At 47.7% G+C, this 72089-nt stretch overlaps 1 protein-coding gene and 1 pseudogene across 1 annotated transcript; both read right to left on the bottom strand.

Moving 5' to 3' along the window:
• Positions 1-9952: 9952 nt before the first annotated feature.
• On the bottom strand, positions 9953-11583 carry LOC109759734 (FBD-associated F-box protein At5g27750-like). Its single transcript, XM_020318603.1, has 4 exons — positions 11119-11583; positions 10615-10971; positions 10373-10504; positions 9953-9958 (listed from the first exon to the last, which is right to left on the bottom strand). Exons 1-4 carry the CDS (start codon positions 11581-11583, stop codon positions 9953-9955), a joined length of 960 nt encoding a protein of 319 aa, XP_020174192.1.
• A 22373-nt stretch (positions 11584-33956) lies between these two features.
• Positions 33957-71579, bottom strand: LOC141041974 (uncharacterized; annotated as a pseudogene).
• Between the last annotated feature and the right edge of the window lie 510 nt (positions 71580-72089).

The following is a 72089-nucleotide window of genomic DNA, read 5'->3' as shown; positions in this document are numbered from 1 at the left end:
GAGTAGGTGCAACAGTTTATCTCTGCCGTGCCATCGTGCACGTATGGAATGCTAAAGTCTTTTGAAGTTGTCTCTTTGATATTTCTCCGGGTCATAATCAATCCTTTGTTTTTCTTAACCTCAAAGAGGTGCTTTTAATTATCCTGCATAGAAGGGCAAATCACAAGTCTCGAGGCGGCTTACCGCCCTGAGAATCATAAGTTTTAGATAACCCGGAATATGAATCAAAAAAGGACTTGTCTTTAATGATATCCTAAATACAGCCGTAAGAACATACTTAACGGCCTGCAAGCATACTTCCGGTTTAAATAACCCGGACAAGAAGGTTGGTACCGCAACTCCGGTTTACCTGTCTTATAACACCCATTGCGTTCAGCAATACTGTAAACCCAAGTTAAGCCGGCAAAGTGAGACCCGGCTGTACACACCTTGCCATAATCAGAGAAAACTTGTGATAAAGCGGAAGAACTTAGGGGCTTCCGGTTCGAATACGACCAGAGACCCAGCCCAAAGGGGTTAAGCTAAGATTCGGATACGATCATATAGCCCCCAGTGGGTGTGGCGATGCCAATCAAGAGGGTACCGACAGCTATGTTCTCTTTGGTTCGAATACGACCCATGTTTAAACAGGAAGCCCCCAAGTGATTTTAAGAATTGTTTAACGACGCTGATTCGAATACGATCCACGTCGGTTCCCAAAGGGGTGAAACCATGATTCAAATATGATCAAGGAAAACTCCCCAATGAGCTCGGCACTTTGCCAATCAAATGGGTATCGACAGCTATGTTCTCTTTGGTTCGAATACGACCCATGTTTGAACAGGAAGCCCCCAAGTGACCTTGTTGCTTATGGCTAGATTCGAATACGATCATAAGCAGGATCCTCCTTCAAGTCATCATGTAATCTTGCAATGAAAACAACACGTGCGTATTTGGAGGAGAAAAAAGGACAGAGGTCCTGCTTTATTGCTTATCATAATATATACATGGCTGAGAGAAATATGTACATCACGAGAGCTGGTGACTCAAGTGTAGTAAGGCCGAAGCTGAGCTATGTTCCACGGCCGACGGGTCTCTTCCTCCGACTTACGTGAATCTTTATGCTCCCGAATGTCAATGAGGTAATATGACCCGTTGTGCAAGTTCTTGCTGACCACAAAGGGTCCTTCCCAAGGCGGGGACAACTTGTGTGCGTCTGTTTGATCCTGGATGAGCCGGAGCACGAGATCACCTTCCTGGAAGACCCGGGATTTAACCCGGCGACTATGATAACGGCGCAGGTCTTGTTGATAAATCGCTGAACGGGCTGCTGCCACATCACGCTGTTCGTCCAACAAGTCAAGAGCATCTTGGCGCGCCCGTTCATTATCCGCCTCAACATAAGCCGCCACTCGAGGTGAGTCATGACGGATGTCACTGGGGAGGACTGCTTCCGCCCCGTAAACCATGAAGAAAGGCGTGAAGCCTGTAGACCTGTTAGGAGTAGTGTTGATGCTCCATAACACGGAGGGCAACTCCTCCACCCAACAACCCGGCGTCCGTTGCAAAGGGACCAAAAGCCGGGGCTTGATGCCCTTCATAATCTCCTGATTAGCTCTCTCAGCTTGACCGTTGGATTGAGGATGAGCCACTGAGGAAACATCAAGTCGGATATGCTCTCGTTGACAAAACTCTTCCATGGCGCCTTTGGAGAGATTGGTGCCATTGTCAGTTATAATGCTGTGCGGAAAGCCAAAACGGAAAATCACCTTTTTCATAAATTGAACTGCCGTGGCTGCATCGCACTTGCTAACTGGCTCAGCTTCCACCCACTTTGTGAATTTGTCAACTGCCACCAAGAGGTGGGTCTTCTTATCCTTGGACCTTTTAAAAGGCCCAACCATATCAAGCCCCCAGACCGCAAAGGGCCAAGTGATTGGGATCATCCTCAGCTCCTGAGCCGGCACATGACCCCGTCGTGAGAACCTCTGGCAACCATCACATTTACTGACCAAGTCCTCCGCATCAGCATGAGCCGTCAGCCAATAAAAACCATGACGAAAAGCCTTGGCCACAAGAGACTTTGAGCCGGTGTGACGGCCACAATCCCCTTCATGGATCTCACGCAAGATTTCTTGACCTTCCTCGGGGGAAACACAACGCTGAAACACTGCGGTGATGCAACTCTCCATTGATAACAATCATTGACTTAGCCCGCCGGGTTATTTGCCTGGCCAAAGTTTCATCCTCAGGCAACTCGCCCCGGGTCATGTAAGCCAGATATGGCATTGTCCAGTCTGGTATGATATGAAGAGCCGCCACCAGTAGTGCCTCCGGGTCAGGGACAGCCAAGTCTTCCTCTGTAGGCAACTTAACAGAAGGGCTATACAGGACGTCCAGGAAAGTGTTGGGCGGCACCGGTTTTCGCTGAGAGCCCAGCCGGCTTAAGGCATCCGCCGCCTCGTTCTTCCTGTGATCAATGTGCTCTACCTGGTAGCCCTGAAAGTGCCCTGCAATGGCATAAACTTCGCGACGATAAGCCGCCATGAGAGGGTCCTTAGAGTCCCACTTGCCTGATACTTGTTGAGCCACCAAGTCTGAGTCCCCGAAGCACCTTACCCGGCTCAAACTCATCTCCTTAGCCATCCGAAGGCCATGGAACAAGGCCTCGTACTCAGTCGCGTTGTTAGTGCAAGGAAACAGCAACTGTAGCACATAATGGAACTTGTCACCTTTAGGGGAAGCCAATACAACTCCAGCCCCTGAGCCCTCCAACTGCCTGGACCCATCAAAGTGAATAGTCCAATATGTGTTATCCGGCTTCTGCTCGGGCACTTGTGACTCTGTCCAGTCATTGATGAAATCCACCAAGGCCTGAGATTTAACAGCAGTGCGTGGCACGTACTTGAGACCATGAGGTCCAAGCTCTATGGCCCACTTAGCTACTCTCCCTGTGGCCTCTCTGTTTTGAATGATATCACCAAGAGGGGCAGAACTGACCACAGTGATGGGATGACCCTGAAAATAATGCTTAAGTTTCCGGCTCGCCATGAACACACCATAAACAAGCTTCTGCCAATGCGGATACCGCTGCTTGGACTCAATGAGCACTTCGCTGACGTAATAAACCGGCCGTTGAACCGGATGCTCCTTACCCTCCTCCTTGCGCTCCACCACCATAGCCACACTGACGGCTCGTGTGTTCGCCGCCACATATAATAATAAGGGCTCCTTATCAACCGGAGCAGCAAGGACTGGAGGCTCTGCCAGCTGCTTCTTCAAATCCTCAAAGGCAGTATTAGCCGCATCATTCCAGACAAAGTTATCAGTTTTCTTCATCAACTGATATAATGGCATGGCCTTCTCACCCAAACGGCTTATAAACCGGCTTAAAGCAGCGATGCGACCCGCCAAGCGCTGAACGTCATTTATACACGCCGGCTTAGCCAGGGAGGTGATGGCCTTGATCTTCTCCGGGTTAGCTTCAATGCCTCTGTCAGAAACCAAAAAACCCAAGAGTTTGCCTGCAGGAACACCAAAGACACACTTGGCTGGGTTAAGCATCATCTTGTAGACCCGGAGATTATCAAAGGTTTCTCTCAAATCATCTATCAGGGTTTCCTCCTTTATGGATTTAACCACAATGTCGTCCACATAAGCATGAACATTACGCCCAATCTGTTTATGAAGACAGTTCTGCACGCAATGCTGATAAGTCGCCTGTGCACACTTGAGTCCAAAGGGCATGGATACATAGGAGAAGGCTCCAAAGGGAGTGATGAACGCCGTCTTCTCCTGATCCTTAACTGCCATTTTAATCCGGTGATATCCGGAATAAGCATCTAGGAAACTTAAGCGCACACAACCAGCCGTAGCATCAATAATTTTATCAATACGGGGAAGGGCAAAAGGATCAGCCGGACACGCCTTATTTAAGTCCGTGTAGTCCACACACATCCGCCAAGTGTCGTTCTTCTTGAGTACGAGCACCGGGTTAGCTAACCATTCTGGGTGGAAAACTTCAACAATAAACCCGGCCGCCAAGAGCCGGGCCACCTCTTCACCAATAGCTTTCCGCCTCTCTTCATTAAACCGCCGAAGGAACTGTCTGACCGGCTTAAATTTCGGATCAACATTGAGAGTGTGCTCAGCGAGTTCTCTAGGTACACCTGGCATGTCAGAAGGTTTCCATGCGAAGATGTCCCTATTCTCACGGATGAACTCGATGAGCGCGCTTTCCTATTTTGGATCCAGATTGGCACTGATGCTAAACTGCTGAGATGAGTCACCTGGAACAAAATCAACAAGTTTAGTCTCATCAGCCGACTTAAATTTCATTGCCGGCTCTTGCTCTGTAGTTGGCTTTTTCAGAGAAGTCATATCTGTTGGGTCAACATTGTCTTTGTAAAACTTCAACTCCTCTGTTGCACAAACAGATTCGGCATAAGCCGCATCACCTTCCTCACACTCCAGAGCCACTTTCCGGCTGCCGTGAACTGTAATGGTCCCATTGTGACCCGGCATCTTGAGCTGTAAGTACACATAACACGGCCGTGCCATGAACTTGGCGTAAGCCGGCCGTCCAAATATAGCATGGTATGGACTCCTTATCTTGACCACCTCAAAGGTCAATTTCTCTTGTTCTCATCTCCAAAGGCCACTTCCAACTCAATCTTGCCGGCTGGATAAGCCGACTTACCAGGTACCACACCGTGGAAAATAGTGTTGGACTGGCTGAGGTTTTTATCAATCAACCCCATACGACGGAAAGTCTCATAGTAGAGGATCTTGATGCTGCTGCCTCCATCCATGAGCACCTTAGTGAACTTATATCCTCCCACCTGAGGAGCCACCACCAGGGCCAAGTGACCCGGATTATCCACCCGTGGAGGGTGATCCTCCCTGCTCCACACTATAGGCTGTTCGGACCACCGCAAGTAGCGTGGAACTGCCGGCTCAACAGCATTCACATCCCTCTTGTGAAGCTTCTGATCTCGCTTGCACAAACTAGTGGTAAACACATGATACTGTCCACCGCTAAGCTGCTTTGGATTGGTCTGATAACCCCCTGCTGCTGTTGATGACCCTGGCCAGACTGTTGATTAAAGCCCCCTTGACCGTTCTGAGGACCAGAATTTGAGCCGCCGCCCGGGCCATGAAAGCCGCCGGCGCCTGAGCCGCCGCCCGGGCCATTGTAATTCTTAAAGGCCTTCATGATTGCACAATCCTTCCATAAATGAGTCGCTGGCTTCTCTCTAGAACCGTGCCTTGGACAAGGCTCATTCAACAGTTGCTTCAGCGTCGGGCCTGACCCGCCGCCTCGGGGAGGGGGCCTCCCCTTACGTCGCTGGTTATTCCCTTGTGAGCTGGCGTTGGCCACAAACTCTAGGCTGCCGTCGGCCTTGCGCTTGCCTCCTCCTTGGTTCCCCGGGTTATGCTAAGGACCCTTGCCATTGCCGTTCTTCTTTCCCTTCCCTGTCCTTTCATCATCTGAAGGGGGATCCTTGGTACCATCAGAATCGGCGTACTTGACAAGAGCCGCCATTAGTGTACCCATATCATTGCAGTCGCGCTTAAGCCGCCCGAGTTTCATCTTCAGGGGCACAAAACGACAATTCTGCTCCAACATTAAGACTGCTGAGCCGGCATCCATTTTATCTGACGAATGTATGATCTCCTTGACCCGGCGAACCCAATGCGTCGTGGATTCACCCTCCTGCTGCTTACAGTTAGTCAAATCCACAATTGACATAGACTGCCTGCAGGTATCCTTAAAGTTTTGGATGAACCGGGCTTTCAGCTCAGCCCAAGACCCGATGGAGTTCGGTGGTAGCCCTTTCAACCAAGTGCGGGCAGTCCCATCCAACATCATGGTGAAGTACTTGGCCATTGCCGCCTCACTGACCTCCAGTAGTTCCATGGCCATCTCGTAACTTTCGATCCAGGCTGCGGGTTGTAAGTCAGCTATGTAATTAGGCACCTTCCTAGGGCCTTTGAAGTCCTTGGGTAGACGTTCATTGCGGATAGCTGGCACCAAGCAAGGGACACCCCCAGTCCTGGTAGGGATGCCCACATCGACGGACGTCGTCGGATAAGCCGGGGGAGTCTGGTAAGCCGTCAACTGAGGCACCTGCTCCGCCTCTTGCCGCGCTTTGTCTTGGTCTGCTGCGTGAAAGGCTCCGTTATGAGCCGGGCCATGGCCAGGGGGCGGGTCATGGCGTCGGACGTTACTTGGGCCGGTCGCTGAGACCATGTGCCGGCTGTAACTCGGGCTCCGGCCTGGACGAGGGGTCGAGTGGATCCTGTCCCGGCTGTAGGAGTACGCCTCTTGCTGTGTCAGTGCTGTCTGAAGGAGTTCCCTGACCCGGCGGGTTTCAATAGCCGTCGGAGAGTCGCCGTCGACCGGGAGAGCCGCCAGCCGTGCTGCCGCAGCGACCATGTTCTCCAGCGGGTTATTATAATGACCTGGTGGTATTGGCACGTACTGAGGCGGGGGCATCTGGGGAGGCCCCATTACTTGTGGCTGAATAGGGGTCCCCGACCCGGGCACTATGACCCCTGGCGGGTTACTAGACCCTGCGCCTGGCGTATTGAAGAGGTTGCGTGGATCGTAAACCGGAGGGAGTCGAGATTGGGCCTTTTTATGCCTCCTTCTCAGGACCTCATTGGCCGCGTTTTGGTCCATCGTGAGCCGGAAGGACTGCGCTTGAATCAACTGGGTTTGGGCATCGAGAGCCACCCGCTCCGCAGTCATCCTGATCCCTTCCGCTGCCAGATCCTCCTTAGCCTTCACTAGATCCAATTTTAACTGTGCCACCTCCGCATCATGCTGAGCTTGATCCGCCGGGTCAACCGTGGCGGTTAACAGGGCCGTCATCTTGTCCGTGAGATCCATTAGCACCTGAGCCGGCGAGGGCACCGGGTTTCCCGCCCCGGTAGTAGGGTTCTGAACAGGCTGTGCACCGGCCATAAACACCCCAACCTGACTTGGCGGCTCAAACGGGTCCGGAATACTGTCACCATCGGAATAACCCATGAGCCGGCCATCTTGAAGTTAGTACAACGAGTTTGACTCATCGGTGGACGACTCGCCGTCAGAGCCGGCGGCCGTCTCATCACCAGACCCAGATCGATCAGAGAGCCCTCCATGGACGCATCCCACAAAAGCATGCTTTACGGCAGGCCGGGCCCGGGCGGGTCGTGCACGCTGAGCCGTCTCGATGAGATCGGCGCAGAGATCCAGCTCAGGGCCCGGCTCACCAATCTTGCCGATGAAAACATGAATTCCGCCGAAGGGGACCCGGTACCCGTACTCAATTGAGCCGGCGTCGTGGAATTGTCACGGCAGATGTCCTCGAGCTAGGACTTAGTCGTGGAGCCATCGCAGCTAGGAAGCTTGAAGGGGTTAATGCGGGACAAGGAACACGAGGTTTATACTGGTTCGGCCCCTTACGGTGAAGGTAAAAGCCTACGTCCAGTTGAGGTGGTATTGATTAGGGTTACGATCACCAGGGAGCTAAATTGCTATGCCCGGCTCTCGATGAGATTGTTCTTGTTTCTAAACCGCTGCCGGGTTGTCCCTTTATATAGGGAGGCTGACGCCCAACAGCTCTCAGAGTCCCGGCCGGCTCATAAAAGTGTCCGGCTCGGATTCTCAACTATTCTTGCCTTACACTACAAGTTCTACCATGATAATGATTGTAACTACGGGCCTTAAGCCATATCCGGGTCTTAAGCCCATCTCGGGCCCACCGACTTCAAGCTTGACGCCGGGCTTCTGGTAATGACCATTAGAGTAACCCGGCCCCTCCTGGCGGGTGACTCTAAGGTCTATATCCTCAACAACTGTGCTGTGAAAGTTAGTCACTTTTGAAAATCCGAGTTACTTTCTTGTTGAATCAAACTGTGTGGATATAGGACTTGTAGTCTACCAAAGAAGACTGATTTCTTCTTGTGTTTTCTAGTTGATTGTAGGAAACATTGTGTACTCCTTTTACTTTACATAAAAGGGTAAAGGTCACTACTTATTTTACATCATTGAACACAAAAGAAGTGATCTAGACACTCTCATGTTTGTTTACAATTGGGACTTCTGTTTAATAGTCAGTATATTATTCAAAAAAAAACTCTCTAAATAAGTTGTCTGCAGAGGTAGCTCCAGATTAATTCAAGCTGGCTTAAAAGAAACTAAGTACAATTATGAAATAACTCCGCGGACAGGGTGGGCGAAGCACCATAATTAGTGTTGTGGGTACCTAACCATTGAAGTGCCACATTGCACAAACACGGTTCATAGTTAGTTGAATGAGGTTATAAACCAAGTATATGTGAACTTTATTATATTCCTGAGCTTCTGCAGCAGTGTATTAATAGTCTCTGTTTTTTGTTCCTTTATTGTTCGCAGAGAGGCGTGAAGTGTGGAGTCGTCGAATGGGTTGACCGCCCATGGCCTATCATTATGCAGAGGTGCCTACTCAAGCTCTGGGGGATGTTAGATGAGAGCAATGATGATAGGAAAGCAAAGGATGAAGAGATAAGCAGGCTTAAAATGGATAATGAACAAGTGAACCTTAAGCTCGAGAATCTTGTTGCAGCTGTGGAAAGAACTAATGTAACTACCATGAATATTGACAGGCAGAAGAAGCAGATGGGTATCGTTGATAAAGACGTCAAGCTCATTCAGAGGTCTCTCACAAGTGCCATTCATAAATCTTAAGGACGACAAGGGTGAGATTAAGCTGGACAGGGATTTTTTGAAGGAGGAGGTGCATAAGCTGAAGGAGAATAGAAAGAAGATGCAAAGCGTCATCTGTGATCTTTTGGGGCAAGAGTTTGCGAACACTGATGACCTCCTGATGATCAAGGCTATCCTCGAAGAATGATCATTAACAGTTGCCTTGTTTTGAAACATTGCAAGGGATACTCGTCTAGTATAAGTTTATGCTTGGACATGGTTACTTGACTAAAGGCATCTATCTCATTTTTTGCAATCTTTCAGAGGGTGTGTGACGGTCTACACACATCAAATATTGATCTCCTGAATATTTTTATATTTCAAAGAGGGCGCATCCGGCAATCTTTCGTCTTGGATCGTTCCACGAGACATGGGTTACTGTAATCTAGCAAGGCACAGATGTCGCTTTGGCAGGCATGGGGAACCATGCCTCTGGTGACGTGGCACTGACTTGTCAAAGGCACGGTCCTATGTCAGACAGGAGCGCCGCACTAGCACTGACACACATAAAATCTAGAATCTACAGAGTCGCGCTTACTCCTGAAGCCGACGCACGCCAGTGCCGACTCGATTTTTTGTACTCAGACATAAACTCGTTCACGAACATGCGTTTCACGAAAGGCACGTACAGTCTGAGGTCGCTGGGAGCACGGTTTGAGATTAAGCAGAGCCACAGCCATGTGCACGTACAGTTTACCACGAAAGGAGGCAGTGTCGTCTGGTCACTACAGACGCACTGGTTTACATGCACTAGATGCACGTTCCTTGCAGAACAGGCAAGGCAGTGCCTCTTCTCTTCCAAATGTTTTTGTTCCCTGGTCGACGACCGCACATGAATGTTTTTGTAGCATCACGATAGTGACATAAAACTATCAAATTTTCAGAACAGCGGGTGCATAGCACAAAAGCATTGTTGTAACAAGCTTACAAAACGGTGCAAAAGGCTTCAGCCACGTTTAGACATAACACAGAATCAGATTGGCGCAACAACATCTAACTGTACTAGCTTGAGGAACTAACTACATCCCTGTGTCCAGCAGGCACAAGTGAACGGATCTGACAAATCCAGGCATTCAACACGCCTGTGTTTCAAATCCAAGCACAGATGATTGCAGCATGCTGATAACTTGAGATGGGCGCATTTGGAAACTTTATTCTCCCACAGGAACAACTTCTGTTGATGTTCGTAAAATTCTTGCGTGAAGTCTGAGGGAAAGCGAAACTTAATTCTCATGGTCTCTAGCTCTGTTGCATTCAGAATAAAGAACCTCACAAACTCAGTGTTCTTCCCGCTTTTTTCGTAATCTTCCAGCGTTACTGTCTTTAAATGAATAATGTGTTCTTTGAGAAACTCACGGTGCTTGCGACGCCAAAAATTTCTTGCACCATCAGGAACGTTTCCTCCCTGAAAACACATAAAGGTTGAAAGATACTCAAGATCTATGGAAGGACAAAATCAACGGTAAATTCCATGACCCCCGTCCCAATCAGTTCGTCGAACATTTCCCTAGATACGGATGTATGTATAATAATAATAAAAAACATGCCTAGACATAGGGTGTATCCATTGCAAACAAAATGTGAGATAAGCTTTTTGAGATGCAAGGAGTGCTCCACTATGCACGGTATGACCTTTTCATTGGGCGTGAAAATCATCACCTGAACAAACAAGTTCTCCAGATTTGGAAGGCACTTAAGCAAGTGAATGACCAGGTCCACTTGATAAGTCATGGCCAAAAACAAGGTTTTGACAGATTGCCGCATTGTAGATAGGCTGGCCGTCGCCAAACCCTTCACATAACATAGAAAATAAAAGATAAAATTATTAGAACAAAAGGTTGGATGACATGAAACTACTTTCTCAAGGAAATGCAGCTGGAATTATTGTGAAATGTCAGTACCATAAGACCTGTGGAGTCAAGCGAGATCCTGAATTTGCCCAATCTCTCCAGTTTGGGTGCAGAGACGATGAATACCTCCATGTTATTGCTCTGGAGATCGTGGATCAACCTTTGAAGTGAGGGGGCATCCTCGATGATGAATTTTCCTATCTCACCACGGATGCCGATGCTTACAAGGTTAGGGGAATTTATTGTGATCCGATGCCTTTCTCTATTGCAAACAAGCAGTAGGCACTCGAGTGCAGGGCAACCAGAGTTGATCATGCTTTGCAACGAGAAGTCTGATATATCAACCTCAACAAGCGAAAGTCTCTTGACCAGTGGTAGTTCAAGTACCTCTACATAATGGTCTGGTATCTGGCAACACGCGAAGCTCACAGTGCGCAGAGAACAGGAAGATCGAAAGACGGACTTCGGTAGTGAGGGCGTAGATGAAGAGCATGTGTGCGATAGTTTGACAGTTTCTTTCACAAATCGTGGAAACAGGTAGTAAAACTCAAGCACCTGGAGATTGTTCAATCTGGGGGACTCAAGCCAGGCGTGGACAGTAGAGGGTCTGCATTGGAGGTAGCACACCGGTATACAAAGGCGGAGAACTGTGCCCACATGGCTGGAGAGGATGGACTCTGGAAGGCAAGAACCATCACCAGGAACTGTTTTTCCCTGATGCCAAGTTCCGATGTATCGTATACGAGCAAGCTCCTCGCTGTAGGCAGAGACCCTACTGATGATCTCGACATGAACTGTTTCTAGGGCGTTCAAAAGACGAGCGACAGGGATCTTAGGGCAGTCAAGATTCAGAGGAGCGGTCGGCCAAACAGGACGCCAACGACGTGCGAGAATCCGAGTGCGGATGCCCTCCCTAGTGGAGATACGGGAGATGACCTCACCGAGGATGGCGTCTTGGAGGTCGCTGATGCGGTCCTTGCCGCTTCCAGCCGCTACCGCCAAGCCACCAGAGAACGGCATTGCCGCTGGCGCGAGCTTTGCCCTCTTGGTGCATGGCGCACCGGAGTGGATCTCCATCTCCGTCTCCGTTGCTGGGATTGCGCTGCCTGCAAGCGCCGCTATATGTGGCATGGATCTGAAAAGAACAAGGAAAAGGGTGTTTCTAGGGTTTCGAGACGCCGTCCGTTCGCCTTAAATAGCCGAAGCCTGGCCTCGGGCGACGAGCCAGAGCGGCGTCGCCGGAGGGGACGCCCGTCGGACCCTTGGGTTTCCAGAGCGGCGCCACGTGGCGTTCACACCCGAATACGAGGAGACACCCACCGAAACATAACTGGGGACGAGAGGGAAGGTGAGAAGAGTGGAGGGATCCATTCAAAATGATTCCGTTGACTCTATCACCAGGAAAGGCACGGTATGGCGGCCCAGACAGGCATGCTTGCGTTTTACGTGGGGTCACGTGCGTGCGTTTATAGCGGAAACCCGCGGCAGCCGCCTCATCCTTGATTCAGTGTTTCAGCTCACAGGGACGGGCATGAAGCGCTCAAAGGCATGGTCGGTTGTATTACATAGAGTCACGCTAGCCTGTGACTCTATCAGACGAAGATGCACGGGCGTTTAGCCCACGGAGATGAACCTTTGTCTTACGCATGGCCACAGACGTTTACTCTACGAGGCACAGATTGGCCAATAAGAGAGACGTTGTTTTTAAAAGCTTATTTCCTTGTATTTAAGAGCACGGACGTGCAGTCCATACAGACACGGTTCCGTACTGAATTGTGTCACGCTTCTTTCTTGATAAAGGCGTCGACGTTCGTGGCTGTCTGTGTTTCAGTGTCAAGGGTCACAAGCACGGGCATACAGCCCTCAAAGGCATGGCGTGCTATTATATAGAGTCACGCACAAAGGTTTTCTGATTGTATTCCGAATGAGTCGGTGGGCTCGGTCAAAAGGAGAGGCATGCACGTCAAGCCCTCGGAAGCATAGTTTGTTCTTACTCGGAGTCATGTTTGTGCATTTATTATGGAAACCTAATAGATTTGGGCGACTTTCCTTGTTAGAATTGTTTTCGTTGTATTATTTTAACCCAAATGCATGAAGACGACAATCTATGTGTTAGTGTTTCAGGTCACAGGCACGGTTGTCAAGCCCACAAATGCACGAAGGCGACTTTATATGTTTAGTAGTGTCACTATCCTTTACGCGTGTCAGTGTTTTAGGTCACAGGCACGGTTGTCAAGCCCACAAACGCATGTCATGTAATTATCCAGAGTCACCTTCGTGTATCTTTGTGTTCCAAATGCATCCGTTGACTATATTACCAGCACAGGCACGGTCGGGATGTCGAGGGAGGCATGCTTGTGTTTTACGCGGAGCCACGTTCATGCGTTGATTACGGAAACACAACGTTTCGACGGGCGTCTCCACCTACTCAGGTGTAACTCCACATGGCGCCGCCATGGAAACCCAAGGGTCCGACGGATGTCTCATCCGGTGACGCCGCTCTTGCTCGTCGCCCGAGGCCAGGCTCCGGCTATTTATGGTGGACGGACGGAGTTTCAAAACCCTAGCCACACACTCTTCCATCCTCTGCCCGCCGCCAGGCCATTCATTCCTCTTGCTGCTCTCTATCCTGACCCTCTCCGCCATGGCTGGTCAGGAGGAGACTACTGCGGAACCCAGTATCCAGACACTGCAGGAGATCCAGGCTGACGAGGGTTCCGCATCTGTAAGTTCACTCTGCTTCCGCTTCATTCGTTTTTTCTTTCCTTCGGCTACTTGGTTTAGTTGTGAAACGTGAATAAGCCAGACAGAGTCTCAAAACCCTAGCCACATCCCCTTCGTCCTTTTGTCCGCCTCCAGGCCAACCACTCCTCTTGCTGTTCTCTATCCTGACACTCTCAGCCACGGCTGTGCAGAAGGAGACTCCTCCAGAGCGCCATGTCCAGTCGCAGGAGTAGATCTCGACTGGCGAGGGTTCCTCATCTGTGAGTTCGCTCTGCTTCGGCTCCATTCGTTTTTTCTTTCTTTCAGCTACTTGATTTAGTTGTGAAACATGGATCATTGTGGTGAGCTTCATCCTAATGTTGATGAGGGTGCGTCCTGCCATCAACTGACATCTTCTCCTTTGACCAGCTAAAGAACATGTTCAATACTGTGGAAGACTTCGTGAAGATATCCACGAAGTTGGACGAAGAGAACAAATCCATCATTGCACTTCTGATAGATGAGAAGGCACAGCTCGAACTTCAGCGCGATAAGCTGAAGCTGGAATCATACGTGATGAAAAAACAGATCGAGGAACTTCGCGCCGAGCAACCAAAAAAGAAGTCTCGCCAGACTAAGTAGACAGCAGTGACCCTGATCCTCGTATCTGAAGCTGTTAAGTAGTGCACTAAAAGTTTCTTATTTTGTCTTCCGTTACCTCGTGGCGTCAGTAACTTTGATAACAAATGTGTTTTACTTTCATGGGTCACGTTCATTCCAAGTTTATGGGTACAGATGAACATTAACGTAATGGCCAGTTCTAGGTACGTTGTTTTTAAAAGCACGGACGTGAAGTCTCTGCAGCCAAAGTTTTTGAACCAACTAGAGTCATGCCTTGTGCACACATGAAGGCGTGGACATTCCTGCCTTTCTTTGTTTCAGTGTTTCGGGTCACAGGAAGGCATAGTCGATGGTACTACATAGAGTCACGCTAGCCTGTGACTCTATCAGACGGAGACGCATGGGCGTTTAGTGTTAAGGGTCACAGGAACGAGCATAAAACACTCAAAGGCATGGTCGGTGGTATTACAGACACGAACTCTTGTTAATAAAAGTTCACAAGATATGAACTCTCTATGGACACAATTGCGTACTGAGTTGGGTCACGCTTTTCTCTTGATGTTACGTATATTATTCGATAGAAGCGTGGAGGTTTGTCATTGTATGTGTCACAGTGTTAAGGTTCACAGGCACGGGCGTACAGTCCTCAAAGGCATGGTATTGTATTATATAGAGTCACGCTCGCTTGTCTTTGTATTCCGAATGATTCCGTCCACTCGATCAGTTGAAGAAGCACGGTCGTTAAGCCACAAAGGCAAAGCTTTGTCTTACGCACAGCCACGTTCGTTCTTTAATTGCGGAGACCTAGCGGAATTGGTTCAGATGAGAACACCCACTGTTTACTCAGTGAGGCACGAAATGGCTTATTCGAGAGACACTGGTCTGGTATATTTCTCGCACGGTCGTGAGTCCCAGAAAGTCACGGCGTGCCATTGTGTAGAATCACGTTAGTTTGTCTACGTGTTCCAAATGAATCCGTTGAACCGTCCTCGAGCACAGGCACCGCCATGAAGCCCAGACAGGCATGGTTATGCTTTACATGGGATCATGTTCCTGTGTTTATAGCGGAAACCCGCGGCAGCTGCCTCATCCTTGATTCAGTGTTTCAGGTCACAGGCATGGGCATGAAGTGCTCAAAGGCATGGTCGGTGGTATTACATAGAGTCACGCTAGCTTGTGACTCTATCAGACGAAGATGCATGGGCGTTTAGCCCACGGAGATGAACCTTTGTCTTAGGCACAGCCACGGACGTTTACTCTGCGAGGCACGGATTGGCCTATAAGAGAGACGCTGTTTTTAAAAGCTTATTTCCTTGTATTTAAGAGCACGGACGTGCAGTCCATACAGACACGGTTCCCTACTGAATTGTGTCACGCTTCGTTCTTGATAAAGGCGTCGACGTTCGTGGTTGTCTGTGTTTCAGTGTCAAGGTTCACAAGCACGGGCATACAGCCCTCAAAGGCATGTCGTGCTATTATATAGAGTCACGCACAAGGGTTTTCTGATTGTATTCCGAATGAGTCGGTGGGCTCGGTCAAAAGGAGAGGCATGGACATCAAGCCCTCGGAGGCATAGTTTGTTCTTACTCGGAGTCACGTTTATGTGTTTATTACGGAAACCTAATATATTCGGGCGACTGTCCTTGTTAGAATAGTTTTCGTTGCATTATTTTAACCCAAATGCATGAAGACGACTTTCTATGTGTCAGTGTTTCAGGTCACAGGCACGGTTGTCAAGCCCACAAATGCATGAAGGCGACTTTATATGTTTAGTAGCGTCACTGTCCTTTACGCGTGTCACTGTTTCAAGTCACAGGCACGGTTGTCAAGCCCACAAACGCATGTCATGTAATTATCCAGAGTCACCTTCGTGTCTCTTTGTGTTCCAAATGCATCCGTTGACTATATTACCAGCACAGGCACGGTCGGGATGTCGAGGGAGGCATGCTTGTGTTTTACGTGGAGCCACGTTCGTGCGTTTATTGCGGAAACACAACGTTTCCACGGGCGTCTCCACCTACTCGGGTGTGAACTCCACGTGGCGCCGCCACGTGGACCCAAGGGTCCGACGGACGTCTCATCCGGTGACGCCGCTCTGGCTCGTCGCCCGAGGCTAGGCTTCGGCTATTTATGGCGGACGGTCGGTGTTTCAAAACCCTAGCCACACACTCTTCCATCCTCTGCCCGCCGCCAGGCCATTCATTCCTCTTGCTGCTCTCTATCCTGACCCTCTCCGCCATGGCTGGTTAGGAGGAGACTACTGCGGAACCCAGTGTCCAGACACTGCAGGAGATCCAGGCTGACGAGGGTTCCTCATTTGTAAGTTCACTCTGCTTCCGCTTCATTCGTTTTTTCTTTCCTTCGGCTAATTGGTTTAGTTGTGAAATGTGAATAAGCCAGACGGAGTCTCGAAACCCTAGCCACATCCCCTTCGTCCTTTTGTCCGCCTCCAGGCCATCCACTCCTCTTGCTGTTCTCTATCCTGACACTCTCAGCCACGGCTGTGCAGAAGGAGACTCCTCCAGAGCGCCATGTCCAGTCGCAGGAGAAGATCTTGGCTGGCGAGGGTTCCTCATCTGTGAGTTCGCTCTGCTTCGGCTTCATTCATTTTTTCTTTCTTTCGGCTACTTGATTTAGTTGTGAAACATGGATCATTATGGCGAGCTTCATCCTAATGTTGATGAGGGTGCGTCCTGCCATCAATCTGACATCTTCTCCTTTGACCAGCTAAAGAACATGTTCAATACTGTGGAAGACTTCGTGAAGATATCCACGAAGTTGGACAAAGAGAACAAAGCCATCATTGCGCTTCTGATGGATGAGAAGGCGCAGCTCGAACTTCAGCGCGATAAGCTGAAGCTGGAATCATACGTTATGAAGAAACAGATCGAGGAACTTCGCGCCGAGCAACCAAAAAAGAAGTCTCGCCGGACTAAGTAGACAGCAGTGACCCTGATCCTCGTATCTGAAGCTGTTAAGTAGTGCACTAAAAGTTTCTTATTTTGTCTTCCATTACCTCATGCCGTCAGTAACTTTGATAACAAATGTGTTTTACTTTCCTGGGTCATGTTCATTCCAAGTTTATGGGTACAGATGAACATTAACGTAATGGCCAGTTCTAGGGACGTTGTTTTTAAAAGCACGGACGTGAAGTCTCTGCAGCCAAAGTTTTTGAACCAACTAGAGTCATGCCTTGTGCACACATGAAGGCGTGGACATTCCTGCCTTTCTTTGTTTCAGTGTTTCGGGTCAGAGGAAGGCATAGTCGGTGGTATTACATAGAGTCACGCTAGCTTGTGACTCTATCAGACGAAGATGCACGGGCGTTTAGCCCACGGAGATGAACCTTTCTCTTACGCACAGCCAGGGACGTTTACTCTGCGAGGCATGGATTGGCCTATAAGAGAGACGCTGTTTTTCAAAGCACATTTCCTTGTATTTAAGAGCACGGACGTGCAGTCCATACAGACACCGTTCCATACTGAATTGTGTCATGCTTCTTTATTGATAAAGGCGTTGACGTTCGTGGCTGTCTGTGTTTCAGTGTCCAGGTTCACAAGCACGGGCATACAGCCCTCAAAGGCATGGCATGCTATTATATGGAGTCACGCACAAGGGTTTTCTGATTGTATTCCGAATGAGTCAGTGGGCACGGTCAAAAGGAGAGGCATGGACATCAAGCCCTCGGAGGCATAGTTTGTTCTTACTCGGAGTCACGTTTGGGCGTTTATTACGGAAACCTAATAGATTCGGGCGACTGTCCTTGTTAGAATTGTTTTCGTTGCATGACATTCGTGCCTTTATTGGGGAAACCCAACGGTTCGACGGGCGTCTCCTCAGATTCGGCTGTGAACGCAACATGTCGTTGCTCCGGAAACCCAGTGGTCCGACGGCCGTCTCCTTAATAAATAGTATTGGTACCCTAGCTAATAACAACATATATCAACATTGGTCCTAGTTGCAGCTTCACAGGACCACTTATGCACACATGGAGCACAGCCTCGGTGCATGGTTTTTTTTCGTGTATCTGTGTCTGGATAAATGTCTTAAGGAGAGGCAAATTGGTTCGGCCGAACATTCTGCATCAGCCGAACTGGCTAGACCCTTTACCTCACAGCCGCACGGCCCTGGTTCGAATCCCCGTGAGGCAGTTGGAAATGCCAATTTTTTTCTATGGGTACCGACACGTGGGGTGCCCTTGTCATCCACACAAACACGCCACCACATGTACCACATTTGGCTAAGTGCACCTAGTACTCCACATCATTTTCAACTTCTTCGTCCCCTTCTCGACAAGCGCCGCCGCCGCCAGCTCCCGGCGACGCATCTCTTCGCCGCCGGATCTACGCGGCCGCCGCCAACTCCGGCAAGTAGGTGAGATCTCCCCTCATCCCCCTCGCGAATCTTCTTCCCTTCCCAAACCGCATGCATATCCCTCCGGGCGCGGATCTGATCAGGAAATTTTATTTGATACATGCGGTAGATGATTTGTTGATGGATATGATGGTTCTTTGATAGATTGATGGATGTCGTAGTGTAGGATCTGAGCCGTACGAGGAAAAAGAGAGGAAGCACCGTGTATTGTACTATGGTAGCGTACAATTCAACTTAGAGTTCAATATGTTCTGTGTAGAATGGAGGAAGCACCGTGTCGACTGTGTAAGTCACGGCGCCGGACCAGCCTTTGTACTGCCACGCTGTTCGACATCTACTTCCAGCCTACTTTTGTTTTTGCAGCGGTAACAATTTATATGAACCTTCTGACAGTTCATTAATTTTGTTTTTTTTATTGCTATTTCCACTAATGCATTGTGTTTGTTATTTGTTTTTATCTTGCACAGATCGTCCCATGCAATGTGAGATTGGCATTCAATGAGCTCGTCGGAGACACCGTGACCTTCGACGCTCTTGGGGAGGCGTACACTATGCAGGTCGATAAGGGGCGAACGATAACCCGGATTGGAGGAGATGAATGGGATCGTTTCATCGCCCGCTTGCGTCTTAGTGGGGGTGAATTGATCAGATTCTCCTTCAGAGGAGAAAGGCCCAGGATTTCTGTTATCTATCTGAATTTGATTTCCGACAGTGAGGATGAAGTTCATGAGGAGGACGATGGCGAGGATTCAGATGATGATGAGAACTCACTTGATGAAGCACTCTATGCCCAAAGACTGAGGCTGAGCGGCGATGAAACGTGCAACCTCTGGGACATGCTTCCGCTACGTGAAGACTACGTCGGGATGCCATTCGTGACCCGCCTCACAAGGACGAATGTTAAACAGCATCTCATGGTATGTTGCTTACTGTGGTAATTACATGATATGCATGCTTAATAACTGTACTAGTTGATATGATATGCATGTTGTAGTACTGTGATGATATGCCATGTGTAGAATTCATTTAGTGCAGATTTTTTTATGGTATGCATGTGTTGTAGTAATGCGATATATCCTTATGTAGTGTAGTAATATGCGATGATATGGTTAGTGTACGTAGTAAACTAATGATATGCTTAATTACTGTAGTAATTTGATGATTCGCGTCTAGTGTAGTGATGTGATGATATATATGCTCAGTGTTGAATCCAATGATATATGTGTCTTAAAGTGTATGATTTGCTGATAATTGCACGTGACATGCTCATCTATCATATCAACTGTTTTCAGAAATTTCCTAAGAGGTTATCTGTTAGTTGTGGCATCGAGACGCATGAAGAAGGCATGGCTGCTGGACTACGCCTTACCAGAACGGGCTCCATCACCACCTGTGCCTACACAGTGGACACGGACGGTCGCACTGTCTTCAACCGGGCGGGGTGGAATAAGTTCCTTCATGGCAAGAATCTTCGGGTAGGTCAGGGCATCCTACTCACTGTTGCGAACACCCGTCGCCGTGACTTGAGGATGATGATCACCATCAACCTCATTTAGAACTGGCTGGGCCATGTTTCGATGTCAAATGAACTTGGTATGTTAGCTCTTGTTTCCAAGTACTTGCCGTGTATTACCGTACCTATCTATCTATATATATCTAGGTTCAGTAAATGGGCCATGTATCGCTGTGAAATGAACTTGTTATGTATGGGGCTTGTTTTGTTGTTACCCCGACGGTTATTTGAGACTTCCTTCAACTTGAAACTGTCTTGACTTGTTGTTGGATGCTTGGTGTTGTTGCTTTATTTGAGACTTCCATCAATCCTATGGATGAGAAGGTGAAGGCGAAGCTCGACCTTCAGTACGACAAGCTCAAGCTGGACACATACGTTATGACAAGCTCAAGCTGGACACAGGCACGGGCATGAAGCGCTCAAAGGCATGGTCGGTAGTATTATTACATAAAATCACGCTAGCCTGTGACTCTATCAGACGGAGATGCACAGGCGTTTGGCCCACAGAGCTGAACCTTTGTCTTACGCAAAGGCATCGTGTGGTATTATATAGAGTCATGTTCTCTTGTGTCTGTTTTCCGAATGATTCCGTCGACTCGTTTAGACGGAGAGGCACGGCTGAGAAGCCCATCGAGGCATACTTTAGTATTAGAGAGAGTCACGTTCATGCGTTTATTGCGCAAACCGAACAGAATTGGGTTCTGATATGAACACTCGCTGTTTACTTTGTGAGGCAATGAGTGGCAGATTAGAGAGACGCTGTTTTTGAAGCGCTCAAAAGGCATGGTCGATGGTATTACATAGGCTCACGGAGATGGACAGGCATTTAGCCCACATAGCTGAACCTTTGTCTTACGCACAGCCACAGGTGTTTTCTCTGTGAGGCACGGAATGGCCTATGCGAGGGGCGCTGTTTTTAAAATCTTATTTCATTGTATTTAAAAGCACGGACATGAACTCCCTACGGACACGGTTCCGTATTGAGTTGCGTCATCCTTCTTTCTTGATGTTACGTATATTGTTCGATATAGAAGGTGTAGACGTTCGTGGCTATCTATATTTCCTTGTATTTAAAAGATAGCGATGGCACGCTTTTAAGCAAAGCACAAGCACAGCGGTTCCACGACAGGCACGTCTCGATTTGTAGAAACAGCACTGTCATGGTTCTACAAGACACTATGTTCTAGACTGTGCAGCGTGTTTCCACCCAAAACGTTCACCACAGAGTCACGGACATGCACAAAGGAAGTGCCGTGCAGTGACAACAGACGCACAGTCTTACAGGTACAAGAGGCACACCCGCCTCTGTATTGTAAAATACTTCAGCTAACGAGTTATTTGGAGAGGCACGGCCGTCACATCACACGTGACTGCGTGTTCCAGATGATTTTAGTCGCTCGCTCTATGCACAAAAGGAAATCCAAACATACAGACGGTGCACAAAAACATGAAAACTTGATAGTTTTTTGAGCTTGTGAGTTGCTTCACGGCTGAAGAGCACAAAAACAAGTTCCTGACAACCTTACAGACAATGGATAAAGTACAAGCTCGAAGTCCAAACTGGAAAGCACGCAACAACACCTATCTTTGACAGCCGGATAACCGTTTTCAACATCCACAGGTCAATGGATCCGGCAAATCCATGATTGGACACTGGTTTGTCCAGATGTGTACTTTTAAATCCAAGTTCATATGCCTACAATACCCTGACAATATAAGACGAGCACGTCCAGAAGCCTTGTTGCCCCATTGAAGCACCTCTTCTTGATGTTCATAAAATCCTTCAGTGATGTTGTCTGGGGGGGAGAGAAACTTAAGCCTCATAGTCTCTAACTCCTTTGCGTTCCGAACAAAGAATGTTGCAAATTCAATGTTTTTGTTGCAGTGTACATATTTTTCCAGCGTTAGTGTCTTTAGGCGAATGTCATGCTGTTTGAGAAACACCCGGTGCTTGTAGCGCCACTTATTTGTTACACCTTCCTCGCGGCATACTCCTCCCTGAAAATCCATGAAGAGTGAGAATACTCGACGACTACAAAGGGAGATGGAGGCCTCGAATATAGTACGCTATGCATTGTATGTGCTTTCAATGTGTGTGGAAATCGTTACCTCGATAAACAGGTTCTCTACGCTAGGAAAGCATCGCATCAAGGCAACAACCTTGTTCAGATTTAATGACATGTGGATAAGCAGGGTCTTCACAGATTGAACCGCCATTGATAGGCTGACTACAGACAAAGCCTGCGACAAGCACATATCATAAAATTAGCTGGATAAAAGGTCGCGTGACATGAAACTTCGGCACTGCAAGGAATGCAAGTAAAGAGTATAGTGCAAAAGGTGAGTACCTCGATAACTGTAGAGCCAAAAACAATCTTGGATTCAGGGAATCCTTCATAAAAATTACCCAAACACTCAAGCTTAGGTGCAGAAAAGACAGTTATCTGCAAGTGCCGGCTCTGAATATCATGAATCAATCGTTTAAGTGAGGGAGCATCCTCAACGACGAGTTCACCATTCTCACAAAGGATACAGATGACTTCAACTTTGCCTGAGTTTATTATGATGCAGTGGTCCAAGTTATTGCAAACAAGCAGGAGCCACTCGAGGGCAGGGCAACCATGGCTGATTGTGCTTTGTAGTGAGACGTCTGATATATCAACTTCCAGAACGAAAGCCTCTTGAGGAGTGGAAGTTTAAATGATCGTGCATACTTATCAGGTATCTGGCAAAGAGCAAATGTGACGGTGTGCAGTGAGGAGGAAAACAGCAGCGTGGAAGTCGGCGGTGAGGGCGCGGACAAAGAGATTTCGTGTGGTAGTGTGATGGTTTTTCCCACAAAACCTGGGAACATGTAATAGAACTCGAGAACCTGGAGATTCTTCAGTCTTGGGGATCGAAGCCAGGCATCAACTGTAGAGGGTCTGCAGTGGAGGTAACACGCCGGAATGCAGAGACGATGAACTGTGCCCCCATGACCGGAGAGGATGACTTCCGGAAGGCACGAACCATCAACGTCAGGTTGAAAACTACACCGAGTTCCAAAATATCTAATGCGAATGACATCCTTACTGGGGAGCATGGACAGTACGTCGATATGAACTATTTCTAGGGGCTTAAAAAGATGACCGACAGGGATCTCACTGCAGTCGAGATTCAGAGGAGCGGTGCGCCATAAAGGACGCCACCGACGTGCGAGCATTTGAGTGCGAACGCCTTCCTTAGTGGACAGACGGGATATGATCTCACCGAGGATGGCGTCCGGGAGGTCGCTGATGCGGTCCGGACCAGACTGCTTTTCTTGACGCTCGGATCCAGTAGGTGCACCCTCGCCACTTCCAGCCGCTACCGCCAAACCACCAGAGGAAGGCGTCACCGGTGGCGCGAGCCTCGCCCTCTTGGTGCTCGGGGCACCGGAGGAGACCTCCATCTCCGTCTCCATTGCTGGGATCACGCCGCCTGCGAGCGCCGCTATATGTGGCGTGGATCTGGACAGACGATGGATCTGGAGAAATGGACTAGCCTGTCAATCCACGAAACGACTTAAATACCCACGACGAGGAGCGGAGGGGTCCAGATTAATTACTTCTTCTATTTTTCTTTCTGACAGGAGGCCCCGGGTTAAGTACTACTTGTAGCAAGTCAATGGTAGATGGGTGCTTGAAACATTAAATAAAACCACGACTTTCAAGGTACGAAATGCACTATTGCACACGCAGACCAGGCACGGGCGTGCCCCTCAGTGCTTTAATTATTTACGGCACACATTCACTAGAAGAATCTGTTTGACACCGGAAGCACAGTGGACTCGTTAGGAAAGAGGCGCACGCACGTGACGCCCACGAAGGCATGGGCTAGCACTCTGTGCATCCACGGTTATGTACGTTTGTGACTCTCTGTGTTTCAGTCATTAGGGTCATAGGCACATGCGTCAAATCCACAAAGGCATCATGTGGTATTATATAGAGTCATGCTCGCTTGTGTTTGGGTTCCGAATGATTCAGATGACTAGTTCAGACGGAGAGGCACGGACGAGAAGCCCATGGTGGCATACTTTAGTATTAGACAGGGTCCCAATCATGCGTTTATTGCGCATGGTCGATGGTATTACATAGAGTCATGCTCTCCTGTGAGACTCGACCAGACGGAGATGCACGACCGTCTAGCCCACGGAAGTGAACCTTTGTCTTACGCAGAGCCACGGGCGTTTACTCTATGAGGCACAGAATTGCCTATATGAGAGACGCTAATTTTAAAAGCTCATTTCCTTGTATTTAAAAGCATAGACGTTAAGTCCATACAGACACGGTTCAGTACCGAGTTGCGTCACGCTTCTTTCTTGATAAAGACGTCGACGTTCGTGGCTATCTGTGTTTCAGTGTCAAGGGTCACAAGCACGGGCATACATCCCTCGAAGGCATGGCGTGCTATTATATAGAGTCATGCACAAAGGTTTTCTGATTGTGTTCCGAATGAGTCGGTGGACTCGGTCAAAAGGAGAGGCACGGACGTCCCACGGCGGCATGGTTCGTTCCTACCCGGAGTCACGTTTGTGCGTTTATTACGGAAACCTAGTAGAATCGGGCGACTGTCCTTGTTACAATTGTTTTCGTTGTAAGATTTTTAACTCAAATGCACGAAAGGCGACTTTGTATGTTTAGTAGCGTCACAATCCTTTACGCACGAAGACGACTTTTTGTGTGTCGGTGTTCCAGGTCACAGGCACGGTTGTCAAACTCACAAACGCTTGACATGTAATTATCTAGAGTCACCTTGGTGTCTCTTTGTGTTCCAAATGCATCCGTTGACTATATTACCAGGACAGGCACCGTCGGGATGGCGATGCAGGCATGCTTGTGTTTTGTGCGGAGCCACGTTCATGCGTTGATGGCGGAAACACAACGTTTCGACGGGCGTCTCCACGTATTCGGGTGTGAACGCCATGTGGCGACGCCACGGAAACCCAAGGGTCTGACGGACATCTCCTCCGGTGACGCCGGCGTGGCTCGTCGCCAGAGGCTAGGCTCCGGCTATTTAAGGCGGACGGACGGCGTCTCGAAACCCTAGCCACACCCTCTTTCTTGGACTGTCCAAATCTACACCACATCAAGCGGCGCTCGCAGGCGGCGCGATCCCAGCAATGAAAACGGAGATGGAGGTCAACTCCGGTGCCCCGAGCACCAAGAGGGCGAGGCTCGCGCCACCGGCGACGCCTTCCTCTGGTGGTTTGGCGGTAGCGAATGGAAGCGGCGAGGGTGCGCCTACTGGATCCGAGGATCAAGAAGAGCAGTCTGGTCCCGACCGCATCAGCGACCTCCCGGACGGTGTCCTCGGTGAGATCATATCCCGTCTGTCCACTAAGGAAGGCGTTCGCACTCAAATCCGCGCACGTCGGTGGCGCCCTGTTTGGCGTGCCGCTCCTCTGAATCTGGACTGCCGTGAGATCCCTGTCCCACGTCTTTTTAACCCTCCAGATCAAGTACATTTTGTGTTGGTCACCGCGAACTCCGCCACACCGGAGGAGCTCGTCCGCACTGGAACTTTTTTTAGAGGAGAACATGTCGGTGAAGATAATTCCTATGATGATTCATACCTTCCAGAGGCCATCCTCTCCGGGCGTCAGGGTGCAGTTCAACGCCTCTGCATTCCGGCGTCCTACCTCGACTGCAGGCACTCTACGGTCGACGACTGGCTTCGATCCCCAAGACTGAACAATCTCCAGGTGCTCGAGTTTTACTACATGTTCCCACCATGCTTGAGACAACATGACATAGGGCCATTCTCATGCCCTTCGCTCATGCCATCACCACCAGCATTAAACCCTCAGATTCCTCCTCTCTCCAAACCATCGTCTTTGCTCTTTGCAAGTTACCAGACAATTATGTACGGGTGCTTAAACTACCACTGCTCAGGAGACTCTCGCTAGTAGATGTTGATGTATCAGACGTCTCATTGCAAAGCATCATCTGCTCTACTTCTCCTACACTTGAGTCTTTGCTGCTTGTTTGGACAGTCAGGCACCATTGCATCAGAATAAACTCACCTAACCTTATAAGCATCGGCATTTCTGGTTACTATGGGAAAATTGTTATAGAAGATGCCTCGTCACTTCAACGGTTGCTTTGTGATGGTGATTGCAAAAAGTTGCGAATAGTTATCACCTCTGCACCTAAACTGCAGGTCATGGGCAAATTATCTAATATTTTCTGTGAATCCGGCATCACAAATGACCGTATAATTATTCAGGTACTGACTTTCAACAATACTTTCACCTCCATTCATTGGTACGAACAAGTTCCATGCAATTCAACCTTTACTCTACTAATATTGTGTTTTATTCTACATGAAGTATTTGCCGACAGTCAGCACATCCACAGCGGTTCATTCTATCAAGACGTTGTCTATCAGCATGGATTATGACCTGCACGCAGTCTTTTCCTTGGTGGAACACTTCCGAAGCTTGGAAAACCTGTATATCGAGGTGATGCTTGTCACACAAATTGTAATACACATACCATGCATGGTGTAGAACTCCATTCAACAAAAAAAAAGTCACATACATTTGTATGTAATGGACAAAGGTGTATATAGTCATGGACCAGTATTAGGACAAAACTAGAAAAAGCTTTTATTACAACAGAGGTTATAGAATTATTCCTTCACTTGCTCTCCCAGCAGAATCACTCTTTATGGAGCTTAACCATTTCAAATATTCATGTTTATTCAGGAAATAGCCTCTAATGAAGAAAGTCTTGCGAACGACTGTTCTTGCAAGCACCATCATGACGTTCGTTTGAAGTCACTAACGCTGGAAAGCTATGTTCAATGCGAGAAAAGCATTCGATTTGCGACATTCTTTATTCTCAACGCAGCACAGCTGCAGACTATGAGGATCAAGTTTCTTCTTCAGGAAGACTTCACGGAAGAATTCTACAAACAGCAACAAGACGTGGTTCAGTGGGACAAAAAGGCATCTAAACATGCTTGCCTTAGGTTGTCGCCAAGTTGCAACCACGGGAACTTGGATCTAAGGCACGCATGTGTTGAGCACCTGGATTTAAAGGATCCATTCACTTGTAAGTGCTGAAAACAGTGCTGGAGTGAGATGTTGCTGCCACTTTCCGGTTTGGAATTTACGCAGGTGTGGTGAAACAATGCCCGTACCTTTTTTGCTCAATCTGTAACCTTGCAAACAGCGAACTCGATATTTCGGTCGATGGCTAAACGGTCTTTTGCTCATGCCGTACACTTCATTAACTAAAAGGGCTTCAAGTCTCTGCAACCACGGCTATGTACATTTGTGACTTTCTGTGTTTCAGTGATAAGGGTCACAGGAACGGGCGTCAAATCCGCAAAGGCATTGTGTGGTATTATATAGAGTCATGTTCGCTTGTGCTAGCGTTTGTGTTCCGAATGATTCAGTGAACCACGGTTTGTGAGCAAACACACAGACGATCATGACTTCGTAGAAAAGTGATTCGAGACGCCCTATTCTACCTGTCACACAGGCACGACCATGGCAAACGCACGGTTTGGCACGAACCACACAACGGCCGTGAAGTGATACGACGCGCACCGTTCTACATGCCACACAGGCACGCCCGTGATTCCACGTGCTTCAGTAGCACATAAAGACGTAATTCTTTCACAGGAAACGCCGGGAACCTACTGCCAGGCACTATATCCATTTGTAAAACAGAAACGCAAACACAACCGTGACCCGTTGTGTTTGAAATCTTTGCATCACAGAAGCACCGCGTGAAGGCACATGCAATACAGTTGGACACGCATCGCAAGCACGGTTATGCACATGAGGTACAATTAGGCACAGTGCAGGGACATAATTGCAGATGTCAGCGCTGTTGCGCGTTTTTTAAAAGCACGGTCTTGCACTCTCTGTGTTTCAGTGTTTCAGTCATTAGGGTCATAGCCACGGGCGTCAAATCCACAAAGGCATCGTGTGTTATTAAATAGAGTCATGTTCACTTGTGTTTGTGTTCCGAATGATTTAGTCGACTCGTTCAGACGGAGAAGCACGGACGAGCAGCCCATGAAGGCATACTTTAGTAATAGGCAGGGTCACAATCATGCGTTTATTGCGCATGGTCGATGGTATTACACAGAGTCATGCTTGCCTATGAGACTCGACCAGACGAAGATGCACGGGCGTCCAGCCCACGGAACTGAACCTTTGTATTATGCACAGCCACGGGCGTTTACTCTATGAAGCACAGAATTGCCTATATAAGAGACGCTGATTTTAAAAGCTTATTTCCTTGTATTTAAAAGCACAGACGTGAAGTCCATACAGACACGGTTCCGCACTGAGTTGCGTCACGCTTCTTTCTTGATAAAGTCTCTGCAGCCACGGTTATGTGCATTTATGACTTTCTGTATTTTAGTGATAAGGGTCGTAGACACGGGCATCAAATCCACAAAGGCATCATGTGGTATTATATAGAGTCATGTTCGCTTGTGTCTGTTTTCCGAATGATTTCGTCGACTCGTTTAGACGGAGAGGCATGGACGAGAAGCCCATGGAGGCATACTTGAGTATTAGGCAGAGTCACGTTCGTGCGTTTACTACAGAAACATAACAGAATTGGATTCAGATGTGAACCCTCACTGTTTACTTTGTGAGGCAATCAATGACCGATCCAAGAGACACTGTCCTTAAAAGCACGGGCAAGAACTCTCTGCAACCACGGTTCTGTACCAAAGAGCCACTGTCAAACGCATGGAAGTCATGCAATGATGGCCACACTTTTAGTAGTAGAGAAAGCACTTTATCAGCTGGCGTTGCTCCTTTGCTACGCGCACAGTAGGGTGGCTGTGGAAGGCACGTTATTCAAGCAGAGAACGAACATCACGATACCAGGACAAGGTCAAAAGCATGGTCGTGAGTCTGCAGTGTCATGGCTAGAATCCTCGAGACGCATTTCGGTGTGGCCTGTTGAGTAGAAACTCGGTTGTGCGGTAACGAGAAGCACTACGTAACGCCCCGCAAAACAGGTTTGGTTCACCGTTGTGGTGGCTCTCTATGCTTTCAGCTCTTTTCATCTCTCCTGTGTCACAGCAGAGACGCATGGTTGTATTGTTACACCATCCAACTTCATAAAGAAAGGGCTGCAAACATTTACAAACAAACCTAGCCCTTATAATATTTTCCCAGCTGAGTAATAAAAATACCTAAACAAGCAAAATCTGTTATGCTTACATTTGCTTTGTTTCTACAACTGCACCAAATAAACTTACAAGCCGTTTTTTATAACCACAGTACGAGGACCAGAAACAGTGCAGCGGCTCAAATGCAGCTCCATCATTGCAAGGCTCAACTGCAGCTCCTCAGTGTGTATGGCAGGTACATCCGAGAAGCACCACTCTACCTGCAACACAGGCACGGTTGTGCATGCATTGTGTGCATGACAGGTACATATATAAGACAGGCACCGTCGTACATACAACACAACACGGTTACACATGCAGCGCGCATCTCTCCACTGAAACATCAAATGTACTTTATGTCTCTTAACCTTGGTGCGACAGCATTTTATGGTCCTTCGGCCCGTACAAAGCCGCAAAACCACACATTTCCTTCATGATTGCACGCAACACAAAAACAGACAAGCCTACACACAGTGCAAAGACTACAACGGTTGTCTAATAAAGTTTACATAAAACCCAAGCTCAAAAGAACGCAACAACAAATAACTCCATACAGCTGGACAACTAACACAAGGTCTGATTTCCGCACCCACACCTGAACGGAACCGTCAAATCCAGGTATTCAACACTCCTCTTTCTTAAATGCGGACGCGCGTGGCTACGACTTGATGATAATCTGAGACGTGCACATTTAGAAGCCCTTCTATGCCACTCCAGAACCCTTTGTTGCTTTTCATAAAATACTCCCGTGAACTCTGCGGGAGGGGAGGTAAACTTAATGGTCATGGTCTCCAGATCCTTTGCACTAAGAACAAAGAACATCACAAATTCAGCATAACTCCCAGAGCGAACATAATCTTCCAGCGATACTGTCTTCAGACAAACGTCGTGATCTTTGAGAAACTGCCGGTACTTACGACGCCATTTGTTTTTTTTCACCATGAGAAATCAACGATCCCTAAAATATAAATGATAGGTTGAAAATACTTAGCGTCTATAAAAAGAGATACAGACCATCAAAAAACCAAATGCAACAATTAGTTCTACCAGCTCCGTAACAAGAAGTTAGACATAGACTTGTCTACATATGGATGTATACAACAATAAATCATGTGTAGATACGGGTGCATCAATTTCAGCCAAAATTAAGACAAGCATTTCAAAAAGGAACGAGTACTACAGAATGCAAATTTCTGAAGATCATCACCTCGACAAACAAGTTCTCCAGTTTTGGAAAGCATTGCAGCAATTCAACGACGGTGTCCACCTTATAATACATGTAGATAAGCAAGGTCTTGACAGATTGACGCGTTGTTGTTAGACTGACTGCCTTCAAACCCTTGATGAAAATTAAGAGAAGATGGATCACAAAACTAATAGCATAAAGGTTGGATGAAATAAAACTTGTTTCCTCACAAATAAAGTTAAGCTGGAAGTATCATAAAAACTCAATACCTCAAGACACGTGAGACGACATGGATATGGTTCAGACGCAGAGACAGCGGTTACCTCCAAGTCCTGACTCTGCATGAAGAATAGAACATAGACCATCAAATTAGTAGAACAAACATCAGAACAAGTACAGCTCTGTTCCAGTATTAAGGAAAGTCAGTACCTCAAGACACTTCGAGGGAGACACAAACACGAATTCACCCAACGTCTCCAGTTTAGGTGCAGAGACAACGGTTATCGAACAGTCGTCAACCAGACAATCAACAATCAACCGTCGAAGCAAAGGGGTATCCTCAACAATGAGTTCTCCGTGTGCACAACAAATGCCAATGCTTACAAGGTTAGATGAGTTTATTGTGACGTGATGACCTCCTCTATTGCAAACAATCAGGAGAGACTCAAGTGCAGGGCAACTAGAGTGGATTATGCTTTGCAGCGACGCGTCTGATATATCAACAGCCACAAGCGAGAGTCTTTTCACCAGTAGTAGCTTAAGCGTCCCTACGTAATTGTCTGGTATTTGGCAAAGAGCAAAGCCGAGGGTGTGGAGAGAGGAGGAAAACCGAAACACGGACTCCGGTGCCAAGGGCGTAGTTGAAGTGCATAGATCCAATAGAGTTACCTCTTGTGTCAGAAATTCTGGGAAGAGGTAGTAGAACTCAAGAACCTGGATATTGTTCAACTTCCAGGATTGGAGCCAGGCATCAACGGTGGAGGGCCTGCACTGTAGGTAGCATGCCGGAATAGAGAGGCGGCTAACCGAGCCAGCATGGCCGGACAGAATTGATTCCGGAAGACTGACAACAGGATTTTGACAGAGCCGCGTTCCGGAATAGCATTTGCGAACGGGCTCCTTGGTGAAGGCACACGGATGAGATATGGTCTCGATATGAACTTTTTCACCATCGTTAAAAAGACGAGAGTCAGAGATCTCGCAGCAGTCGAGATTCAGAGAAGCGATGGGCCACAAAGGACGCCAGCGACGTTTGAGGATTCGAGTACGGATGCCATCCTGGATGGGAAGACGAGAGATGATCTCACCTAGGACGCCGTCGGCAAGATCGCTGATGCAGTCCGCACGACATCCCTATTCTTCCTCATCGGATCGGGAGGGAGCATGGTCGCCGCTTCCATCCCCTCCGACGACCAACACACCACCAGAAAGCGGCGGCGCCGGTGTCGCCACTCTCGACCTCTTGATGCTACGAGCAACGCTTTCCGTCTCCACCTCCGTTGCTGGGGTGGCGCCACCCACGACCAGTGCTCACTGAGGTGGATCTAGAGAAATGGATTACAGCCTGTCAATCCACGAGATGGCTTAAATACCCACGACGGGGAACGGCGGGGTCCAGATTAATTATTTCTTCTATTTTTCTTTCTGACAGGGGGGCCCGGTTAAGTACTACTCGTAGCAAGTCAATGGTAGGTGACTGCTTGAAACATTAAATAGAACCACGGTTTCAAGGTACGAGATGCACTGTTGCACACGCAGACCAGGCACGGGCGTGCCCGTCCGTGTTTTAATTATTTACGGCACACATTCAATAGAAGAATCTGTTTGACGCCGGAAGCACGGTTCTACAGTCATCTTGCCTATACGAGCAACAAAATTTTCCACGGACACGTTCACATTTAAGTCAATAGAAGATTCAAGGCCGTGCCTCTGCTTTGCAAATGATTCTGCTGAAACGCTCCTGTCACGGCTTGTCACGTACCAGACACACGGTACGGCTTGGCATTGTCACGTACCAGACACACGGTCCTGCCTTTGGCATTGTGATGCACTGTTCTACATGCCACACAGGCATGTAGAACAGTTCGTGTCTACCTTTGTGTCTCTTTGTGTTCCAGATGATTCCGTTGACTCTAACACCAGGAGAGGCACGGTATGGAGGCCCAGAGAGGTATGTTTGCGTTTTACGCGGGATCGAAATTATCACAAGCACGGGCATGAAGCGCGTAAAGGCATGGTCGGTGGTATTACATAGAGTCACGCTAACCTTTGTCTTACGCACAGACACGGGCGTTTACTCAGTGAGGCACGAAATGGCCTATACGAGAGACCCCGTTTTTAAAAGCGTATTTCCTTGTACGGGCATAAGCACGTGCATACAGCATAGAGGCACGGGCGTTTACTCTGTGTTTTAGTGTCAAGGGTCACAAGCACGGGCATAAAGCCCTCAAAGGTCTTCTAATTACATAGAGTCACGCACAGAGGTTTACTGATTGTATTCATAATGAGTCGGTGGAGAGGCATGGTTTATTCTTACCCGGAGTCACGATGGTGCGATTATTACGGAAACCTAATAGAATCGGACGACTATCCGTGTTACAATTGTTTTCGTTGTAAGATTTTAACTCAAATGCACGAAGCGTCAAGTATGTCAGTGTTTCAAGTCAGAAGTCACCTTCATGTCTCTTTGTGCTCCAAATGCATCCGTTGATCTATAACCAGGAGTGGCACGGTAAAGATGCTCAAGGAGGCATGCTTGTGTTTTACGTGGAGTCACGTTCATGCGTTAATTGCGGAAACCCAACGTGCATGTTACAATTAAGTCACTAGAAGATTCAAGGCCGTGCCTCTGCTTTGCAGATGATTCTGCTAAACGCACACAAACCAAGTGAATGAAGTGATGGCAGAACCACGGCTTTTCAAGAACGAGACACACGGTCCTGCCTTCGGCATTGTAAAGCACTGTTCTACATGCCACACACACGCACGGCCGTGATTCCACGTGCTTTAGTAGCATGTAAAGACATGATTCTCCCATAGCAAACGTCGTGAACCTACTGCCAGGCACTATATCTATTTGTAAAACAGAAACACAAACACAACCGTGACCCGTTGTGTTTGAAATCTTTGCATCACAGAAGCACCGCGTGAAGGCACATGAGGCACGGTTGGACACGCATCGCAAGCACGGTTATTTGAATTACTTACAGTCATGCATTCATAAAAGAAGAACATGCGTTAGAACGGTTATGCAGCCCCAGAAGCACGACCCAGATTCTGTGCTTAAAAACGTTTTCGTTCCATAACGGCGGGTGTGACCATGCAACCGTGAGAGTCACGGTTGAACACTCACCGGTGGCATGACCGTGGCTGCCTGTGCCCTTAGGTTATTTTTATCTCTCTGTCACGCAGCAGAGAAGCATGCTTGTATGCTTACAACATCCATGTTCAGAAACCGACGCGGCTGCGGAAAATAACAAGGAAACCTGTGCCTCTGATATTTTTGTCCGCCGAGTAAAAAATACATAAAGAAGCAAAAGGCGTTCTTATTTAAATTTGTTTTGTTTCTATAACTGCAGCAAATTAACTTACAAGCCGTTCTTATAACCACAGCACAAGAAAATAAACAATCGACAACCGCCCGCCCTCCCCACCAATTGCTTGCTATTTCATCGCTCCACGTGCGGCCTTGTTTTTCAATGTTCAGCGATCCATTCTTCCTTCTCGACCCTTGTGCAACCCCACCCTTCTGCGTAGCTATTCAACCTATTTACCTGTAAAATTAATATTCATACATAAAAACAAAGCGAAAGATTGCGGTCATCACTGTTTTTTGCTTACGTCCTGTTTAAGCTGCATTATTACCTTTTAATTTTTCTATTCGTACTGTTCTCCGGTACCAAAAAGTCTCCACTCAGACCTTTCCTTTGTGAAAATGGACTGCGCAAATTCCGTGCCTTGTACCAGGCTTCCCTGTACGCATTCTGTGTGCCTGGCTTGTGTGATGTTTGATTCTGGCGTAGATGCAAGACTTTGGTAAATGCTCCCTGCTGTTACTGGGGTCGTTGGAGTTGCTGGCGTCTGACGTCTTCCTCCTGGGCTTGGAGTGCATTGTCCTGAGCCATTTGATGTCCCCGATGGTGTTGTCGGTGTTGTCGGCCATTTCATTGACCTTGCCCTCTTCTCCTGCTGCGATTTCCTCTTTTCCTCTTCAATCCTCATCCTCTCCTAGACTTCTGGGTTATCCGGGCAGTTTGTTTTCCTGTGACCCTTTACTCCACAACTGCCGCACTTGGATGCAGCTTTGTTGCCTTTTCCTTTCTTCTCAGAACCAGCTTTGATTCGATCTCCTTTTTTCGTACCCTTTGAGCCACTCATAGGAGGGTTCTTGAGAGTTTCGGCAAGAATGCATGCGTCTGGTTCCTCGGCAAGTGCCGCCATGACTTTTATTTTCATATCTACCGTACACTCACACAACACACGGTATGCCTTCTCTTTTCTGCAAGCATTTGAACAGATATCCAACAACTCAGCGTAAGCGAGGCCGAATCTCATAGTTTCATCGTCTTGTATGGTCATGCTATCACCTTGACTTGTAGACAGAACTTTCAGACTCTCTGATAGATTCCTGGTCCATCTGGGGATGACAAAGGATTTTGGAAGTTGATCGATCATGCCTGTTTGGTCCATCACCTTAAGCACAGGCAGCACTGAATGCCATCCCTACTCATTTTCTTGCAGCTGGAACTGTATATTTCTTTTTGCTCATCCACATCTACCCTGAACTCAGACCTGTCAAATTCCTCGCCCGGATATGGTTTCCACACTTTTTCTCCAGGCTCAATAATCTTTTTTTTAAATACTGTCTTCCCTTTGCCAGGTCAGAGCACTTGAAGTAAGTCCGATTCTGTAGCTCCAGCTGGAATTTCCTGAAAACTTCATTCGTGTATACTTGACTTGCTTGTCTTTCAATCGGAAAACCCGACTCTAGTGATGGCGCCTTCTCTTCTATTCGGTGTCTTTTCTTGTCAAGCGTGGCGAGGCAATTTTGCTGAATCGTGTGATACGCATTAACAAACCTTTTTATAGTGTCCTTGTGGTCGAGTAATTCTTCCACATCGAATTCGTGCTCTCACTGCAAGTGGTTGTTGACGAGAAAGGATAGAAACAGTCCTTGAAGTAGGTCGGCACACAAAAATTTCGGAGTTCCCATAGCGTGTTCAGGTGTTTGTTGCCTTCTGCCTTATGCAGAGAAATTGCTGCTTTCCAGGCACACTCAAACTCGTCTTGATCTAGTGAGTTTTTGACAATTCGAAATATATCATCAGACATCCCTGGGTGATGCGCAAACACTGCTGCGTTATTTTCCTTCAGGTTCTTCCTAATATGCCACCAGCAGAACCTGTGCCTCGTCCTCGGAAGAGCTTCCTTTATTGTAGTCTTCATCGCCTGGTCTTGGTCTGTTATTATGTATTTCGGCTCTTTACCTCCCATTGCCTCGACAAACGTGCTTAGGAGCCACTTGAATGACCCTATTTTCTCATCCTTCAAAAGGCCTACTCCAAACAGGACGGTCGACCCGTGGTTGTCGACACCTATAATTGGTGCAAATGGCAAGCCATATATATTCGTAGAGAATGTGGTGTCAAAAGACACGAAATCTCCATATAGATCATAATTCATCTTACATGAGGAATCTGTCCAGAACAGGCTGCGCACTACATTGTTCTCTGTCTCTTCCACATGGTGGAATCCCGGCCTCCGCCTCTGCATATCAGCAAAGATTTTCATGGTGTCTGCGATATCAGTGCCGCGCTCTCCAGCCCTGTCCCGGCATGCAATGTTGCTTATGTCAATCGTGTCGAACATAATTTCTCGCCTTGGTTTCCCCATGGCAGTAAAAATATGCATAACCTTCCTTGGTTCTAACCTCGCCTTCTGCAGCACTTGTATAAAGAATTTCTCCTGAGGTGTCATCTTCTTATAGCATCTCATGAACTTCAGCATCCAACCAAATAGGTGAAGCTGGTGGTTGTGCTCTAGACGAACGTTCTTCAGGTACCATTTCCTCCTATCTGTATCCCTCTTGGCTGTTATTTGGACTGGGCAGCTTGTCCGGATCAAGCAGTTGCTCCTTCTCTCCTTAACATGTCTCTCAGTTGTTTTATTCTGCCCTTCCTTGGTGCACTGAAACACCTGCTTGTCAAGCTGCTGATCATATGTCGATCTTCTGCTCGTTGATCGCTTGGAAGCAAAGCCAACCTTTCTAGCATATCTGCAGAAAAACAAAAAACACTCATCCAATGATCCGAATACCATACCACCCTCTGGTTCGAGCGCTTCGGTGACCTCCTGAATTGTTGGGTATATGCCTTCTTTAAACATGTCGTCCATTGCTCTCTCTGCAATGGTCGGCGGCGCCATGATGATTCTGTCTACCGTGTCTTCGTTCATCTGATCGCATTCCCTTCTGACGACATCAGTCTCATTGTTAGCCACAGGTCCACTTATAGCGGAGCTGCTGCTGCTCTGTTGTTTGTCACACGCAGCAGCGTCGTTTCTGCATGGCACGGCCAAATCCATAAATGAGTCTGCCTCTCCAATGTTGCATTGTACAATGCTGCTCCCTGTTTCTCCGGCACTCATGCAACCAAGGGACGGTGCTGCTTCTACCATGCAATCCGTGCTGGCGTTGTACGGTACTTGCTGCTGTGAACCACTACAAAAAAAAGACACATCGTGACATTTTGGGCCGAACGAAAAAAAATTCTATCATACATATGACACTTCTATGACGATAATTGTGACAAAACCCGGTATCATCATAGATGTGGTGGGCTCCTCCTTCTATGACAAAAAATCATGACAGAAAATGGGCTTTTCGCCCTGGGCGGGCCGGAGACGCAGCTCCATGACATTCTTTGGGCCGTCCATGACGGAAAAAACCGTGGTAGAAGCGAGGGCGAGGAAAATTTCGGGGACTTCCCGGTTACAGTGGGAGGTCGGGGGCCGAGCGATGCGCGTTTCTCTCGTACACGTACGCGCGTGTGTGCGAGGCATTGGCTCTAATTGAACCCGAGCGAGACGTTGGGCTCTAACTGAACCCGAGCGATTACACTGGAGGCTACGCGTTACTGAACCCGAGCGATCGATCGATGGCTGTTAACTGAACCCGATCGAGCGATTCCTTCGCTACTGCTGCTAACTGAAGCCGGTCGATGCTGCCTCTGGATGAACAGTGAGTGTTGCTGGGGGGTTTGGATGAACAGTTCCCGGTGGGGGTGGATGAACAGGACCCCGTGGTGTTGCCTCTGGATGAACAGGACCCCGATCGATCGAGCCGGTTGGGGCTGGATGAACAGGACCCCGTGGAGGGCAGGATGAACAGGACCACCCCGTGGAGGGCTGGATGAACAGTAGCCCATGGAGGGGTGGTTGAACAGGAGCCCGTGGAGAGGGCTGGTTGAACAGTAGCCGGTGGAGTAGCGTGTGGTGGAGGCTGGATGAACAGGAGCCCGTGGATGAACAGTCGCAGGTGGAGGCTGGAGGCGGTCGACAGTGGATGAACAGTAGCCGTGGAGGCGGGAGGGGGTCGACGGTGGAGATGAACAGTGTCTCGTGGAGTCCCATTTTGCGGTACGCCACACCCCTCCCGATGAACAGGACCCCCGTTTCAACCGTAGCGCTCCAACACAAGTCCGTTTCGTCCGTTTTGCGGTACGCCACACCCCTCCCGATCAACAAGACCCCCATTTCGACCGTAGGAGGTCCGTTTCCTCCGTTTTGCGGTACGCCAGACCCCTCCCGATGAACAAGATCCCGTTTCAAACAAGGCCGGTCGAACACAAGGCCGTTTCCTCCGTTCTGCGGTACGCCAGGCCTCGTTTCCATCGGCTGTTCCGTCCAAGCCCTCCCGATGAACACGACAACGCATTCTGTTCCGACCCAGCCGGTTGGCTCCCCATGAACACGACAACGACGTTGTTTCTCCATTCCGACCCAGCCATGTACACGAGCCCTGGCCGTACATATGCGCGAGTAGGCGTTCGAGACCCTGCCCGTATGTACGTACGTGACCGTATTTTCTTTCTTGCACACTGGCCGCTGTACGTACGTGTACATGCTACGTGCGCGCCTCTACTACGACACGTGTGCGCCTCTACATCGACCAGTATGTACGTACACGTTCGCGACCAGAATGACAATGCTACGTACGCTTCGACCAGGTGGGTCCCGACTGTCAGGCACTTCCTTGCCTGCGAAGATGTAGCTGGTGGGTCCCAGTAGTCAGGGGGCGAATCGTTTTTTTTGCCCGGACGCACTTCCTTGTGTGCGAAGATGTAGCTGGTGGGTCCCAGCAGTCAGGGGGAAACGTTTTTTTCGCGAAATACAGTGGCCCGTCCGGTGGGTCCAAGCTGTCAGGTGGAGGAATCATTATTTTCCGCGTAATATGGAGGCGCTTCCTTGCTGCGGCCGTGGACCCAGCTGTCAGCCTCTCCACGTACACTCCACGTTCGATGGAAGTCGTTCCTTGACCACGTTGACCACGCCGCGCCGAGAGCACCAGGGCGATGGACGACGGCGAGGCCTAGGAAGGGGACGACGGAGAGCCGGGGAAGACGCGACAGTGGAAGCCCGCGCGGAGAGGAGTACGAGGGTTCACTGGTTCGGCTGCGGTGTGAGGCTGCCGTCGCCGCAGGGCCTGGCCAGCGGTGGGAATAGTAGGGGGCGGTGAGGCCTCCGCGGCAGCACAGCCGGCCACGGGAGGCAGGAGCATGCGGCACGACCGGCGCTGCTTTGGGCGGCTGGAGCAAGAAGACCAGAGGTTGAAGAAGCACTACGGCCGTTGGATGGACATCGTACGGTCACTGGAGCTAGAATCGTTCATATTGACTAAAGTTGACAAAGGCCCCCGTCCCAGTCAACTTAGTAGGCCCACAAGTCAGCCTCCCACTATGGTGGGTGCCAGCTAGCAGGGGGAGTATTCATTTTTTTTGTGCGTAACAAGGAGGCACTTCCTTGCGTGCGAAGATATAGCTGGTGGGTCCGAGCTGTCAGCGGCGGTAACGTTTTTTTCACGAAATATAGACACCCTTTCGGTGGGTCCCTGATGTCAGGTGGAGGAATCATTATTTTGCGCGTAATAAGGAGGCATTTCCTTGCGTGCGGCCGTGGACCCAGCTGTCGGCCTCTCCACGTACAGTCCACTTCAGATGCATGTCGGTCATTGACCACGTTGACCAGGCCGCGCCGAGAGCACCAGGGCGGTGGAAAACGGCGAGGCCTACGAAAGGAATGACACAGAGGCTGGGAAGACTCGGCAGTTGTTTCCCACGCGGAGGGGAGTACGACTGTACGAGGGTTTACTGGTTCGTCGCCGGAGAATAACAGCAGGTGTGGGTGAGTAGAGGGATGGCTAGGCCAGCGATGGGAGTACGATGGGGCGGTGAGGCCTGCGCGGCAGCAGAGCCGGCCGCGGGGAGGAGGGAGCAGGCAGTCCCGCCGGCGCTTGTTTGAGCGGCTGGAGCAGGAAGAGTAGAGATTGAAGAAGCACGACGGCCGTTGGATGGCCATCCAACAGTCACTGCTTGTGCGTCAACCTTTTTTTTAGGAAAGCCTCAAATGTGTGGAAAACAGCATACAGCCCATCTGCCATTATTTCTAATAATTTACAGCCCATTTGCTAATTATTAAGGTTTTTTTTGGAGCCCATATTCTTTTTGTTAGCATTACAGCCCATATTGTGGCCACGGTTAAAAAATTATACGAAATTTTGCATATTTTGGTGCGGTCCGAACTGTTTTTAATCCCGAAATTTCGACTCACATTCAAACTGATTTTAAAAATAAATGATCAATATAAAATCCAACAAATTCTCCACGCATAAAAATTAATGTAATTTAAAATCTCGAAATGAAAAAAAAGATATTTGAAACTAATTGCCGGTTTGATGTGTTTTAAAAATGTACAGCCCATTTCTCATTACTGATGGGCCATTTTCTCGGCCAGCCGAATGAAAGCTCTCCTCGTCTTGAAAGATTTGCAGCCCAACAGGCCTGACAAAGCGACTTACTTGGAAATCACAAAAAAACTGGGCTGTGGCCGTGGACCCAGCTGTCAGCCTCTCCACGTCCAGTACTCTTCCGATGGAAGTCGTTCCTTGACCACGTTGACCACGCCGCACGGAGAGCACCACGGCGGTGGACGACGGCGAGGCCTAGGAAGGGGACGACGCGGAGCCGGGGAAGACGCGGCAGTGGAATTCCGCGCGGAGAGGAGTACGAGGGTTCACTGGTTCGGCTGCGGTGTGAGGATGCCGTCGCCGCAGGGCCTGGCCAGCGGTGGGAATAGTAGGGGGCGGTGAGGCCTCCGCGGCAGCACAGCCGGCCACGGGAGGCAGGAGCATGCGGCACGACCGGCGCTGCTTTGAGCGGCTGGAGCAAGAAGACCAGAGGTTGAAGAAGCACTACGGCCGTTGGATGGACATCGTACAGTCACTGAAGCTAGAATCGTTCATATTGACTAAAGTTGACAAAGGCCCCCGTCCCAGTCAACTTAGTAGGCCCACAAGTCAGCCTCCCACCATGGTGGGTCCTAGCTAGCAGGGGGAGTATTCATTTTTTTGTGCGTTATAAGGAGGCACTTCCAGTGGGTCCGAGCTGACAGCGGGGGGAACGTTTTTTTGCAAAATACGCTAGCCCGTCCGGTGGGTCCCAGCAGTCAGGGGGAAACATTTTTTTCGCGAAATAAGGTGGCCCGTCCGGTGGGTCCCTGCTGTCAGGTGGAGGAATAATTATTTTGCGCGTAATAAGGAGGCACTTCCTTGCGGCCGCCTGGACCCAGCTGTCAGCCTCTCCACGTACAGTACTCTTCCGATGGAAGTCGGTCGTTGACCACATTGACCACGCCACGCCGAGAGCACCAGGGCGGTGGTCTGGACGACGGCGAGGCCTAGGAAGGGGACGACGCGGAGCCGGGGAAGACGCAGCAGTGGAAGCCCGCGCGGAGAGGAGTACGAGGGTTCACAGGTTCGGCTGCGGTGTGAGGCTGCCGTCGCCGCAGAATAACAGGGGGTGTGGGTGAGTAGAGGGCTGGCCTGGCCAGCGGTGGGAGTAGTACGGGGCGGTGAGGCCTCCACGGCATCACAGCCGGCCACGGGAGGCAGGAGCACGCGACACGACCGGCGCTGCTTTGGGCGGCTGGAGCAAGAAGACCAGAGGTTGAAGAAGCACTACGGTCGTTGGATGGACATCGTACGATCACTGCAGCTAGAATCGTTTATATTGACTAAGTTGACAAAGCCCTTGGTACCCGTCAACTTAGTAGGCCCACAGCTCGGATTTGGCAGAGAACATATAGCCCATTTACGATTTGTAAGAATGTACAACCCATTTTTTAATTCTAATGGAATTTACTACAGCCCATTTACAGTTTGTTAAAAGTACAGCCCAACTTCTAGCTAGGACAACGATTAATAATTTCAAACAACCGCTCAAAACAGAATTCAAAAAAAATTCCCACATTTTGATGGGATCCGAAATATTTTTATCCGAAATTTCTAGTCAGGTTAAATATAATTTCAAAATAAAGTTGTATTACGTTAAAATCCAACGAAATATTGCGCGCGCAACAAGTAATGAAATTAAAATTTTCAAATCCCAAAATTAATATATTTTTCAAACTAATTACGTGTTTGGTGCATAATAACTATCCAGTTATTATAATTACATCCCATTTATTATTTCTTAAAGTCCATTTTCTTGTTAAGCCTAATGCATACCTCCTAGGAAAGTTTGCAGCCCAGCGGGGCGGAGAATAACAAGTTGACCCGGATATTGTGTACAACTATCGGCCCAGTTGCATTGCTGATGATGAAAAAAAAAGGCATGTGTAGTACAGTACAACCTAACATGGTTAATCAGCCCACATTCAGCGACGCCGGAAAGGCCCAAACAAGGCTTCTGTACAACTTTTTGAAGTCACTGAGCTCAATTAATAACTTAAGAAAAAAGTTAGATTACAGTGGAACCTAATTAAAAGCTGCCACGAGCAAATAAATAATTCAACGGGTCCCACTTGTGCGTGTGCGCGTGTGTGTGTGTGAGAGAGAGAGAGAGAGATAGAGAGAGACCCATCGGTCGATGCTCGTAAATACATCTTTCAGCCATATGCATTGCTGATACTCAGTAAAAACTTATATAGTTGACACAATCATATAGAACATCATAGCACACTGAACTTGCATACAGAAATTTCACGCAGGTGGCACAATCAGGATGGAAGCAGTGGATCGCTACGGGAAGGGCTATGTTGAAACCAACCAAGTCATACATAACGGTTCATCGTCTTTATCAATGACGGGGAAATATCTTAAATGTTGTGCAAAGAAAACAGATAGACAACACAATAAGTTCTGCTAGCACATTAAGTTGACGTACAGCCCTTACTAAAAAAAGTACAGGTACAAAATTAGAACAGGTCACAATCAAATGTACTGGCATATCAGTGCTTCACACCCATAGCTCGGATTTAACTAGTATCTGACAAGATTCAGTTGTTACCTCAAATTAGAGCACATCAAGGCAGCCAGCCCTGCCTCTTCTCCCAAAGAAGCAGTGGCCTCCACCGCGCGATGGAGTAGGCCCTGTGCCATCCATCGTTCCGAGCAACACGGGGAAAGTCTGGCGTTGACTCCTGTAATGGACGTCGTCAACGGACCCTGGCACCAGCGGCGGCGGCAGGACTTCGATTGATGGATTGACCACTACTTCGACATGCACGAACACTCGATACAGGTACATCCCTAACGTGGTCCGCGGCGGCCTTGGTGGCGACGAATAGTACAACCCCAGTTCCTGCACCGGTATCTCAACACCAATCACCTTCGGTATGGTGGACGGCTTCTTCATCCATGCCATAACCGTCAGAGCCCAGCTGTCTGGAGGAACAAACATACTTACGAGCTCACCTCCAAGGTCGTTGATAAGCTCGTTCATGGACTCGCTGTTCCAAGCACGTCGAGGCATGCCGTGGAAGGTAAGCTTTGTTAAAAACTCAAGCTCAGAGGGCACCGAGCCCCATCCTGGGTGCCACCGATCAAAGCTCACCAGCGCGCCATCGCAGAACAAACGCCGGGAAGATTCGAACACACGACTGCAGTCGAAAGTTGTCCGGAACCTGACGAAGAAATCAGCCGGTGGCGGACAGACTTCGAGGAGCAAGTCACTTATTTGGATGTCATGCGCAATGCCAAGAGCTTTGACAAGGTCGTTCGGCGAGACGGGAGGCCGGTCGCCGTTGATGGTTACCATCAGCACTTTGCCGGCAAACTGGTCGTCAAGCGCCGCCATGCCACTGTTGAGCGATAGCACGCAGCGACCGAAGGCAGGACGGACCTCAGGATCTCCGGCTCGGAGATCCGCGTTGGCCGGCGACATGATAGTTCGCTTGAGTACAGGGAGTACAGGAGGGGGATTTGGGGGAACTGGAGTAGGAATCGAGATTCCAGAGGTGGGGGAGGGGCGGGAGACTGGAGATGAAAAGGTAGCATGAATTTCGAGCACGCGCCAATATACTCTCAGCACGCAAGCACACGAAAACACCGGTGGCGCCCACATGTCGGCCTAAGAGTCCTTATTCTTTCTTTTTTGGAGAGCCTGGCCTTTTTTCAGGATCTTTTGAGAGCCCGGCCTGAGAGTCATAATTGACCTGTTTGGCATTGCGCTACTACTCGGCCCATATTCAACGACACCTCACTGGCCCAAACAAGTGTACATCATCGAAAAAACACTGAGCTCAAATTATATAACTTGAAAAAAGGAGATATACTCTGAACACTGGAGAATGGTGATGCTCTCATTTAGCCCACCAGTAGTTCGAGACAATAAACAGTTCGAAACAACGATATATACAACATTCAAACACTGACTAGTGACTACTACTGACATAAACAGCAAGACATGATAGTTCATAAGAAGTCTTGCTACACCACCAAAACGCACCCATCTGCAGCGCTCAGCTCTCGTGATCCAGACGAGAATGACATTCTAAACTGAAGCAACTATTACATAGTAAGAGTGGCATAGACGAGGATGACCAAATGACAAGGAATATGCATAACAAAAGAAAGAACTACCCATCCAGAACCAGCAGCAAAGACAACAAAGTCATTCGAAGAGATGATCCAACACCATCATAAGTTGCAGCCCTGCTTCAGCGACCAGTGATCCGGAGACACCAGTACTCCACCCTTTCGATGCAACAGCCCAATTACCTATCAACCTGAAGGCTTGAACCACATCACTGCCTGTCGTAATTGAGACATCCAAGGATCAAAGTTAATCCGGATGCCTTTGTCATTCTCACCTTCTTTTGGCTGCAGGCTGTATCGTTGACAATCAGGGGAGTTTGCTCCCGAACTCCTAGGGCTCGTCGTGTAGACACAGTTTTCCATAGCAAACAGAGCCTCTCTGCCATCAAGGTCCTTGCCAACGGTGATCTCCTGGTTAATCGGATAATTGAGTCCGAGAAACTGAGAGTGTGAACCAAGGCTGTTTACCCGCCTCCAACTAAAAAATCCTAAAGGCCCCAACAAGCTGGTATCCTTCTCATAGACGTAACAGCCACTGTCCGGATACTCACGTATTACACGGTGCTTGTATACAGTGGGGTTTTTGCAATATAACTTTTTTGGCTCATGTGTCCGAATGATCATCAGTCTTTTGCCGTCGTCTGATCGAGCGAGGAACCAATTGTGCTTCCCTGTTTTTGGCAAAGGTGGTGTGATTACAAAGGACGGTAACTGTAGGGACACTGCATCATATCGAAAAGGACAGGCATTGTTAATGTAAGATCAGCATTGTTCAGAGTATGAGTAGGATAATGCAAGAAACAGCATTGATATGTCCTTGTTGGAACTGGGAGGAAAATACAGGGAAATGTATACTGGGTTCGAAAATATAGAAGTGCCATGCATGGTTATACTCACGTTATCTCACAATCCATTCTTCACAGGAAACTACCATGTCATGCATGTTATGTGCTCCCTCCGTTCCCAAATATTTGTCTTTCTAGGCATTTCAAATAGATACAACATACGGATGTATGTAGACATATTTTAGAGTGTAGATTCACTCATTTTGCTTCGTATGTAGTCACTTGTTAAAATCTCTAGAAAGACAAATATTTGGGAACGGAGGGAGTAATCATGTTCTGTCCTCACAAACAAATTCTTCAAGGTAACTAACAGACCATGCATTGTTATATACTCGTGTTCTGTGGGCAAATTTTTTTTGAGGATATTATTCTAGCCATTGATTGCTGAAGGGTGAATATAGGTATGTACACATGGTAAGCATTGCAGGATTTCACTACTTCCAAATATAGAGTTCTCCATTTGCACATTTACTTCCCTAATGTATGGTTAGATGAAACTAACAGTGTGGTGCATGTTTCTACATCATGAAAATGAGGAAACTAACATGGCCATTGATACACAGTCATATTTAGTAGTAGTATATAGATTACTGTAAAATAAGGATAATATCCATATATTCCTAACCGTTTGATTATTCAGGGTACAAATTGGCTGTAATGACATGGTCACAATCGCATGAATTAACTCATTCCAAATATAGCTGATTTACAGCGTCTCTAATACATTGCCATAGTTCTACTCAAATTCCGCTCAAACAGGGATATGCCAATCATCACAAAAAGTTCAAACAGTGTCATCGCGTCATCATTAACATGAGACGGAAACAACTTACACGCGCCGTCCTAGCAATACGTGGTGCCATCTGCTTTGTCAATCGCGTAGATGATGCCATTGTGTTCAATAGCATCACAGAAGTGTGTATCAGCTTTGACGATGATCCACTGCGAGCCGAGTTGTCTCCAGCTAAAGAAGGCACCGGCGTAAAGATAGGCGAGTCCGCGGTCGAACAAGGCAATTAGCTTGAAGTCTGCGTAATTCGCATGTCGTGTGGGCACTTGGCAGATTACAATCTTCTGCAAAACAAGGTCCGTCCAACTGACGTAGTAATCTAGATGACTTGGACCACGATGGTAATACTCTATATAATCCAACGGAGGAAGGATAATCTCATGGGAGGTCTGGAAGTTCATGAGCACCAACTTTTTACCGTCTTCTCTGAAGGCAGCCATCCAGTGGGAGTTCATGTCGACCCAGTACATACTTGCCAATAAGTTCGGGCGATGGTGATCGGATCGATGTCGAGGGAAATGATGTACGGCGACCCACTACATACCTGCAAAGAAGTTTCAGCTAATGGAGATCGGATTGAAGTACAGGGGCATAATGCACACCTCCGTATCAGGGTGAGCCAATCTCGCAAGACCAGATAGCAGCAAGCAGGGTGTCTTGAAAAGCTTAGGCCTCGCTTCAACGATGGCCGTGTGCATGTCCCTCGAGCATGCAGCCAGCCGCAGGGCGCTCAACATATCCATACACGAACAACAGAGGTTGAGGATGTCACTGGGGAGATTGCTCCAATCGGGGCTCATATGGATGCTGCGCGGTTCGCGTTCGGCCATGGTGGAGTTTGGAAGGGGGCTTGATTTACGGGGGAGAAGGATGTCGGTGCTGGAGCGGCTAGCGAGGGAATAGTGGTACTGGGGGAGGCGAGTGAGGCGATGGTACACGGGGGCACAGTGAGATGGAGACGGAGAAGGAGATGGAGATGGAGTGTTGCTATGGGAGCGGAGAGGGAGACGAGGCGAGGCGCCAATGTGCTGTACAGCGGCGGTGACAGACTGCACAGTGCACAGGGTGAGGCTGACTTTGGTAACCCGAACATGCCGCCTGGACTAGTGTCAGGCGCAGGGTGTTGTCACTTCACTGTGAGGACCGGATGAATAGTATTTTGACCATCAAGTGTACCACAGTTGTACTACTACTACTAGTAGGAACATGAGTACTCCAGTATTGTATAGCGGAAATAGGTCTCCCGTGCTAGCATGCCTGTTCACTTCATCGTTCAGGTATCATCCATATTGCGAGCAGAACCAAATTCTCGTGCATGCCCAATCAACGCCCTGCCACGATGCATGCAGTGGTCGTTCTGGTGCATCAAGCACGGCATGCAGATCGTTCCACACTTGAGAAGAGGAAAATGGAAAGGTAGAACGCGGCAGCAGAGGAAGAGAACGCTGGCTAACGAGGCTGGGAGGGGATCGAGCAGGAAGTTAATGCTCCACGCCTAAAGGTTTTGGGAAAACCTGATTTTCATAAGGTGACTTATACTCACCTAAACGGAGGGAGTATTCCTTAACCAGAGAATGTTGTGTCTCCCACTCACGCGCTCAAAAAAAAACTACGACACATTTTTTTATCTGTTTGCATAGGTCCCACCTATCAGGAAGGATGGGCACATACACGAACAGGTACGACTCATCAGTCTACCCGCATAGCCTTTTCGTTTAGTCTACCTAGCCGTCTAATCAACTTCCTGCACGCCACTTCTCCCATTTACTTCTCCATCGGGAACCGATTCTCCTCGGCTTCTTCACCTCCCCTTCGTCTTCATTTGCATCCAAACCCCACTACGTTCATATTGTTTTAACCTCTTTAAATAATCATCTACTACTTCAATTAGACTAGCCATCTAATCCTAATTCTCCAAACCATAGCCCTCCGTTCCAGCGGTTCCAAATGGCGAAAGAGATCGAGATGCAGGTTTTTAGCGTCCAACATGTCCTCGTCGAAGGCTCGATGCGCATAGTTGCCACCGTCACCGCCCACCCAAGGGTTGTTCGGCAGTGTATCAACAATGTATCCAACTCCCTCGAAAAGGTAGAGACGAGGGTCATCGGTCTCGACGCAGAGTACACGGAGTGTGCCCCTGGGAAGATCCAGCGCACCGCCGTCCTTCAGCTGTGCCTCGAAGATGATGTTTTGGTGTACCACATCATACACTCACCCTCCATACCAGGTGAGCTTCACGATTTCTTGTCCCGGGAGGACGTATACTTCTGTGGGGCAGCCATCGAAGGGGACAAACAGAAGCTGGAGCCGTACAACCTTGATTTGAAAAGCATCGCTGACCTACAAACCAGAATCAAAATTCCTGTAGAAGATTGTGATAAACAGACACCATCCCAATTCGACGTAGCAAATTTTGTGCTCGGTACAAATCTTCAGAAGGGTGACGAGATGGTGGCATTAAGGTCGTCTAGGAGAATTATCCCTTGACGTACGAGCGGATAAAATATGCTGCCCTCGATGCCCGTGTGAGTTTCGAGATAGCTGCAAGGTCCAAAGAGCTTGTTGCGAAGCCGTCTCCCACAGAGAATGAGAACAAGAAGAAGAAGAAGAAGAAGAAGAAGAAGAAGAAGAAGAAGAAGAAGAAGAAGAAGAAGAAGACGAAGAAGAAGAAGAAGAAGAAGAAGAAGAAAAGGCTGCACCAGCAGGAGGGCATTATGGATGGATGAACTATTTCCTCTCTTGTAAAAAAAAATATTCCCTCTCGGTGTATATTGATATAGATGGACTATTTCGATGGTGTGCATGTCTTTGGAACAGAGTAGTAGCGTCGGTCCGCTTGACTATAAGGAACTATTTATCCGCATATATAGCTTTCTCTGCTACTCCTTCCAGTGATCGGTATGCAGTGCATGTGTCCGTAGACAGGACAGCTTGTCCATGGAAGTTCAACTACGGCGACCATCACGTTTCACCTCGCGATTCCCACGACGCCTCGCCAACCCACGGCACCACGCCCCCCGACGTGCGCCTCACCCCTCTCGGCCGCACTGCCCCTCTGCCATTGTGTGCATGACATGTGGTCCACCTGAAATGCGGCGAGCATCAAGTTTCTACCACAGCCACCCGCGATTCCCACGACGCCGCTCGAACCCATGAAACCACACGTCCCCCGACCTGCGGCTCACCCCTCTTGGCCCCACTGCCCCTCTGCCTACGGGAGCATTACATGTGCACCAGTCACCTATCGGGTCCACATGTTATTGACTCAAAGGTAGGTGTAGTAAGGCGCTGAAGCTCAGTCCCGACGGCCCTGAGAGGGAAATGTAACTCCTGCGCTAGGGCTTGTGGTGCTCCCGCAGCACGAACTCGTGCCAAACTCGAGATTTGTTTCTTTACTATACCTGCACGCAACGATTTAATGGACATTGTAATCTCAACATGTGATGGGGAGCTCTAAATTTGAATTTGAAACTTATAAAGCGAAAAGAATCAAAACAAATAAACTGGGAGAGAGGGAGTATATCATAGGATGTGTCCCATACAAAATAAGTACCCTGGTTTGTCACCGCGAAGATGCGTTTAGAAAGGAGCACAGCGTCTTCCTACTCGTACGGCAACAAATCAGCCGCAGACAGCATGGTCCGCCTTTGACCGCCATGTGCAAGGTTCGTGCTACCTTATTCAATCTCACCGTGGTTCCATCGTACCAATTCATGCGGTGGCCCGTTGTATGGCTGATCCCAATGTTGGACAAAGGTTCTACGGGAATGGTGTCACCATTGTAAATGTTGTGCAAATTGATGTTGGTACCCTCCCGTACATATGCAAGCCAATCTCCACTTGCACCGAGCCTAACCTGTGAAACAGTGGGCAGGGGGAGAATTAGGAAATGGACACGGAAGTAGTCTTTAGAATGCATTTACTACGTGATCAAACTCATCTTACCTGCTCATCAGAGGAAATCCGAGTGCCCCTCAACGTCGGCATCTCAAGGGGCGTCAACTTGCAACTACGGCCACGCCACGCTGGAGAGACCCCCAAGGAAACATCCTCGTGCGTTCCACGGAACATCAAGATGCATTCGTATGAGTATTTTATCTTGTGAGAGAAAAGGATGAACGAGGGAAGGCCTCTAGAGATAGAGATGGACACTACTACTACCAATGTGCTGGCTCGTGCGTTGCAATGGATCCAAAGTAGTAGAATAATACTTGTTCACGTGCTTGAAATATAAACACTCTAGTTTTGATATACATGTGTCAGCAGACATGACAGCTTGTCCATGGAAGTTGAACCACGGCGACCATCACGTTTCTTGTTTCTACCACTGCCACACCCACACGCGATTCCCACGACGCCGCTCCAACCCACGACACGACGTCCCCCGACGTGCACATGGATCCTCTAACGTGGCTATCACTGCCTTGCCCTGCCTTTTCTTCGCTGACAGGTGGGACCCACGCTTATGGGTCCCACATGTCAGTGACGTAATGGTAGGATTGTTCGCGTCAGGGGATCCTCATCCCCCCGACGTGCCCCTCATCCCTCTCGGCCCCACCGCTCCTCTGCCTTTGTGTGCATGACATGCGGGCCAGCTAAACTGCGGCGACCATCAACTTTCTACCACAGACACACCCGATTGGACGCGGTTTGCCTGCTCCGCTGCTGTGCTCCGATCCGTACTCCCGCACCATCGAATTTTCATCCAGCGGCTGTGACACATTTCGTCCCGGTCATCAATCCTCAGCTGGAGTACTTATGTACTATAGGTAGTACCCGTCGGTGTGGCCATCTACGCCTCGTAACGCCCCGACGCCCAGCTGTGGCACCCTCGCCACGGCCACGCCACCACCGGCCGGTTCATCTCGAACGAGTGAGTCGCGAACCACGCCACCACCATGAGAATGACATGTGGGCCAGCCGCATTTAAGGTCCGCATGTCATTGACTCATAGGCCGGGCACTAAGCCACTGAAGTTCGGTCCCATGGGCCCCGAGAGGGAAATGTAACTCCTGCGGCAGGCCTTGTGGTGCTCCCGCAGTACGAGCTCGTGCCAAAACTGGAATTTGTTTCTTACTACTACCAACTAGTACTAGTAAGGTACATGTGCATTGCACGCATGAGATTCTGGTGGTTTGTGCATTATGCTTCTACATGTGGAGCTTTCTGGATTCTAACATGTGGCAAAATCTGGTGGAATGTAAGGTTAGGCAAGTTTGATTAACTTAGGTGAGTGTTTGGTTCAAGCCACACCTTAGGCAAGCCACACTAAGGCCCCACATGACATACACACAAAAAATGTGGCAAGATTCCCTTAGGCTTGCCAACTTGTGGCTCTCATTTTGAAGAACTAATAACTTTGCTTAAGCTTAGTTGTGGCAAAGTTAGTCATGAATTAAGTTCAACCATGGAGTCTTCTAGATTATACATGTGGCAGAATCTGGTGGATGATATCCAACGGCCAGTAGTGCTCGGATTTTCCATCTTTGTACCATCGGATTGGCTTCGTCCAATGACCAACTTTCAAAGTTTTTCACACACTATATAGGGGGTATAGATATAGATGTGCCGGTCCATTGCAATGGATCCAAAGTATATCTATTTAGTGGAGTGCACTCTAAACACATTATCTATTTATTTTTCTCTAACCTTCCGTAGCCATGCAACCAATCCACATAAGCTTCATGGGTGCCCCCCACATCATATTATTCATACTACGTTGATTGAAAAAAAGATAAATCACCCAAAACAAGATCTTCTCGTTTTTTGTTCCTACGATGTTGTGTCATGCACGTACCTACTAGTTGTATAGTGGTAGTACTAGTAATATAGTATTAGGAGTACAAACTTGGTACTAGTAGGAGTAGTACTAGTACGGAATGCTCCTACTCTATCAACGAGCCCCGTCTGACACCAAATTTCTTGGCTTCCGTGCTACAGCTAGATCTTCCCCTCGTTTCTGTTTTCCAACCCGGCGGCGGGCGGGGTGTCAGTTTGCTCAACGGCGGTCCCACATGAAAGTGAAAATGCTAGGAAACACGCCTTCCCTAAGCTATGTGTCGTGCCGGACGGGCCGTGTTGTACTCCCGATTCCCGGGCGTGTGGGGGTGCGACGCGAATGCGGCAGGCCTTTTCCTTTTACCAGCAATGTGCCCGTGCGTTGTGACAGATCCAAAGTAGTAGAATAGTAGTATTTGTTCACAAACTTGAAAGAAATCACTATTGTTTTGATATACTCCTAATATATTACTCCCTCCGTACCTAAATATTTGTCTTTTTTGAGATTTCAAATGGACTATCACATATGGATTATATAGACATATTCTAGTCTTTCTAGCAAGATGCCCACGCGTTGCACGAAGTTGATGGTAAAGGTAAGCACAACTTATAAATTGACGGATGGAGTACTAGTTACAATGATGCATATAATTAAGCAAAGGGATCGCACATGTCGGTATTGACTGGAACGAGAATGCAATAGCACAATAAGAATTAAGGCCACGATGATGCGATCGCAGTGGTGGTTACAGAAAGCAAGAAGAAAGATGGATCCACGAACGTACGACCTCCTCCTCCTCAACTTAGTGCGTCGGGCCACCGACCGGCGGCTAAGGAGCGGCGGCTTTTGTGGCGAGGTCGAGGTGCTTCTCAGCAAAGGCATCCAAGGCTTCCGGCCGGTTGAGGAAGGCCAACGTCGTAGCGTCCTCACTGGCCTTGTAGATACCTATGTACACGATTTGCTCATACACGTGGATGTGTAGGTCGACGAACTCTTGCAGGGCGAGGCGCCTCGCGGCGAGCGCGACCTCCAGGTGGACATTCTTCGTGGCGTCGGTGGGCAGTCGCAGGGCCACCAGTGCTTGAAAGAGGTTCCGACCATGGAGGCCGATTAGGGTGGCAGGCAATGAGGAGCCCGGGCGCGCGGGCTGGAGGAGTACGGCGATGTCGTCCGCGAGCTTCTTGAGGACGGTGAACTTGTTGCTGGTGGCAACGATCATCTGGTCCAACTGAGAGTCGTAGTTGGCATCGACGGCGGCCATCCACCAGCCGGTCTCTAACACGGTCTGGAGACGATCCTCGGCGCCATGCCGTAGGCCGGCGTCGTGGACCATCTGGTGCAGCCGCTGGCCGCTCACGCGCATCGCCGCCATGGGTCTGGAGTGAGCTCTTTTGCTCTTAGTGTAGGTGCTTAGACAAATGCTTAGGTGCATACGTTGTGGTAGATGCATTGGAATGGAGGGGCGCCTTTATATGAGGGCAATGAGGGCAAACTGCGTTGCATTCACATCGTGCAGCCTCTTTCCCCGGACCTCCTCCCATTACTTCCCTCATGCATTAATTGAAGGAGGATGCATTGGCCGTTCGACATATCGGGAACCGCTACTCCCTCCCTCGTCTGCATTAAAGCCGTATCGGGAACTGCGCCGCCCGCTGTCAAATCGAATATTCCCTCTGTCTAGGTGAGTATTAAGTCATCTTACGAAAACCAAATAGTAAACACATAGGCGTGGTGCATTAACTCTCACGTTGTTTCTTATTTTTTGACATAAATAGAGGAATCAACCAAGAAGAGATGTGGGGCTTGTATGCTTTTAATGACTTGAGACTATCAAACATGACATGCAGTGGTCAGTTCATTGCACAAGAACAAATACAACCCACGTCAGCACACACGCATCTTATATAGCAACACATCCAATGGCTATAAAAGATGAATGAGACCAAATTATATCTCATCTAGATTAGTTCTAGCAAAACTGTTAATAATACTTAGTACTCCTGCGCCATGTATCATATATTGGTATCATGTAGTACTTTATTTATTGCCATGTATGACACATAGTACTCAACTCTCTCTCTTTCTTCATTTAATTCTATGACACCTCATCAAAATTGCTAAGGCTAGTACCATTACAACCAGCCTTAGCAAATACTAAACATTAAGTTCTCTCGTTTTCCTCTCCACCTTGGTCACCTAGACGGAGGGAGTATACTGCGCGGGCTTTTCCTGCGCGGTAGGCGGGGCGGTTCCGCCTAGTCGGTTCGACAGAGACGCGAGAAGACGAGGGAGTAGGCTGCTGCAAATGTAGGGCTGTGTGATTTGACAGCGAGTTACTGCTGGACAGGTGGGGCCCCGTGATTTGACTTGCCATTATCATTTTAACTGCGGCGCTACGACCGGCGTGAGTCTCCCGATTCCTGACCACCTCCATACAGGTGCCTCTCCCAATGCTCCACCATGTAGTAGAGGCTGGCTCTTGCATGAGAGCCCACTTCTCCACTTTTTCCTTGCCTCTCTTTCCTCCACATATGCAAAAATGCCATGTAAAGCGCACTATTGTACTTACTTGCTCCTACAGGTGCTTAAGCTTGCCACGTAGGCATAAAGTCTGATGTGGCAAGTTAATCAAGAAGAGAGAGACTAGTTTGGTGACCCAAGGAAGAAACGGTGCTAAGCGCGTGTACCTAGGTGAAAAGACAATTTTGAGTCTATAGCTAATTAAATGAAGCAAACTTAGCAACACCATTTCATTGGAAGAGGTCACTCCTTGGCAAATGCAATAAATACTAGTACTCCCTATGTCCCATAATATAAGAATGTTTTTGGCACTACACTAGTGTCAAAAACGTTCTTATATTATGGGACGGAGGGCGTACGAAGAAAGAGATAGAGAGAAGTAAAAAATACACTTATAGCCAACCTTATAGCCAGCCTTATAGCCAAAACCTTGTTGTAGTATGAGTGACTAAGTGATGACTATGTATGACATGCCAACATCAGATATCCTAACGCACCGTGTTAAATATCCAAGGGCGCGACCGCACGAGCGACGCGACGGTCGTGGTAGGCACGACCACGATACAGGCTGCTGGCAGCCCTTGGATCTGAGATCAAACGGTCGCATGCTAAGTTGCTGAAAATTTGCAGAATAACCCTCCATGATAGGATATTCACCCATAGGTCTAGAATCACGCCATGCAACCATTCGATCTCAGATCCATGGGCTCTCGGAAGCCCATATCATGGGAGAATGGAAAGCCACTACCCTGCCGTTCGCACGCTGGCAGTTCGCTCCTACTCGTCCCCGCACATCCTTCAATACTACGGCGGTTCGCTCCTAGTCGTCCCGTCCATTCACATTACGGCAGTTCCACTAATCCTAACCCTCCTCCCAAATCCATGGCGTCCCAAATCTCCCCGATCGGCGGTGAGTACAAGGTTAGAACCATCACCGGCGATGAGTTCGACGTCATCTACACCCGTTCTTCCGCGACGGTGAAAGGATGCCTTTCTCGCTTCAGATGCATGTTCGAAGACTCAGATGATGAGTGGGTCGCTGGGCTAGATGTTGAGTACACCACAGTCCTGGGACGAGAGAAGGATCTAAAGGATGAAGAGAGGAAGAAGCTCGCCGTGATCCAGGTTTGCGTGCATGACTTATGCTTGGTCTACCACATATTCCATGCCGACATTGAGTGCCAGGATTTTAAGGACTTCCTCGAGAGCAACCTAGTCAAATTTGTTACTGTAGACTTTGGTAACGACAAAGAAGTCATGCTCGGATAGGTCTCGTTGTAGGCAACACCTTCGACCTCTAGAAGAATCGACTGGTGTCCTCCCGTCAGCCTTCAATGCTGACCCTGGCAGGAGCCATGGTTCATCCTTCGTACGGTAAACTGGAGAAACCTCCATACACGTTTCATCGTCATGCATGGCAGCGGAATGTACTAGATATAGACCACATCCACTACGCTGCAATGGATGGCTACCTTTGCTTCAATATCTACAAGGGTTGGATGAAGAGCAACAGCCAAGTGTGCGGCTCAAGCAAAGAAGTATCAGCCAAGAGGAAGAGGGACAAGGACGAAGTCGAGGACGTGGACGAGGACTCCGAGTAAGGTGGCAGTGTCGTTGCTCATTGTGGTTCTAATGCAGTGTCTACCGGAATAGTTTCAAAGTTTAATTTCAGGTGTGCTTAATTTAATTTGAGGGGTGTGTTGTGTTGAGCCCCCAGCAGAACTATGTTATGTTTCTTCTTGTTACTTTAACTCTTCAGTACGTACATACTAGTATTTCTTACATTTCATCTTTTAGTTGGTATAGTACTACCACTCGTTTCTTCACATTATATACGTACAATATATATGGCCAACATCATATAGCCAGCAGTTTAGTTGTCAAAGAATTTCAGGGTGCTTAGTTTTGTCAAAGAATTCCAGGGTGCTTAGTTTTATTTGAGGGGTGGGTTGTGCACTTGTGCTGGACACCATTATTGTGACAAGACTTTTAAATAGTACTATATGCATAATTTGGCGACGAGCATTCTCTATATGTACCACCTTTTTTTTAATTTCAAGTTTTGCTCCATGGCGCAATCCATCGATACTACTACTGTACAAAAGTGGAGTATATACATTTTTTAAAAGGCTAGAGGGCGGGGCAGTCTAGCTCGGTCGGTTTCACGAGAGGCGAGGGACTTTGTGATTTGATGGCTCATTACTGCTGTCAAATCGAATAGTACTGCGCCGCCCGCTGCACGCCCGGCGCCTCCATTAAACCCCTCCGTTAAACCCGCATGCAAACCGAGAATCCTACTCCTGCCACACGTCCGTTCATGAGCGGGCCGGAATTAAACGCAACACCGGCCGAGCTCCTCCCGTCCGCCCTCAGTTTAAACGAGGCCAGACGCCGGCCAAGCTCCTACCGTCCGCCCTCTATTTACACGAGGCCAGACAGACAGCGGGCAAGAATCGCACCCCTCCGCCGCTCCCCCATCTCCTCCTTCACCATTTTCTCCACTCTTCCGATGGCTTCTGATGAGCCGTTCTCCGGCATATTACCCGGCTGGGTGGCCCGCCGAGCCCTCCGGATACGGGCGAGGCCGCTCGGTGCTTCACCAACCTCGCTTGGCCCGACGGAGCCAGTTGCCGCCCCAAGCAGGCGCGTGGTTCAGCAACTCGCCGCTCCAGTTTAGCTCAATGAGGAGTGGCGAGTTGCTCCACGCCGGCACGGCGGCTGGCACGCCGGTACGGGCGCCGTCGCTGCCGCGTCGTACCGCGCCACCAGTGTCTGCGGTGGGCGCGCCTCCCGTGTCTGTGGGCGCGCCTCCCATGCCTGCGGCGGCGCCATGCAGGCAGAGACAGAAGCCGGGTGCGTGGAGAGCGACGAGTCGGTGGCCAGCTTCTCCGTGTCCGCTGCCATCATCGAGGAGAAGTAGAACACGGGAGGCCGCCGCCACTTGGGACGCACGAAGGCCACCGCCGAGGCGACGACCGCGGATTCAGGTGGTTTCTTTGCTGCTTCGTCTCTTCCGAGGACCTTCGTCGACCCCGCAAGTGTCTGACGGACATGAGGAAGACAAAGGGATCCGCGGGCGGCCATTTAGAACTAAAATAAGTCTGGATACCTCCATTTCTACGACAAGTATTTCCGGACGAAGGGAGTATTAAATATACAAGAGAGCCGGATTGGCACCTCTTAGTTCATGTAAATGTAATGAAATCCATCATGTTTATATGAAGATCCAACTTTTTTATACGAAATCCTTCATGCTTATATGAAATCAGTCCGTGTTTGCACGAATTTCATCTGGTTGGTTAGAGTTGTAAAAATGTATGCCGCTGGCGTTTGATGTCGTCCTCCGCTTAAGGAAGCGGGAGGAAATTTGCCGGCTGCCGTTGGAGATGCTCTTTATGCTGGAAATAATAGAGTGACATCCAATCCATTTGAGTTAATTGCCTGTATGATTTCTCTATAAAAAGTTAATTGCATGTACAGTGTACACGTGACTTGCAGGGTGGCTACAGCTTCGTACAGAAAGTTAAAAAGAAACAAGTCCATCCTTAATCTTGTATTCTAAGTACTCTGTGGGTTCCACTGTCAGTACAGTAGCGAAAGAAGTATATATTAAATAAGTAGAGTAATATATAATATAAAAATATAAAGTTAAAAGACAGAATTCGAACTCATGTCATCGCGTTGCGAGCATCCGGCGCTAACCAGCCCAGCACATTTTTGTTGTAGACCATGCTGGAGATATATCTCCATGTCTACTCTTATATATACTCCATTCGTTCCTAAATATTTGTCTTTCTCAGATTTCAAATGGACTACCACATACGGATGTGTATGTAGACATATTTTAGAGTGTAGATTCACTCATTTTGCTCCGTATGTCATTTCAGGAAGGGGTCAGATTTGTCCTTGATTTTTTTATGAGGTATCTAGATGGCACTGCACCGCCAAGAAAAGAGGGTAACATCAAAATTATGGACTACTTTTTTGAGTATGTTGGTAAGGTCCGGTCATAGTCACTTGTTGAAATCTCTAAACATACAAATACTCCCTCCGTCCGGAAATACTTGTCATCAAAATGGATAAAAGGAAATGTATCTAGATGTATTTTAATTTTCGATACATCTCTTTTTATCCATTTTGAAGACAAGTATTTTCAGACGGAGGGAGTAGAAAACAGAGTTGGTGATGATGGTGTGTGTGCCATCCTGCAATATAGGCCGTCGGATTTTATATCTAACGGATAGGAAAGAAACTATGGCAATTTTGCAAAAATATACCCACACGTCTCTCCACGTTTGCAAATAAGGCCTTCCCTCGTTCAACCTTTTCTCTCACAAGATAAACTACTCATACAAATGCATCTTGATGTTCCGTGCAACGCACGAGCAGCTAGCTAATTTCTTTTAAATAGTTGCTGCGATAATTGGGTTGAAGTGATATATTTTATGTTTGCCCCGAATGATTTTAGATTCACTAGTAGTACCAAAGAAAAGGTTGCCTTGTTAATTAACAGAAAAAAGGGTGAAAACTATCACATGAGGCCGGTAAAAACAAGGCCCACTGGGTTCAGCGTCATCGTCACTACAGTTGTGCGCGTGCGAGAAGTCTACATATCGAGGGGGCTACCGAGCGAGGCACCGAGACACAATGTTTGAGAGAGAAACCAATTGACAGATTATGATCATATCGAGTTGTCACCCTTCTGCTGTCATTGTTGGGGGGGGAGGGAGAGAAAGACGTATCGAGAGTGTGCGCGGTAGGCACAGAGGCACAACTAGCGAGTGTGTGTGTGTGTGTGTGTGTGTGTGTGTGTTTGAAAGAGGAGTAGATATATTATTATCAAGATCGATGTGCCACCCTACTCCTTCGGTGCCGGGTAGTGTGTGTGTGTGTGTGTTTGAGAGAGAAGCCAGTCGATAGATTAGTATCAAGATCGAGGTGTCACCCTACTCCTTCGGTGTTGGGAAGTGTGGGTGTGTGTGGGGGGGGCAGTGACACTCACATATCTCTACTCTTATAAAAAACAGAGTTGGTGATGATGGTGTTCCTTCCATCCTGCAATATATGCCATCCGATTTATATCTGACGGACAGGAAGGAAACTATGGCAATTTTGCAAAAAGATACCCACACCCCTCTCCGCATTTGCAAATAAGGCATTCCCTCGTTCATCCTTTTCTCCCACAAGATAAACTTCTCATACAAATGCATATTGATGTTCCGTGCAACGCATGGGCATCTTGCCAGTAGGGAGAAGGAGTTTGTGTGCCACATATCTAGCTATATTAAGGGATAGGTAGATAGCATATGTGTGAGAGACATTATTATACTTTGAGACATTAGTGGCTGTCGGTGGGCGGAATTAAAGGGGTGGGCGTGTTAGACATAGAGAGTGTGTCTGTTTCTGTGTGAGAGACTTGTAGGACGGGGTAGAAAGACGAATTTAACCCTGACGGAGGGAGAGAAATACACGAAGTGCGCATGTGTGATTCCGATGCCCACAGGGAAATGAGATATGTATGCGTGTGAGAGAGATTGCACAATTCATTCACGTATCACTATCTAGCGATCGTGGACGTGCATCGCTTGAACATAAGTCAATATCTACTTCGTATCGTGGCCAAAGGTACAATATCGATTCAACGCTATAAAGATTGGACACTCACATATCACTTTTTTTTCTATTTAAATAAACCTTTCCAGTTGTGCATGCCAAAGTTACAGTGATGTTTCTTCACAACCAATGTAGCTATCATGTATATGCACCATTGTTACTCTTGCATTCAAATTCATTAGTCTTGGATGATTTAAGTTTCTATTTTGAAGTAATATATGTAATATTCATATATGAATTCAACGGGTACGCAATTTATGAAATGGAGGCTATGTAATCATATGAGGTAACACTTTTAAGTAGCTGGCTACAATATCCATTTCTTTTTGTGCGCCTCTACACTAACACGTCAATGCATTCTGTTTAAAGTAAATAACCAATGGGACTAAATTATCTATTTACACGAGAAATACATAGGCTGAGCGTTTGATCCCTTTTTGTGAACGCGCCACTACACCCGTATGATTGGTCGCGCCCGTGTGAACGTCCAAGTTATCGGCGCATCATCCCGAGTTATTGTCTTTTTTTCTGGGGTGGACTTCACACCAGTTATTAACTGCTGACGCATGCCCCATGTACACAGTCTAGCATGACCTTCCCGCTAGCATGGTCCAAAATTAGTTGAAACTGGATACGAACGATCCCGCGGGAGGCAAAATCTCCCGCCTCCTTCTAAACTTTCCGCCACCTTAGTCTTTAGCATGCGAAATCCCCCTTTTGTCCTTGGTGCACGGAGACCAACAGTTACAATACCGCCCTCATCTACATGATAGGTCGGGGCTGCTTTGGTAACTTCCGGTTCCCCCACTACACGGCACCCCCATTTCCTCTCCCCCTCCCGCAAAAACAACTAACTCCACAGCACCAGTGCATCTTACATCACGCCGTCCGTACTTCATCGCCCTTTCTCCCCTCCCCTCTCGAAACCCTAGACTGCTCATCCATCGGCGTACCATAGCCCATTCACTGCCAGCGGCGTCCACCTCGCAGGATCTGCTTCTGCGGCCACATCTACCCCTCCCACCTCCCCTAGAAACAAGTAGACTGCTCATCCACCACTGTACCACAGCCCATTCAGTGACGGCCTTGTCCACGGCGCCGGATCTGCTTCGCCGGTACTCTCGTCAACCGCCGCGCATCTGCAGCGGCTCATTCGTACTCCCCACCGGAGACGCTTCGTCCACACCCCCCGGAGCCGCCCCACCGACGCCCCCGTCGACGGCCTCTGATCCTCTTCGCCGACACCTTTCTCAACCCTACCAGAGCCGCTTCGCCGACACCTTCCTCAACCCTACGGTAACCGCTTCGCCGACACCATCGTCAACCCTACCGGAGTAGCTTTGCCTATACCATTCTTAACCCTACCGGGGCCGCTTTGCCAACTCACAAGTCCAAGGCCTCAGATCCGCTTCCTCGCACCCTCATCCAACCTACCGGAGCAGCTTTTGACGCCCCATCCACGGCCGCAGATCCGCATCGTCGACACCACCCTTAACCCAACCACCGGAGCAGCTTCTGACTCCCCGTCCACAGCCGCAGATCCGCATCGTCGACACCATCCTTAACCCAACCACCGGAGTAGCTTCTGACGCCCCGTCCACGGCCGTAGATCCGCATCGTCGACACCATCCTTAACCCAACCACCGGAGCAGCTTCTGACGCCCCGTCCACGGCCGCAGATCCGCGTCATCGACACCATCCTTAACCCAACCACCGGAGCAGCTTCACCTACGCCCTTGTCCACGGCCACAGGTCCGCTGCGCCCACACCGTAGTCCACCCTACCGGAGCCGCTCCACAAACACCCTACTCGATGGTTCTAGATCTCCTTACCGGACCCCGACAGCCAGCACAGGGTCATCACCCTCGACGTTTCTATCCTGATTCCCACCGTCTGGAGAGATGCCAAGCACCCGCCACGGCCTAGGTACTTGTCACCTTTAATCCCGTCCAGCATCACCTGTCTGATGTACTTCAAATATACTAACCGGTCGCTGTTACCTGTTATGCAGCTGGCAAAAACTACAAGGACGATGTTTCTTCTAGATCTAACAGCTTGGCCAACCAAGATCCTGGACTGAGGCATTGCTATGATCTTGTAAGCGCGTCTCTCTCTCTTGTATTGTTCTGTGCCTGCCAGCGTGCTTTGCTAGGATTTTCGACCAGTAATCCCTTTGTGCAGACAATGATTTCTACTACTGGCTGCTAAATTAGATATGTAGATGTCATACATGATACTACCTCGTACCTCCGTTCCTAAATATAAGTCTTTCTAGAGATTCCACTATAGGCTACATACGGAGAAAAATGAGTGAATCTACACCCGAAAATGCATCTATATACATCTGTATGTGGCCCATACTAGAATCTCTACAAAGACATATATTTAGGAACAGGGGCAGTACATTACACAAAATCGTAGGTGCATGTAGGAATTCCAGTGCACTACATTAGGCTCCCTTAGAGTGCCTGCTAGTCCAGCATACAGAGTCATGGCTAGTTTATGGTACGCACACAATCGTTAATTGGTGGTTTAAATATGCGCAAGGGATATGCAATGTAGTATCATGTAGAGATGTCTGAAATTAGCCGTGTCAACTTGCAAATAGGGTTACACAATGAAAAAGTACAAGATGTATGTGGCAATTTCACTACAACAAAAAATCCATGTAGAGACACTCAATGTAGGTGCTAAAGGCGCATTAAATCATCTCTAGCAGATTTTAGAGTCGCTCACTAAAGCGTCCCATGAGCGTCTCCTCACGCACCGTCTCAAAGACAGTTGAGGCGCATAGGAAGCGCGTCTACATGGAAATGAGGCATTTTGAGAGCGTCCTTACAAAGCGTGTCTACATGGTATGAGACGTTTAGAGAGCATCCTTATGCCCTAGGGACGCATTGAAAAATTCATACTAGATGCAACTGCATATATGATATATCCTATTTATATTGTATAAAAAATTATTGTTCAATTGCGCTTAATGAAATTACTTGCTAATACCAAATAATTTGACTCTCATCTACATATTAGAATATATTAAAAAATTGTATGTCATCGCACAAAATACTAATGTTGTATTACAGCATAACTGAGAGAGGGAGCCAGTAGTAGTTTACAAAGTCAATTGTACACATCGTCTATAAAAGAATTACATGTCTCACAAAATAGTTGATACATATATGACTTCTACTATCTACATGCTGATAGTGGAACAATAGATCCTTGTTTTCTCTGCCTCTCTAGTTTATCCTTGTGGTTGCCGCCTTTAAAATTCGTACATAGAAGTTTTTTCTGCAAAGAAAGGCAAATGAGATATAAATAAATTCATTGGAACTTCTACTAGTAAGTTTTACTTCGCTGAATAGACAACCATAAGAATAGAGAAGAGCGATATTTACATACCACATCGAGGTAAACATGCACTGCAGAAGTTCAATCTAGTTTGGTAGATGTCATGTAACCATATGAAGTGTAGAGACATACTGTAAAAAGAGAGATAAATCTTGATGTAATTGATGGATTCGCTAAGGTGAGAATACATGAAGTATATTTGTAAGAAAAAATAACAACAATTTACAAAGAAGTATACGTACAGAAATAACAACAGTTTAACATACAGGGACTGAGTTCTCATGGTTATTGACACCAATTATATCTAAGCCTTAATACTAGTTCTACATAGGATGATAGTTTACCATTAAAAGACTGAATTCTCATGGTAGTTCACCTTAATAATCTTCAGTCTAATACAAAATCTACATAAGTGAGCATCACACCATTTAGCTGCTCCAGACATAGTGCAAGGCACGTGACCCAAATGTTTCACATAAGCACATATGATTAAATCTTACCAAACATGATACTATATCCATCCAGGGAGCGCTCTTTATCAGATAACATGAGAAAAGTTTCTGCAGATGAGAAACTACATGTATGATAGTAGAAGGCATGCTTATTCCAGAAAATATTAGAACATGGGCGCAAAATTCTCATTTTCATTTATGGTGGGAATGAGGTGCTCTGATAGTTGATACACGAGTTTTAATTATTAACCGCATGAAAAAGAAAGGTTCGTAAAGAACACTGACCATCTTGTATTATCAGGGTATTCTCAGAGGTTGTTTGTCAAACACCTGCATAAGTGAGTGTCCGTAATCTGGGAGAAAACAATGAAGAAAGCTATGTGTAAGATCGACATAAAATTGAACCAGTGGTATAATTAGTAAAAGAAGAGTTCGGAAAAAGACAAAGTAGTGTTGTCCTAATCTTAATATAGATAATCTATAGTACGTGCAGTGTCAGATTCTCCTCCACAATTAATTACGCATGAAGGGAGAGGCTCCAATTTTTTTACTTTGAATGAATTGATAGAACAGCTGATAAGAAAAAGTTGATCGACTCACCTACGATGAACAGGCCAAGATGTTGCTAAAGATCCAGTGACCAGGCCTTGTGCGCTCGATCGCAGGATCCCTCATGGCCTCCAAATCACGATGTTCCTGAGGCTGGGTCGCCGCCTGCAAGACGGGCGTACTGGGGCTGGGCCGCCACCAGGAGGACGGCGTCCCCGGGGCTGCTGCTGGCGGCCGGCGAGCGCATGGCGGTGGACCAACGATGGCGAGTCCAGTGTAGGAAGGAGAGGAGCTTGGCAGAGGAGGCGGCATGGCATGGCGGCGCTACGTTTAGAGGTGAGAGATCGATCTCTTTTTTCACGGTAGTTATCTTCTTAGCCCATATCGCACGATGTATGGCCGATGGTGGGTTATTTTTAGTGGGCGATGGTGGTTGAACAAAATATACGGAACCACCCAGATTTTTTTAATCGGAATATCAAGGGATGATGTGTTGTGCATCTCAAAAAACGTCCATATGCACCAAGTGGATTTTAGTAATGAGACGTACACAAAAGCGTCGAATTGAAAACATCTCTACATGGCTATTTTGTTGTAGTGTTTCATGGAACATCGCAAAAAAAGGAGAGGCAGCGGTGAGCCTATACAGTGTGCTATGGTACGTCACTCCTCCATTGCAATCATCGTGACATGTTATTTGTATGCCAGTTCTATTAGCCAAGTTTCTTAGGGACAGTTATTACGAGTTATCCTAAGAAAATAAACACCTGTGAATATAAGCTCCATGTAATAAGCCAACCAGTTCTTTCCATTGCGTTTTCAGCTTATCTTTGGTATGATCAGTGGAAAGTCTAGATTGCATTATATTTTTTTCATTTTGCTGCCCATATGGAAATTAATTTGACTTGCAAACATCACAAATTGAACCCAGTGCAGTAATTAATATGATGGGAAAACAGACCATCACTATTTGCTCAAAATGCAAATACAAAGATACCATCTACTTGGCACAATCTACTTTGGTCAATGTTTTCCATAGAGACCCCATTGCCTAATTTAAACGAAGAACGCATGACCCACATTTAAATGAAGAACAATTATTTATTGAAATTCGATGGTCCAAGTGGCTGGTTATTATCGTATAGCAGCAGCACCTGAAAGCATCATATAGCAGCAGCAGCTCATAGCAACTCATCATACAGCAGCAGCAGTCTGTAATTCATCATATACCAGCAGCAGCTCATAGCAATTCATCATATAGCAGCAGGAGGAGCAGCTCATAGCAATTCATCATATAGCAGCAGCAGGAGCAGCTCATAGCAATTCATCATATAGCAGTAGGAGCAGCTTGTAGCAACTCATCATATAGCAGCAGCAGCTCATAGCAATTCATCATATAGCAGCAGCTCATAGCAACTCATCATACAGCAGCAGCAGCAGCAGCTCATAGCAATTCATCATATAGCAGCAGCAGGAGCAGCTCATAGCAATGCATCATATAGCAGCAGCAGAAGCAGCTCATAGCAATTCATCGTATAGTGGATCAGAATGAAAATTTGGCAAAAAATCAGAGGAGATCCTCACCTTGTTGGATGAGCTCATCCTTCAACAACACCTCAAGGCCATGGCCTGGGAGGAGGGGAGGGGGAATAAGGTGCCTTCTGCCGCAGTGTGGCATCAGCCGTAGTTGTGCAGCGCCCGCCGGAGTAGTGCGTTGGACGAACCACAGTGGAGCAGCTGCTGGAGACCATGAGAATGAGGGGCGGCGCCAGAGGGAGGAGTAGCCAGGGAGATTTGCCCCTACCCGCCGGCCATGTAGCCTAGCTGGACATAGCATCGTCGAGGACCAGGCCAGATGGGAACAGTGGTGACGGCTCGCTGGAGGAACCCTAGTGCTGCAGGCAGGGGATCGAGGTAGAGGGAAAGGGGAGAGGAGATGCAAGAGGGCAGGGCAATGAATGCTTGCGTGTTTGTTTTTACTTGAGGGTCAGGTGTGACACGGGCGTCAGCAGTTGCATTTTGAGTGTAATATAGGCAGACAACAGAGTCATTTCACTATTCCCCTTCCCTTCAATTTTTAGTGAGGTTCTACCCGAAACACCCCCCTCCAAAGCGAAATTAGTTAAGCCCAAACCCATAACTCAAAAATGACTTCTTTACATCTTTTATGGCTTATTTTGACAATATTCCCTAAAAAGGCGGAATCGAACTAGCCCTTAACCTGCAATTCAATTGTGCGTGGAATGATGAATCACTCCTGCCTGCTATCTGTACATTTAGGCATCATCATACATGGCATAACCTAATACATGTGCATTCCATTGTAGAATCTGGAATATGCAATGTTTATGTTAGTTCATACGTTGCACATGATGTTTAAATGCCCCTTAAATCTGGTCAGTCAAGTGATGGTCTTTAAGCCTCCTTCCTTGCTTCTTTTCTTGATATGTAAGATTTGCTCACACATCTGTTCAATTGCTTGTTTGCATCAGCCAGCCATACTAGGACTGTTTGCTTTGATTACTTGTTGTTCTTGACCTAACACTCTAACAGAGCTTGTCAACGATTTTAACACTAAGGTCTGCTGTAGTGGGGCCTTGTCTAACTCATAGGTGACATAAAGGTTTGGCTGTACACTACAGTAGGCTCTCCAAGAGTACCTGGAGATCTAGTTCGAAGGTATGCCTAGTTTTTACATAGTGCACACATAGTAAATGCTCATTTCATTGTGTGCAAGTGCAAGAGATGCGGTATGTTTCATTATGTGGTGTTGTTTTGTTATAATCTCATCCTTTTGTGTTCACAGACTGCAAAGTATGCATATTTATCTTCCAAGGAGACGAGTAACTAGTTTGTGTCACCTTGCAGAGGGGGTGCAATGAAGATAAGATTGAGGATTTCCAAGTACAAGATGTTAGGAAGGAGCCTTGCAAGAGAAGTAGGAGCTGCGCTGAGCCTCTTCAACCTGCTAAGGTAAGTCACTGTATGCAACTCAACAGTTCAATTCCTTGTTTGTTTCAGGCATAGTTAATTTTCTCTTTTCAATTGCTTTATTTGTCCTCAGTTAATGCGATGCCCAAATAATCATGCCTGATGTTCGGTACTTGTATCACTATTAGTTGACATAATTAAAGGCCTTACCATTTAATTACTCTGCCGAAGTGTGCCTGAAGCTTTGAAGTCTATTAACCAACTATTATTGCATGAGGCTCACAATCTAGTTTATACTACGCTAATGATTGCATAGTTTTGCCTGCTGTAGTATGTTTGTATGAAACCCTCTGCTGTTCATTATGCTCCCTAAGACTTTAATTGAGGCACAGAATGGCCAACTGCTAGCTTACTTATACGCAACGTGCTGTCTAAATTTGTAACTTGTCTGTGTTTTCGATTCGGCCCCAACATCATGCTCCTCTGGTGAGCTAAGAGGGATTTCTGTATGCAGGCTGCACAGACTATCTTTTTTATAATTTTTAAAATATCACCTGCTTATGCTTCATGACGTGTAACATTTTTTTTTTAAGTGACGTGTAACATTATTGTTAGTCCTGTTTTGCCATGTAGTACAAAATAGTGTCTTGTTCGCTTCACTGTTGTAACTATATTTTTGCCCTAGTCATGTGTACTTACAGAAACATTTCAGCATGAAGTAACATCAACACAAAGATCTACGAGCAGTGCGGCATGGCCGTTACCGAATGATTATGGATTGGAATTGGAATGTGCTGATGTTATCGAGCATCAACTAGAGGTGGCAAGACAACGTGTACATGATTGTCAACGTATAATCAACAAGTTGAGACTGGACATGCAGGTATTAGATGCAGGAGTCAAAAAAATGAAACAAGACACTGAGGTAACCATGAAGGAATTGGAGATTTTGCAGACTGAAATTTGTGCTATCTGAATCCGGCCAATCCTATTTTCTGAAGAGATTATAGTTCAAATGGAGTTAAGTTGATGCGCGTCCATGATGTATGAGCTATATTTGCCCAGTGTATGTAATTTGCTGTTTGTGTATGCTTTATTATCACCTGTGCCGAACCATAATGCCCAGTGGGTATAATCGGCTGTAATTTCTTTATTGTATAGTGTAGGATTATTCTACCTTTCTATGCCTTGATCTCTTTGTTGTATAGTATTGAGTAGGACAATTCTTTGAATATGCTATATCGTTCAAACGGGGGCCAACTCGCCCGACCATGGCCCTTCACGGGCCGTCGGATCCATGGGCCTTCTACGTCTCGTAGGATCCATGGGCCTTCTACGTCTCGTAGGATCCATGGGCCTTCTACGTCTCGTAGGATCCATGGGCCTTCTACGTCTCGTAGGATCCATGGGCCTTCTACGTCTCGTAGGATCCATGGGCCTTGTACGTCTCATAGGATCCATGGGCCTTCTACGTCTCGTAGGATCCATGGGCCGCCGACTCATTTATGGGTCTTGTACGGGCCTTTAATGGGCCGTAGACGGGCCTTTAATGGAAATCGTACGTTTTATGGGCTGACCATAACGGGCCGTTAATAGGCCGTATTTGGTGATGCTATGAAAATGGCCCAACAGACTAACGGTCCACAAACGGGCCGACTGTAACGACGGGCTGAATTTGGCCCACAAGCAGAAAATGACAGTAACACGCCGTAAGTAACCAAATGCTGCAAATGAGCCCAAGAATAAATGGGCCCTCAGAAGGCCGAAAGTTAACTTGGGCTGGAAACGGCCCAACGGAATAACAGGCCGTTAATGGGTATAAAGTGATACACTGTTCATTACGGGCCAGTTTCACCACAGGCCGTTAATGGGTGTAAAGTAATACACTGTTCATTACGGGCCAGTTTCAGCACGGGCCGCTAATGGGCCAAGAGTTACAAAGGGCCTCATATGGGCGAAAGACGTCATGGGCTATACATGGGCCAGAAGTGAAAACGGGCTGGAATCATATTGGATGGCCCAGATGACGCTACTGGGCCTAATTCGGATAGGGCGTAACGGGCCTTGGGTTAGCGGGGTGTAAATGGGCTATATGTGAACAGGCCGTTAACAGGCTTTCCATGGGCCGGCCCGCCAGCTTTTGACCAAGTCAAACGGGCCGGCCTTTTCACAAGAATGGGCCACTGTTGGGCCGTGCCACGTGTCGACGTATCATAGGCGCCTTCTGTCCAGTGAGTGGATGACATCTGTCCCAACGATGAGCCGACACGTGTTTCCTCTAGCCAATGATGATTTTACACGTGGAAAATCCCCATTGGTCGGGGCTGTTAACGGGTTATCGGATCCAAAACCTGACCCGATAGCTTAACGGCGTTCCGTTACGGTGGATGCCACGTGTCGGTCACCCTTGATGAAAGCACTTCCGTGACGCGCGATTTATCGTCATGGAAGTGGACACTTCCATGATGATAATTTTGGTAATGTCATGGAACACTTCTACGACAACACAGGTATGACTATCTTGATTCTGTCATAAATTTGTCATGGATGTACATGCATGACAAAAAACGCGACCTACTGTGACAAACACGTATCATCACGGAAGTGTATTTTTTTGTAGTGAACATTGCGTTTCCTTCGAAATGGATGGAGAACTATGATATTTCTTTCCCTCATCTGTTATCCCCTCCGCCAAATCCTGAACACATGGCAAGAAACAGAATTAGGTGTCCAGAGCAGCATATGCATTTTTTTTAATTTCTAAACAAAATATTTATATGACTCATCAGGGCTCATCTGGTATACCAAAACCAGACCCGTGCCTCTTCACCGAGTATAAGCGGTACACCAGAGGCACTGTTCACATCACGAATGTGACCATGCTACACACAATTCTGCACAAAGAGGCACAGATGTGCTTCTGTTTACACCATACAACCGGAGAGGCACAACAACATCCTATATAAAATAACAACTGCACATACAGCCATACAAGACGGACAGCCGTCCTCCTGTTTTCCACTTTACCCTGTTCTCCCATAAAACTGTTTGTGTGTTGAATTGAAAAAGCAAAGTTCCGACGTCACCTTTGTTTTAACTGTTTGTGTGTCGAATTGAAAAAGCAAAGTTCCGACGTCACCTTTGTTTTCCCATGCCTCTCTTGTCCAGCAAATCTTGGCGACAACCTCCGTGCATTGGTGATTTCGCTGACGATTTTGAATGCCATCGGATATCCTTTGGAAGGACCCCTCATGTTGAACGCCACAGGTGATCCTTTCAAAGGACCTTGCCTTATGTTTTCATCGATTTGTGGATTACCCTGATACTTGCTTCCTTCCTCGTACACCTGCGTGTGGAAGATACTGCAATTTAAATATACCAGACGAAAACAAAGAAAAAATTGCTCACAAAAAAATATACATTTGCTTTAAATGTTGTTGCACGTTCGTACATGCTGTCACCTGTATTGCTTTCTGATGCTGCTGTATGGTAGAGCTTATTGCTCCTATGTTTGATTTTGTCGCTGGGCTCTTCTTGCTTGTGCAAACCGTACCGAATCCTTGAACACCAATGCTTTTGTTGCCAATGATCCTTCTGCTTGCATCAAAGGAAATTCTGTTACCCTGCACCTCTTCATTATGACCGCCTACAAACGCTGGGCCGTCACAACGCCCGCTCTGCGCCTTTGTGGGCATCTATGTCTTCAAACCAAAAAATAATTAGAGGCACGTGCGACTAAAACTACCACGTACGTTAAAACGAGTGTTTGAAGTTTTCGTTGTTACCTGCACAATCTGCTTAGTGGAGTCTGTGCTGCTTAGAATGCTCCTCTTGGCAGGTGTTTGTTGCACACCATGCTCCTGGTTGGGGCGTTTGCCAAGAACTTGTATCTCACTCTTGACTGCAATTATTCCAGCCTTCATGGCATGTGTGTGTTTGACAGCATCTCCATCCTTGATCTTCTTCTCATTTTGTAGTAATTTTTTTCTTCCACCTCTCGATACTCAACTGCAGAGTAGATGCATAGGATAAACAGATATTACAGCATTCATCCAGGATATATAAATCATTTTTGTTGTTGTTAATGATCTACTATTTGGTGTTCTTAGTGGTGACACCTTGACAACAAACGTCCCAGAAATAAAAGACCAAACACTAATGTTCAACTGCCTTACTATTACCTGCCTCCCATAATGATTGTCGATGTCGTTCAAAGACCGACCGCCCCTGTTGTCCTGACCAGATGACGCACTCCTGAACATCTACCCTGAAAAAGAGACGTAATAAATATAAAGGTTATAAACCTGCAGTATCAGTGTTGAAACTTTTCGAAGTCGATATCAACAGAGATATATTTTTAGTTCTATATAATTAACATATATAAATATATACATACATTAATTTTTAATTAAACTACAACCTCAACCAAAGTGAGATCCTCTGATGCTAATTTGCTTGTGCAACACTTAACACAAAGATAACCATGAAACCTAACAAAAGTAACAACCTCGTATTACAAGGACGAGAGGATACAAAACAAAAAACAAACGCAAATCAAAGCTACAGTGTAAAACTAAACAGTTTTATTCTATGAATCCCGACCACAACAAATTCATCAACGAATTGAATATCGTGTATCAGGAATCGCCACGCAAAAGGTGCGTTGATAAATTTTTTACTAACCTTTGATTGCCGAATCTTATGCGCTGATTGTTCGGAAGTCACACCTTTCTAAATTGTGGGGGGGTCTGCTTCCCTGCAGTTTGTCAGTGATCCCCTTCAATGATTTTGAATCTCAGAGAGAGAGAGAAAAGAGAAAGAGAGAGGGAGAGAGAGAGAAAGAAAGAGAGAGGCTACTTCGTTTTTTGTGTGCAGGAGAAGATGGGCATGTTTCTTGGGCGTAACGAGATGTGGTAGGTCGACTTCACTTGACTGTCGACGACACTGACAAGTGGGCTCTCAGTTACTAATTCCTCTAAGTCTCTCACTAACTTGTGGGGTCGGCCTTATATGAGTCCTACGAGGAGTACCTCCATCTGAGGTGA

This window comes from Aegilops tauschii, chromosome 2 (assembly GCF_002575655.3).
Source record: "Aegilops tauschii subsp. strangulata cultivar AL8/78 chromosome 2, Aet v6.0, whole genome shotgun sequence".
Lineage (NCBI taxonomy): Eukaryota > Viridiplantae > Streptophyta > Magnoliopsida > Poales > Poaceae > Aegilops > Aegilops tauschii.
Note: the sequence above shows the minus strand (reverse complement) of the source record. Positions and strands in the feature narration are given on the sequence as shown.

Bases quoted from the DNA above. Each gene is read 5' to 3' on its own strand.
- LOC109759734 (XM_020318603.1), bottom strand. From the start codon at position 11,583: ATGCCGTTCTCTGGTGGCTTGGCGGTAGCGGCTGGAAGCGGCAAGGAC. The intron at 10,972-11,118 runs GTGCTTGAGTTT...GCGTGTTGCCAG, and splicing joins CCAGATTGAACAATCTCCAG to ATACCAGACCATTATGTAGA. The intron at 10,505-10,614 runs GTACTGACATTT...TGTTATGTGAAG, and splicing joins TTGACTCCACAGGTCTTATG to GGTTTGGCGACGGCCAGCCT.